We start from the raw sequence: 70,484 nt of genomic DNA on the forward strand, positions 1-70,484 counted from the left end.
AGGAGCAAAAAAGAAAATATGATTGTCGATTCTGTAATAAGCAATCAACTATATTCAACAAGAGGTTGGGGAGCATATTACACCAGGAAATAAATGATAACACTCGTAAGTAAAACATTAAGAATTCTCTGAAAAGCGAATTGAAAGATCGCTTTGGTGAACAATTCCATAACGTGTATGGAAGTTTAAAACATGTTATAGCTGTTGTGCCATATTCTGCGAAATAAATGGGGAATTCAAAACAGAAAAATCATGAAATTATGAAAAAGCTAGAATATTCAGATAAAAAGTTGGTGAAAGAAATAGCTGACATTTAAACCTGTTTTATTGATAAATTCCGTGGACCACATTTGCATGTAGATACTGTACTAAAGGCGTATACATAAGCACTATGTAGTGAAAATTGCAAAGAATATAGTTGTAAATCATAGAACACTGTGACACTGTAAAATGTGGACAGCAAACTAATGGGACAAATAAAGCATTTGAGTGCGAGTGTAGACTGGTATTTTAGAGAACAGGAAAATATTGACTTGTTATTTGGCACTAGCAGTGACCCAATAAATCAAACAAATGAGGATGAGGTATTGATAATAAATTCTGGCAATATTTTCATTTCGATATATGGAAGAGAGTTTCCCCAATGTGTCTTTCATTCCACCTAAGGGGGAAGTCACATCCAATGTTATTCCTAAAGGCATCCCATGGGTCGTTGCCTGTCGCATGGAGTGACCAGAAACGGCTGTGTTTCGTTGTGAATCACTTAGAAAGGAACGCACTATAGTGGAAATTATATGGTGTAGACAGGTTAATGACAAGCAGCCAACCTGACAGAGATTTCAGATCGAAATTACAGCCTCAAAGACCAGGATTGTGTAATTAATCATGGCGCGCATTAAATCAGTTTGTAGAATGGCATCCTGACCGTCTCATATATTTAGATGAACCGACTTGTGTATTGCTTTTGGTGAAGCACTTTGAGTGTGAGAAATCAGAATATGCGGAGAACGAAGAATTACGGACCATAATGAGGATAAGTTGTACCAGCATAGGACAGAGCAAAAAACATGAATTTGACAAAAGTGTACAACTTACAAGAGGCATGCGAAGGCAAACTGCTGTAGTTAATGATGATTGTGTGTCGGAGCCAAATTCGCAAAACTAACCAGTGGTTTCACTACAGTGGAAATAATTTTAGTCAAAATTCCTTTGACTCTACATAGGGGAATGAGGGAGTTTACACACTGACAGGGCTAACATTTAAAGGATATAGCAATAGAAGAAAGAATAACAGAAAACAGTTAATGAATGCAACCACTGCCTAAGGGCAACACAGTCAGTCGAACAGTAAATTTGCAGATAATACAGTTATTCAGATTGGCTTAACCAGTCAAGATCTACTGCAAGAGGCAGCTACAAATGGTCATACAGGGCGATACCTGCCATGGAAGTGATTTTGCAGGTTATTGTAGGCAATTAATGTAAAGCAATCTGTGAAGAAGCAGTTGTTAAATTCTAAGTACGGGAAAGAACATGTATGTTGTTACAGACGAGAATTTGATATTCTCTTGGGGGACGACTTTTTAGTTGCTCATAAAGCCAACAATTCGCTAGATGCACTGAAAATAAGTATTCAGTGGGGGGGGGGGATATTTTTAAGGATACAGAATTTATTGCACATGATAGTTTCCTGAGAAAATTCATGCTGATAACATCTAGAATCAGAACATAAATTCGGTAAAAATAAGTTTCAGAAAATGATTGCACAATCAAAGTACTTGAAAATATTCATGGAGTAAATAAGGCTAAAGGGGAAGACATTAGCTTTCATTTAAAAAGATTAACCACTCACCAGAGAAAGCAGTTGGAGAGTATGTTGTGTAGATTCTGAGGGAATTGGAATACTCTGAGATTACATATGGCACATGAGAATAAAAGACAGCACTAAGTTTTACAACCTGCTTATTCGATGCCCGTAAGTATCAGAACAAACCCAAAATAGATCGAAAATTACAGTGGACCATTATTGAGAATTCATATAGTACATACAGCATTCCCATAGCACCTGTTCAAAAGATAATGGAGAAGGACGTCTAGTTCAAATGGTGGCTCAAATGGCTCTGAGCACTATGGGACTTAACATCTGAGGTCATCAGTCCCCTAGAACTTAGAACTACTTAAACCTAACTAACCTAAGGACATCACACACATCCATGCCCGAGGCAGGATTAGAACCTGCGACCGTAGCGATCGCGCGGTTGCAGACTGAAGTGCCTAGAACCGCTTGGCCACCACGGCCGGCTGGACGTCTAGTGTTAGACCAAAGAACAGTGAATCACTTTATAGAAATGGAGTGCGACCATCCTTTTAATAATGACGAACTTTTATGTAAAATTCTGGAGGTACAGTACTTTACCACTATGCTCTTCCTAATGTCGCTGTTAGCATCGTTATTACGAAAAAATTGTCCTTTGCATGCGTTTATTGGTGAACTGCTACTCCAAAGATATGCACAGTAGTTGTTGCCTAGTTCACGACAGCGCCCTTTGAGTCGACACAATTGTGTTACACCTAGAATCACGGTGTGGGCAGAGATTGGGTATGATTTCGGGTCACGACTGGTTGTGACTGAACGAACGCCGATGGCGCAGCGGTCCCTAACGGACACCCTGCGTCTTTTCGTACTGCCTCTTATGTGACAGTATTGTGATACCATTTATGAACAGGACTAAGCTCGTCCATTCACGGCATATGTCTCTATGAACTGTCAGCGTGCTGTTGATCTACTCTCATGGCCAGCAAGATCTCCAGATATGCCATGAAAAAAAATTTGGAAATTTGTGGTAAGGTCTTATGGGACCACACTGCTGAGGTCATCAGTCCCTAAGCTTACACACTATTTAATCTAACTTAAACTAACTTGCGCTGAGGACGACACACACACCCATGCCCGAGAGAGGACTCGAACCTCCGACGGGGGGAGCCGCGCGGACCGTAACAAGACGCCCTAGACCGCGAGGCTACCCTGCGCGGCATACGTCTTGATGGAACATGTTTGGGATGAGTCTAGATGCCAACTGTGTCCCAGTGCTATTACCCGGGATATCAGGGACTAATTACTAATTACAACAGCTGGGAGCAAGGATGCCTCGGAGACGATGCAACGGCTTTACCAGCAATGTGAACCAGAGCATGTACTGTGGTCTGAGGGTGTGCAACCACATACTAACAAGTGGACTCATACTGCCAAGCTCTTTGTAAATTTGACTAGAATTTGTAATTATTGAAATAACGTCACATACCTTCTCTGCCCATTGTATGGTGTCTGTGAGTTTTAGAATTAAGTAGTGAACACTGAAGTGCTACAGAAAACTCCCCTGACGAAAAATCCCCATTTTTCTTTATAGTATCGACATATTGAAAGAATATCATCGCACAATCTGGCTATGCTTCAGGAATATCTTGACAGCGAAACATTTTATAAGTGAAACGATAAAACTGACGCCCTGAATTACTTTTTCTTTTTTTTAGTGAGCGCCATTCCTATCAGAGAAATTAACGCGTGGTCCTATTAATAACTCGTAATGGAGTATGTAATTCAGAACACTTTCCTACACAGAAGCTAAACCACAGAATTTTCGTAGAACACTGCATGGAGTATGGCACTACAACAGATGATCCGAAGAGTTCGAGGTAAACTTACCTTGTGGAATCTGACAGAAATCTACTACGATACGATAATCAGTCTCAGACTGTTGAAAAATCTCTATAACGAGAAAAATAATTCCCATAGAAGTAATTATTTTGCTGAAGACACGCCATTACAGTCTGCATGATTTATACACGCATAGTCTCTTAGTTCTTCAAAGAAAAAAATTATAAGAGTTGACATTCATACTCACCGAGGTACGACATGTAGCTAATTGCGAAAGATTCTATATCCCTCAACAATTACTGAAACCCAAAAACCACAATTCGTTTGGAAGAAACGCCATGATTAATACCACAAAGCCTCATTTTACCCATAGCACAGTAAGACAGAGACTTCATCTACAAAGTATGCTTGAAACTAATAAAAATCCAAAAACAACAGGCAAATGAAGAAAGTGTTCGCTCAGTTCAATCGGGAATCAAATATACCATACAAAGAAAATGGAAACTAGCGCACATTAATCCTAATTGCTAGTCTCACTTCGCTTTTTATGCTGCCTCAGTACAGACCTATCGTTCCAACATGGTTCGCCAAGCTCACATTCGCAGAAAAATATTTCCTTGATTTCCAGAGCAGGTGCATAGAAAAACGTTGGGCATGATTCACGTCATAACTTGAAATACGCAGAGCCAGGCTACATTCGTACATTACTCTACTTTCTCCTCAGTATAAATCAGATAGTCACATTTCTTACCACATCGTAAGTACGCACAAGAAGAGAACAGGACGAAAGCTGTCGCAGAACAGAACAGAACAGAAAGAAGAAGCTTAGTTCTTCTTCTAACACGCAAGCCATACTGCCAGCAGCGTCACCTTTAATTATCATTGGCTGAGGCAGTAAAGATCCCGTAGACGTTAGTTAAGCAAACCAGCGCAGCAGAAGAAGGAGTGAGTATATAGATAATCGACTAGTAGGCGCAGGTATCGCAGCAAAGATTGCTCACTAATAAGAGACGTGTGAAATATGATACTGGGAGGTTCGCAATTACCAGAGCACATTTCAAGCCTATCGTGTAGACCATCCTAATTATTAGAAATTAGGACGTCATTCACCAAAACATGACAAAATTAAAAATTAGAATTATGTTCTTGAGTAGAGTTTAGGTCCCATCGTCCTGATAAAACAACAAAAAAGCTAAGTATGTCTCTGATGACAGATCGCACCTAATGTTGTGGCACATATTTTCCGTAAGTACTTGTAAAAAGGTAACAACGTCTCACTGTAATTCACGCAATTTATGTGTTAAAGTAGTTAAGCAAGTTTTATACAATGAAAGTGATTAATCAAGTGAGCGATGGCACTGAATTGAAACGAATGTACTTATTCTAGCGTTCACATCAGCCAGTTCACACTACATATACATGACTATATGCAACCGAGTTAAATATTATTCAACAAATGAAAGTTAACGCGGATTAATACATTACCTTGGCGTGGTCTATATAGTGACACATTTGTGAGAAGATTACACAATTTTTGCTCAAGTGGATCAATGTGAAAAAAATACTCAAGTATGGCCTCTTTTTGACAGCACTGAAAATGACGAAAACTACGTAAATATGAAACATTATTGCTTAAAATTATGGCCTCTACGGCGCAGTGGAAAGTGAATAAGGTTGCATAAACACACAAGATATTGCTCAATTACAGCCTCTGTGACCTCATCGAAAGTGAGTATGGTTACAAAAATAAACTATAAGAAAACAGCAGCGTACCACAAGGGGACTGTCCAATAGGACGGAAGTCGACAGACGTGACATATGCATGCAGGAAAACAAATTATTACAACTTTAGAAAAAATAGGTGTTTTATTCAAGAAGAAAAGCTTCACAAATTGACTAACCAAATAATGGGTTGATCCGCCCCTGGTCCCTATGTAAGCAATTATTCGACTTGGCATTCATTAATAGAGTTGTTATACGTCGTCCTAAGGTATATCGTTCCAAATCTGAAGCTGGTTGGAGGGGCCTGCCTAGAATGGTCCTAATGTTCTCAATTGGGGAGATATCCAGCTGCCTTGCTGGCCAAGGTAGGGCTTGGTAAGGGTCGAAGACAAACAGTAGAATCTCTCGCTGTGTGCGGATGGCCATTATCTTGCTGAAACGTCAGCCCAGGATGGCTTGTCATGAAGGACGAAAAAACAGCGTGTAGAATATCTTCGACGTAAGGGACCATGGATAACAACTAAAATGGTCCCGCTATGAAATGAAATTTTACCCCAGAGCATCACTCTTGGTGGATGGGCCAAATGGTGTATGGAAGTCAGGTTGGTCTCGCATTGCTCTCTTGGGCATCTCCAGACAAGTCTTCACTTAGTTCGAAGCGGGACTCATCACTGAAGACAATTCTACCGCAGTTAATGAGATTCCAGGCCATGATGAGCAGCGAATACATGTCTGGAGACGCCCCATACAGTTTGGTGGGATACCAGCCTGACTTTCACCCGCCATGCAGCCTGACAACCTGGAGTCATGGTCTGCAGTGCCGTTTCTTTTCATCTCTCTCAGATTAGGTATTTGGTGAACATTAACGAAAGCGTGGGAGTTTGTCACCAGATGACTCCCAGTCGTGACAGAAAGATGGACGTTGCATGACATGAGGGTAGCATGACTATAGCCCCAAATTGGGCTGGTGCCGCAACACGAAGCAGTTGTAGGAATGGGAAAAGAGTGTGTGTGTGTGTGTGTGTGTGTGTGTGTGTGTGTGTGTGCGTGTGTCAATCAGCGAGCAGTTATGGTGCACTGTAGTGATGTTCCCCGCTACCGCATGGTGCAGAGACAACATTTCGGTGACCTCAGATGGGCAAGACACATGGAGAAATTAGAAGATGGACGCAGGGTGACAATTGTAGCTCAAAAGTTGGTGTTGCACATAGGACGTGCTTGGGAACATTTCAAACCGTAGACACTGCTGCCTGAAGGATAGAAGGTGATCTACCATGGTCAACTACAGTAACAAATGATCACTACATTATATGACAGGCAAGAAGGGACCACGTCAAACAGCAGGTGCAGTTGCAACCACGTTTAATGGGACCGAAAAGCATGTGATCTCACGCAAACTACACGGAGGTAGTCTCTTTGTTAGATAACAGTACACTGTGTTCCGCTGATACCCCACACATAAGTGGTACCATCTGTCAAGGTGCGAAGAGAAAAAGGGTATGGACCAATGAGGTACGGGGCGCGTGCTCTACTCGGCTGATAGCAGATTCAGCCTATATAATGATTTAAACATTTTTGGAAGGTGCCTATCAACAGCCGTCAAATAACGTATAAAATGCATGTTTGACCATCAGCTGTTTTTATTTTAAATCCAAATACCAACCGGTTTCAGTATCGGCCATCTTCACATATAGGGTTAAAATGGTTTAAGCCACCACATTACATTTGTCATTACTTAAATAATGTGTAAGGCATGTCATGACTATCAGTATACGACACAGGACTTCTGTGTACATTCAGTATTCCTATGTTTGTTTCTAAAAATCCTGTGTCGCATACTGATATTCATGACATGCCGCTCACATTATTTAAGTAATGAGAAATGTGATGTGGTGGCTTAAACCCTTACCCGTGAAGATGCTCCAAGACTGAAACCGGTTGGTATTTGGATTTAAAATACAAACAGCTAATGGCCAAACATGCATTTTATACGCATGTAGTGATTCTCGGCATAACATCATATGGCGAGAGGTGGAAACATGTAATGCACCCAGGAACATTGTCGAACACTATCGTTTTCGTGGCCCGAGTGTTATGGTGATAGTGGGCACAATGTTGCATGGGTGTAATGACCTACAAATCTTTGACTCACTCCTCAACGTTATTGTGACTCTGTACTCCTTCGCATGTGCAACTTCTCAGGGATGCATTTGGTGCTGACTTCATTTACTCGTATATAGTTGACAATGTGCACGCAGTGGAAGTGGAGAAGCTCTTCGAACGAGAGGATATTTGGTGTATGAACTGGCCTGCCCCTTCCCCCTGCGAGGGTACTGGTGTGTAGTATCTGTAAGTGGTTGTTCTTTGGAGGGCGACAATGCCCAGTGGCGCAGAGAGTCGCAAGCAGAGGCAGTTGTTGGGAGGCTGTGTAAGGTGTAGGCCGTGTGAGCCAGAGGCGGTTGCGTAGCGAAGGATTTATCTGTTCATGTTTAATAGTAGTGGCACACAGTTTGAATAATAGTGTGGTTATGTTTGTGCAGTGTGATAAAGGAAATAAATTAAATTTTACCACTTCTTAATGCGTCTACATCAGTTAGTGCCAAACCACTGCATTTAACAATGAACGAAGTCTCGGTATACATGGTCAACTAAAACAAGAGGAATGTTAACATAATAATCTAATTAACCTATATAATCTCCAGGGAGACGGGAGCTTATACCCCCAATTTAAATCCCATCAGTCACATGTGGTATGTGGTGAGGAGACGAACTGCAGCACGTCAACATGTATCAACGGCCGTCCTGCAGCTGCCAGCCGTACTCGTGGAGGAACTTAACGCCCCACCACAAGAATTCCTTACCACTGTATTATATACACAAAACTTGCTTTCCAGGTGAAAGGAACTGACTTCTTAGTCCAATTAACGTACTGAAGTTCATTATAGTGGTATAATGGTTATTTTTCCACGTGATTTTCTAACGAGGGGTGGTGGAGTTACACTTGATACATTAGCACAATTTGTTTTTCACAGTGTTCCAACACATAAAGACCTATCAGAGTAGTATATCCGACTGACACGTCAAGAATGATTTTAAATGCATTGTATGGAGGAAACAGCACAAATAAACTTGATATAGTTCGCTATACGTAGACAGATATTGGTTTTGTACTCAACTGCAGCTTGTTTGTCCTCAGCACATTAGATGAACCACCTCCATAACAGTCCAGCATTTGGTCTGGATCAAGTCGGAGTGGTCTGGTGTCCGTTCTTGTGCCTTCCAGGATGGCTTAGTAACGAACATTCTCCCAGAAGCACTTTTTCTTAAGTAGAACATATTAAAACAAGAGTAAGAAGACTGGTTACAACATAGCTAAGTTAAACACTCATCACCTCCCACATAGAGAGTTCCTCATTCGTTTGAACAGTCCTCAACTATCATCATCCTCTTAATTACTTTAGTCCAAGCAATTAATAACATGACCATTAATTCCTTGATACTATGATATATTGAATTAACCTTTCAATTAAGTACATTATCAAACACAAATTGACATAATCTCAACATATCCTTGTGTAAATCATATTTTCCTTATATATGAAGACAGTAACTGTTCCCGAAAGAACAGAATACTGTTGATGACCGTGCAGCTTTTCCCTGGAATAAATGATGACTAACTGAAACCCTTAGCTGCCGACAGGTGTTGTTGATATACCTCGATGTGGACAGATGAAAATGTGCGCCCCGACCGGGACTCGAACCCAGGATCTCCTGCTTACATGGCAGACGCTCTATCCATCTGAGCCACCGAGTACACAGATGAATAGCGCGACTGCAGGGACTTATCCCTTGCACGCTTCCCTGAGACTCACATTCCCAACTGCCCACAATTCTATATATGTAATGTACCTTATAGACATTTGCTCATTCACTCATTACTCGCGCACGCTTTGGCAATTCCTGTAAGAGTTTGGACAACCTGTGCGCATTCGCACAGACGAAGGTCAATGGCTGGGTAGCCTTTAACTATACATATGAAGACAGTAACTGTTCCCGAAAGAACAGAATACTGTTGATGACCATGCAGCTTTTCCCTGGAATAAATGATGACTAACTGAAACCCTTAGCTGCCGCCAGGTGTTGTTGATATACCTCGATGTGGACAGCCGAAAATGTGTGCCCCGACCAGGACTCAAACCCTGGATCTCCTGCTTACATGGCTACCCAGCCATTGACCTTCGTATGTGCGAATGCGCACAGGTTGTCCAAACTCTTACGGGAATCGCCAAAGCGTGCGCGGGTAATGAGTGAATGGGCAAATGTCTATAAGGTACATTACATATATAGAATTGTGGGCAGTTGGGAATGTGAGTCTCACGGGAAGACTGCAAGGGACAAGTCCCTACAGTCGCGCTATTCATCTGTGTCCTCGGTGGATCAGATGGATAGAGCGTCTGCCATATAAGCAGGAGATCCCGGGTTCGAGTCCCGGTCGGGGCATACATATTCAGCTGTCCACATCGAGGTATGTCAACAACACCTGTCGGCAGCTAAGGGTTTCAGTTAGTCATCATTTACACTTTTCTTAATTCATCAAGTGTTCAGCTTATTCATTTATTATCATAGCTTTCTTAAATACATTTTTACAAAATTGGCCAGCTTTTCTACACCCACAATATAGGAAGGATTGGGTTCATGATACTAAATGCATTATTGAATCTGCACCAACTGGCTGCATCTAATTATGTGCCCCTCTTGTTCTTACTTTAACAACAATCTGAAGTACATTCCATTAATCGTCATCATGTATGATTATTTGAGACAAATTCACCTTGTGTCTCTTATATTTAAACTGTCCTTACATTTAAACAAAAATATACACAAGACACTGAGACGTCATTAACAAAAATCATATAGGAGAGCTGTACTCCATCTGCCGAGGAAATGTCCACATTAAAGCACCAACTGGCTGCATCTAATTAAGCACCCCTCTTGTTCTTACTTTAACAACCATGTGAAGTACATTCCATTAATCGTCATCATGTATGATTATTTGGGACAAAATCACTTTGTGCCTCTTATATTTAAACGTTCCTTACATTTAAACAAAAATATACAGAAGAGGCCAGACAAACATGTGGTTCCTGAAGAGGGGCAGCAGCCTTTTCAGTAGTTGCAAGGGCAACAGTCTGGATGATTGACTGATCTGGCCCTGTAACACTAACCAAAACGGCCTTGCTGTGCTGGTACTGCGAACGGCTGAAAGCAAGGGAAAACTACGGCAGTAATTTTTCCCGAGTGCATGCAGCGTTAGTGTATGGTTAAATGTTGATGGCGTCCTCTTGGGTAAAATATTCCGGAGGTAAAATAGTCCCCCATTCGGATCTCTGGGCGGGGACTACTCAAGAGGATGTCGTTATCAGGAGAAAGAAAACTGGCGTTCTACGGATCGGAGCGTGGAATGTCAGATCCCTTAATCGGGCAGGTAGGTTAGAAAATTTAAAAAGGGAAATGGATAGGTTAAAGTTAGATATAGTGGGAATTAGTGAAGTTCGGTGGCAGGAGGAACAAGACTTCTGGTCAGGTGACTACAGGGTTATAAATACAAAATCAAATAGGGGTAATGCAGGAGTAGGTTTAATAATGAATAAAAAAAATAGGAGTGTGGGTAAGCTACCACAAACAGCATAGTGAACACATTATTGTGGCCAAGATAGATACGAAGCCCACGCCTACTACAGTAGTACAAGTTTATATGCCAACTAGCTCTGCAGATGACGAAGAAATTGAAGAAATGTATGATGAAATAAAAGAAATTATTCAGATTGTGAAGGGAGACGAAAATTTAATAGTCATGGGTGACTGGAATTCGGCAGTAGGAAAAGGGAGAGAAGGAAATGTAGTAGGTGAATATGGACTGGGGGGTAAGAAATGAAAGAGTAAGCCGCTTGGTAGAATTTTGCACAGAGCACAACTTAATCATAGCTAACACTTGGTTCAAGAATCATGAAAGAAGGTTGTATACATGGAAGAAGCCTGGAGATACTGACAGGTTTCAGATAGATTATATAATGGTAAGACAGAGATTTAGGAACCAGCTTTTAAATTGTAAGATATTTCCAGGGACAGATGTGGATTCTGACCACAATCTATTGGTTATGACCTGTAGATTAAAATTGAACAAACTGCAAAAAAGGTGGGAATTTAAGGAGATGGGACCTGGATAAACTGACTAAACCTGAGGTTGTACAGAGTTTCAGGGAGAGCATAAGGGAACAACTGACAGGAATGGGGGAAAGAAATACAGTAGAAGAAGAATGGGTAGCTTTGAGGGATGAAGTAGTGAAGGCAGCAGAGGATCAAATAGGTAAAAAGACGAGGGCAAGTACAAATCCTTGGGTGACAGAAGAAATACTGAATTTAATTGATGAAAGGGGAAAATATAAAAATGCAGTAAATGAAGCAGGCAAAAAGGAATACAAACGTCTCAAAAATGAGATCGACAGGAAGTGCAAAATGGCTAGGCAGGGATGGCTAGAGGACAAATGTAAGGTTGCTTATCTCACTATGGGTAAGATAGATACAGCCTACAGGAAAACTAAAGAAATCTTTGGAGAAAAGAGAACCACTTGTATGAATATCAAAAGCTCAGATGGAAACCCAGTTGTAAGCAAAGAAGGGAAAGCAGAAAGGTGGAAGGAGTATATAGAGGGTCTATACAAGGGCGATGTACTTGAGGATAATATTATGGAAATGGAAGAGGATGTAGATGAAGATGAAATGGGAGATATAATACTGCGTGAAGAGTTTGACAGAGCACTGAAAGACCTGAGTCGAAACAAGGCCCCAGGAGTAGACAACATTCCATTAGAACTACTGACAGCCTTGGGAGAGCCAGCCCTGACGAAACTCTACCATCTGGTGGGCAAGATGTATGAAACAGGCGAAATACCCTCAGACTTCAAGAAGAATATAACAATTCCAATCCCAAAGAAAGCAGGTGTTGACAAATGTGAAAATTACCGAACTATCAGGTTAATAAGTCACGGCTGCCAAATACTAACGCGTATTCTTTACAGACGAATGGAAAAACTGGTAGAAGCCGACCTCGGCGAAGATCAGTTTGGATTCCGCAGAAATGTTGGAACACGTGAGGCAATACTGACCCTACGACTTATCTTAGAAGAAAGATTAAGAAAAGGCAAACCTACGTTCCTACCATTTGTAGACTTGGAGAAAGCTTTTGACAATGTTGACTGGAATACGCTCTTTCAAATTCTGAAGGTGGCAGGGCCAAAATACAGGGAGCAAAAGGCTATTTACAATTTGTACAGAAACCAGATGGCAGTTATAAGACTCGAGGGACATGAAAAGGAAGCAGTGGTTGGGAAGGGAGTGAGACAGGGCTGAAGTCTCTCCCCAATGTTATTCAATCTGTATCTTGAGCAAGCAGTAAAGGAAACAAAAGAAAAATTCGTAGTAGGTATTAAAATCCATGGAGAAGAAATAAAAACTTTGAGGTTCACCGATGACATTGTAATTCTGTCAGAGACAGCAAAGGACTTGGAAGAGCAGTTGAATGGAATGGATAGTGTCTTGAAAGGAGGGTATAAGATGAACATCAACAAAAGCAAAACGAGGATAATGGAATGTAGTCGAATTAAGTCAGGTGATGCTGAGGGAATTAGATTAGGAAATGAGACACAAGTAGTAAAGGAGTTTTGCTATTTGGGGAGCAAAATAACTGATGATGGTCGAAGTAGAGAGGATATAAAATGTAGACTGGCAATGCCAGGGAAAGCGTTTCTGAAGAAGTGAAATTTGTTAACATCGAGTATAGATTTAATTGTCAGGAAGTATTTTCTGAAAGTATATGTATGGAGTGTAGCCATGTATGGAAGTGAAACATGCACGATAAATAGTTTGGAATGGTTCAAATGGTTCAAATGGCTCTGAGCACTATGGGACTTAACATCTGAGGTCATCAGTCCCCTAGAACTTAGAATTACTTAAACCTAACTAACCTAAAGACATCACACACATCCATGCCCGAGGCAGGATTCGAACCTGCGACCGTAGCGGTCACGCGGTTCCAAACTGAAGCGCCTAGGACCGCATGGCCACTCTGGCCGGCAATAGTTTGGACAAGAAGAGAATAGAAGCTTTTGAAATGTGGTGCTACAGAAGAATGCTGAAGATTAGATGGGTAGATCACATAACTAATGAGGAAGTATTGAATAGGATTGGGGAGAAGAGAAGTTTGTGGCACAACTTGACTAGAAGAAGGGATCGGTTGGTAGGACATGTTCTGAGGCATCAAGGGATCACCAATTTAGTATTGGAGGGCAGTGTGGAGGGTAAAAATCGTAGATGGAGGCCAAGAGATGAATACACTAAGAAAATTCAGAAGGATGTAGGTTGCAGTAGGTACTGGGAGATGAAGAAGCTTGCACAGGATAGAGTAGCAAGGAGAGCTGCATCAAACCAGTCTCAGGACTGAAGACCACAACAACAACAGCATACACAAGACACTGATTCATCATTAACGAAAATCATATATGAGAGTTGTACTCCATCTGCTGAGGAAATCTCCACATTAATGCAGAAATGCCATAGCAAAATCTACTTCTGTCGTTGACAATCATCTGTTAACTTAAACCCTTCCTTTGGAGAATGCAGGGATTTCGAAGAATCCCTTCTTAATCGATGCCTACAGTATAAGATCAACACACTCTCCAAAGTTTAAGTTTCTATGCTTAGGCGTTTGGACTAGGCGATAGTGAGTCAGTGACACAGGAAATTGCCTTTTTTATATAGATTTCATAACCCGCGCAAAAATACTGTTCTTATAGCAAATATAATTTCCTAATTACTCGACTTTTAGAAAAGATTGTTAACAAAGATCGCTTGAATTTAAAAATTACAAATTAAATTGTTGTCACATTTATGTATTTCACTCTACACGGATACGCTCGTAGAACAGGCATCTTAGTTTAAAAATTTACACCAGCCATGAATCGAACTTAGGCCAATAACTTTTTTTCCCAAAAATCATTTATAGCACTAAAATATAATCAATTACAATGTTACATAAAGGCTGAGCGAACCATCTTTCAAATTGTAATATCTATTAAGGAACTAATTTAAAAAATTAAATTAATAAATAATTAAACTAAGGAGCAGCATCGGTCAGTAACTGTATCCGCAGCCACAAATACTTTCGAAAAATCATTCTGAATAAATTGAAAATTCTTACCGTAGTGAAGTCGCCGGATAACAGTGCAATGCTGGCCGATAGATTTGTCATGTATAAAAAGAACAACTGATTTTTCTTTACAATAATCGGGATGACCATGGATTGGAGGAATTAGTAAATTCTTTAAATTGAGATCAATGATTGTCAAAAGTTAATCTTTATAAAAAAGATTATTATTAACAGGTATTTTTAAAAATTTACATGGGACTTGATATAACAATACTACATACGCGCGAGGCTGCTTATACCTTAGATTATATCGCTCAGGCTCCGCCATCGCTCCACACAACCAGCCCAGCCAACAGATGGCGAGGAACTACTTAATCCTACTGCTACACAGTTCCTACTGCATACAACACTGCTCTCTGGTCTGAGATTCTTTATAGCTTACATATTGCAGGCAGCACGTGAGCAATCCATCAAAGTTACATCTGCTCGAGTGTGCTAGCAACAAAATTCTTATATCATGGACCTCTTGCATAAGGGGGGGGAGGGGGGGGCAAAAATTTAGCAGTGATGGTCAGTCAATTGGACTTGCCATGAGCAACAAATTTTTCTATAATCCATTTAGTTTACTAAGTCTACAGTCACAGAGTAAATACATATATATATATATATATATATATAACACTATTGATAAATACAGAAAATATTAAGAAATGACATAAAGTGCATACACAGTGGGTAGAAAATATATTAAGAAATGATAAAAGTGCACACACACTGTATAAATCTTTACCATTTTACGAGAATTTAAATATACTGAGAAATGAAATAAAGTCTTTACCATTTTACAAGAATTTAAACAAATTGAGAAATGAAATAAAGTGCACACACACTATATAAGTCTTTAGCATATTTAGGAGAACTGATCATATTAATAAATAAAATGAAGTGCACACATACTGTAAAAGTCTTTAGCATTTTACAAGAACTGAATGCATCAAGAAATGAAATAAAGTGCACACGCACTGTAAAAGTCTTTAGCATTTTTACGTGAATTAAACACATCAAGGAGTGAAATAAAGTGCACACACGCTGTAAAACTCTTTAGCATTTTACAAAAACCAGGAAAGGAATGGTAAGGATAGGATCATGGCTGTAGCACAGTGAGTTGCACGTAGCTGTGCTGAAAGTCCGTATCTTTCTACAGAAGCACAACACCAAGTGAGACAATGTGAAGTTCTCTTCCATGAAGTATTTATCAGTGTAGCCAAGACACTGAAATGTTGTATTAATAGTCTATGTTATCATTTTGGTGGTACTTTAGGTACACCAAACAGTAGGACCATAATAACATCTCCATCGTTCAAGGTGGTGGACAGCTTGATATGTCAACACCACGTTCTTGTAGAATCCATACTCTTTACCCATGTAGAATTAGTGCAAAAACCAAGCATAGTGCTCCATGATCATGAGGAGGGACAAGACATACAGATATTGCAGTAATTGTTGGTAATTAGGTCAGAAGGTGAAGGATACATTAGGTCTTATGCTAGTCATCACTCAGAATTACACTAGTGTATCAACCGATCTAAATAATTATTGGCATTCATTGGCTATTTACACAATATTTAAGCAATATGTATGGAGGATTACAGAACATTATTCATAAGTCATCTCATTACAGTAATCACTGGTATAGCATTTATGCATAAGTCATCTCATTACAGTAATCATTGGCATAGCATTTTTGCATAAGTCATCTCATTACAGTAATCAGTGGCATTCATTGGCCAGTTAGTAAACATGTAGCAAGTATTGAATATTACAAAACACTATTCATAACTCATTTCATTGCAGTAATTATTGGCATTTATTTATAGAGTACAACAAAATATTATTAAGAACTCATCTCATTACAGTAATTATTGGCATAGCATTTATACAGTATAGCAGAATATTATTTACAGAAATTATTGGCATAGCAATTATGCATAAACATCTCATTATAATAATCATTGGCATAGCATTTATGCAGTATTATAAAACATCATTCATAACTCATCTCGTTACAGTAATTATTGGCATCATGTCATCTCATTACAGTAATCATTGGCATCATAAGACATCTCATTACAATAATTATTGGCATAGCATTTATAGAGCATAGCAAAATATTATTTACATATATTATTGGCATAGCATTTAAGCCTAAGTCATCTCTTTATAATAATCATTGGCACACCATTTATGCAGTATTACAAAACATTATTCATAACTCATCTCATTACAGTAATTATTGGTATTATATCATCTCAGTGCAGTAATCATTGGCATTCAGTTATGCATAAGTCATCTCATTACAGCGATCATTGGTATAGTATTTGTACAGTATTACAAAACATGATTCAGTATTATTGAGAAGTCATCATTCAAAGCAAGAGTTATTGCATGTAGCATCAAGCTGCTAGTGTTTATATATATCATGTAAGTGACATAAGACATATTTAAAATGTAACACATTGTAACTATTACTCAAGGTCTGTAGTCCAATAATACGTAGATATAATGGATTCAATACATCAGAGAAATCTGCATTATATTCAGGACTAGAAATATATCGCATTATTAATCGTATACTGGTAATAGTTGGGACTGGTAATATTTTTTTTTTTTTTTTTTTTGTGCTCGCAATGCACTGCATTGGGATCGGTAGTCAATTGCTAGTGTATGAAAATATTTGCTTTTGACTTATTGCTGGAAATAAGGATTAATAACATCATTCGTCATGAGTCAGCTGTAGCAAGGTTATGAAACAAGTACAGTATGTGTGATAACATTCATAAATCATAGACACAACTGAGTAAAAAAAGTGCAAGTATTAGAACAGGTTTCATAACTAACTGCTTATAGCATATTAATATCATGAAAAGCCTCTCATGGAAAAAATACAAAGTGGATTATTGACCTGAAAAAAAGTATATTATGCTGAAAAGTAGTAAACTTCAAATTAACTGGTAATGAAATGTGTACAATTTTGGTAAACATTTTTGGAAAGCAGTGATCAATTAATTGTTATATTTTGATTAAAGTTCAGTCTTGATCAAGACTGAACTTTAATCAAAATATAATGAAATGTGTACTTAATATGTATGTTCTCTAGCTGTCTTTCCAAAAACATTCAGTCATTATACTATGCGACATATGACACTGTCAAAAGGAACTGCAACAAATACTTAAATAACTAAATAGCATCTCTTAACTAATAGAAAATATATAAAATTCATCATTATCATCATCTGCAAAGAAAAACTTAATTATTCGTATTATCATATTCTTCATATAACTATTCATCATCATTTATTATCATCTGCAAAAAATAGACACTTCATTATTCATTATTCGTATTACCATTTACTTCATACAACTATTCATAGTATTGTGTTTCTTACTTCTAGCATATTTCATCACTAAAATTAGCATTTGTAGTTCTGTCTGACAGCCTGCAATGATCACCTCGTATTTTGAAAGAAAAATAATTAGTCAAGACTGCTATTATTCAGTGTGTATAGTATATTTATGTTAATGCTTGTTAATTCTGATCCATTTACTCTTCATGATACGGTATTGCATTTTCTTTCGTTCATGCCGATGGTGAAATTTCCATTTCATAGTAAACCACTGTGGTTTGTTTAATTTATTTCTTTTACATGTTATTGCTTTCTGAAAATGATGAATATGGATTAATGTTTTGCATTTAATTCAAATACCCATTAAATAAAAACTTGTTTCTAGTGATATAACTAAGCATACAGCATAGCATGACAGAAAACGTATTATGTCAAAAACATAGACAGTTTTCAAGTGCAAGAAATGTACACGCAGTATCATAATGTAGTAGCAAAAAATGTAAAATAGTCAAGATGTTGAGATATCATAAGGCAAAATGTCAATGTCAACTGGTGTTTGTTACTTCTTAAAGATTTCATAGTGCATACAGAGAAAAATTCTACTTTCGATAGGAAAACAATCATACATACACAAAAAATGGTAAATGTGCATGGTCTGATGTCTAACGACAAGAAAAGCGACCTGCTAACCTTACCTTGCCGGGCACTTGCCAAGAAAAAAATACGATCAATATCAGTAAGTAGTCACATAAATATAATTGCATAAGTGGCGATATAAATATCAGGAAATGGCATTACAGTGTGATAAATCATAAAGTATGTTCATTCAATAAAGGGTTTAATATTGGAGACATGGTGATTGCCTTTGCTTTTTCTGGTTCTCAAAGTTTCGACATGTACTACATTGAGGTGAGGAACGCTGCGAATTCGATATGGACCTGCATATAGAAGCTCAAATTTACTGCATCTACTCTTTCCTCTGTTGGATAAATAGTGTGTGTGTGTACTAATATCTTCCGTCCAATGCGAAAGTCATGGCGTTTACAAACCTGCTTTTTCTGTCTTTTCCGGCGTTCTGCGGCACGTTTGATGTTGTTGAGCACAATGTTAATTATTTCATGGTGGCGTAGTCGACGAGATGTAGGAAAAGATACTAATTCTTTAATTTTGTTAGGTGGTTCAACATTAATCAATATAACAGTCGGAGATAGCATTGTAGATTCATTTGGTATGGATTTAATTACATTCTGGAATGAGAGTATGTGTGTATCCCAATCAATATGTTTTTTATGGCAGTATATTCTACATAGTTTACCAATTTCTTTCATTAGTCGTTCACAAGGGTTCGAAGAAGCGTGATACTTGGATATATAGATCGGAGAAATATTTCTTGTACGTGACATACGTGTCCCTATCGCAGATCGAAATTGTGATCCATTCTCGGAAATTACTTCAATACATGCCCTACATGAAATAAAAAATGTTTTACAAATTGCATTGGAAATATATTTAGCAGTAGCTTTGCGTAACGGAGTGAAGGTAAAAAATTTCGAAGTGAGTTCAACAGCGACAAAGACGTAGCATAAACCTCTATTAGTTCTGGGAATTGGACCAAAAATGTCTACAGCGGCCATGTGTCTCAATTTAACGGGTACAATGTGATGTAACGGAGGAATATGTGAAGTCGTGTCTGATTTAGCTTTCTGGCAGATTTTACATGACGCTAAAACTCGTCGAATGCGTTTCTCCATGTTCGCAAAATAACAGTTCTGTCTCAGTATAAGAAAACATTTTCTGGCTCCGTAATGTGCGTAACTTAAATGAGTATACCAAATTAATTTGTTAACAAGTTCGTCAGGAATGCATAATAACCAATTGTTGCTGTCAGGGTGAGAGCGGCGAAACGGAATGTTATTGCGTACAGTGTAATGGTTTCTGACGGTAACATTATTCCTATCTTGCCAAAGGTGTTTAATTTCTTTCCATACGTTATCTTTTTTCTGCTCTTGTGCTATGTCTTGTAATGACGACGAAATGAAATTTTCGAATGCAACTTGTTGAATATACATGACGCTAGAATTTGCTTTGCAGAAGTTGGTTGCGATGTCTTGCTGACAGAACGGGATAATGCACCTGCTACAACATTTTGTGTACCGCGAATGTGAACAACCGTAAAATTAAATTCCTATAAATAAAGTTTCCATCTGCTTAATCTGTCATGTGTAAATTTAGCGTAAAGTAAAAACTGTATAGCTCTATGACCTGTATAAACGGTAGTATGTCTTCCATAAAGAAAATGCCTAAATCTGGTAAATGCCCATACAACACATAATGTTTCAAGTTCTGTAACAGAATAATTACTTACAGCAGGTGACAGAATGCGACTTGCAAAGGCGATTTTTTTAATTACTGTATTGCCATCTTCTTCAATTTCCTGAAAAATGTGTACGCCTTAAGCGGTGTTAGAACTGTCGGTGGCAATCGAAAACTTTCTGGTAGGATCTGGGTGTGATAAAAGTGGTGCATTTAACGAGGCATGTTTCACATTAACAAACTCAGACTGTGCTTGGCTATCCCAGGACCAAATAGTGTTTTTACCCGTCAACTGGCATAATCTAGTGGTGTCTAAAGCAGAATAATGAATAAATTTACGAAAAAAGTTAATTAATCCCAAAAAGCTGCGTAGTTGTCTCTTCGTCGTTGGAACAGTAATGTCACGTAAAGCTTGAAGTTTTTCCGGGTCAGGTGCAATGCCTTCTGCTGAAATTAAATGTCCAAGAAATATTATAGAAGTTTTGCCAAAGAGCAATTTGCTAAGTTTAACCGTGAGTACTTGTGCACGAAAAGTTTGCAACAGTTGTTCCAGAATCAGATTGTGTTCAGACCTGTTAGCTTCTGCAATAACAATGTCGTCTACATACGTTGTGATTCTGTCTTTCAGTTCTGTCGAAAGTACAGTATTCAAACCGCGAATAAATGCTGCTGAAGAAATTGTTAAACCGAACGGTAATTTGCAAAATTGATAACAATCACCAAAACAGAGAAATTCTGTGTACTTTCTGCAGTTCGGATGGAGCTGAATTTGCCAAAATCCCGATTTTAAATCTAATGTGGAATAAATAGCAGTACCATGAAATTTCTGTAGATGTTCTTCTAGTGCCTGTGGGCGATCTGTTTCATTAATAATAATGTCATTGATGTGACGCGAATCAAGTACGAGGCGAAGTGATCCATCCTTTTTCTTAACAATATGGAGCGGGTTTATGTACGGACTAACTGCCGGTTCAATAATACCTTGGTCAAGCATAGCTTGCAATTCTTTCTTAACTTGTTCTCTGTGAATATGCGGAATGGGATAATGTTTGGCTTTAAACGTGTCGTGGTGTTTAACTTGAAATTCATACATAAAACCGGACATAGTACCAGGGACGTTGTCAAAAACTGGAGCTTGCTGTAAAAGAAGTTTACGTAGCTCTGTACGTTCGTCGTCTGTATTTGCACTATTTCGCTGTAGTTTATCAGAAATCATCTGTATAACGTCATAGTCGGCTCCGTCTGGAGAATTATAGTTGTGTACGTACGTATCTATGAACAACGTGGAATGACAGTTTGTGTAACGCGATGTAGAAATGACCTCTGTTCGATTAATTAATTGTTCTTCTGCAGATAAAGAGTGCTGAAATTCTAAAGCCAGTTGTAAATTTTCATCCTTTAACATTAAATAGGAATTTTGAAAGTCAATAATGGCGTCATGTTGTACCAAAAAATTCGTACCTAAAATAACGTCTGTTGTCAATAAGGGAACAATCCAAAAATTTGAGTGGAACGTATGACCTGCAATACAAAACGATAAGTGCGTCTGTAATTTTACGTGTACTCCTTTACCAGATACTGCTCCTTTTACTTAGTTTTGCCTAATGGTAACGTAGGATAGGTATTCTCTTTGTTACATTCGTTGAAAGTTTCTTCATTTATAACTGACATAGGTGATCCAGAATCGATTACTGCTGAAAATTTGGATGATCCAATCTTTACTTCAATGACAGGGTGGGAACTGGCTTTTTGAATAACTGCTTTTTCATGCAAAAGTGTGTCTCGGATGTCGTCAAAAGTAATAACACTTTCGTGAACAAGATTCTGTATATCTGAAGTGTTGCTTAGGTTGCTGGAAGATGCAACCTGTATTGATCTAGTCAAATTCTATCTGACGTGCTGTTATTTGCAGGAAGATGCTGTGGCATTTCGACTATTTGTACTGTTCTGTTACTTCGTCCTGACCTATTAGGTCCGGGAAGGTACCTACTGTCTGGTTCATTCATGTTAATTTGTTGTTGTGGTTGATTCTGCTGCTGGTAAGACCGACTGTTACGCTGAAAATTGTGCTCATTACTTTACGTCTGTGATGATAGTCTTTGCTATATGGCGCGTTGCGATAGGAATTGAAATGATGTGTTTTCTGTACGTACTGATTTCCTTGTTGCGGTGCGTTACTATTTGGTGGAGCCGACGCTATACGTGTAAGCGGCGAAACATTAAAGCTTGGTTGACCTTTGCACATTATGTTGTTGGGTAGGTATGCTAACCGGCTGATTTTGTTGTTGTTGTGGGGAAAAACCTCCATTGTTGCCAAACTGTCTTTGATGTTGCTGATAATTATGAAGATACTGATAATTAAAATTTTGTCTGTTAATAAAGTTCTGGTGGTTGTCGTTCCTGGACCGTCTATCACCTTTGCTATTAAAAGAGCGTGGCTGATCGTAATTGCCGTATGCTTGTTGGCCTTGGTTATGATATGAAAAATTTTTGTTTATGAAAGAATAGTCTGATTGCTGAACTTCCAAAAGCTGTAGCAGATCTCTAAATGCCGAAAAATTTTTTTTCTGCTGTCCTGTTAAAAGTGATACTCTTAATGATCGTGGTAATTTTGAAATACACAATTGGATAAGTGCTGATTCACTGTATGGCTCACTTAAGTATTGGTTTTGTTGGACCATGCGTTCAAAAAATTGCGTGACAGTGGGAAAATTTGAGTTCTCATAATTCGGTAAGCTAATTAATTGATCCTTGATTCCGCGCTGTGTCGTCTTCGACCAATACGCTGACAGAAAAGCATTCTGAAATTCTTCTACCGAGTAGCATTGTCTCGCTATCGGTCTCATACGAGTTGCAAATAAATTCAAGTTTGTGTGGTACTGGCCAAGTTGGTGGAAACGCAAAGCTAAATTGTTGTATCCAACCCAAGGGGTGAATCCGTGTTCTGTCATTCTTAAATACCTTAAATTTTCTCACGGATAGAAAGTGCTTGTAATCAAAATTATCGTCTTTGTATGTCTGAGCAGGTTCAGGATTGTATGATAATCTGTTTGTCTGTGACTGTTCGGAATCTAAGTCACGTACTCTCTGTAAATTACCTAAACTATAATGGCTGTGTGAGTGTGAGAAATGTTCGGAAAAGTGGCGTATGCTGTGTCGTGTTAGAGGCTGAGACATTTTTCATCTCTGTCACTTCTTGCTGTAAAGATGACAATTTTCTACGTAATATACAGGGTGTTACAAAAAGGTACGGCCAAACTTTCAGGAAACATTCCTCACACACAAATAAAGAAAACATGTTATGTGGACATGTGTCCGGAAACGCTTAATTTCCATGTTAGAGCTCATTTTAGTTTCGTTCTTCCACCTACGCTCAATGGAGCACGTTATCATGATTTCATACGGGATACTGTACCTGTGCTGCTAGAACATGTGCCTTTACAAGTACGACACAACATGTGGTTCATCCGCGATGGAGCTCCTGCACATTTCAGTCGAAGTGTTCGTACGCTTCTCAAGAACAGATTCGGTGACCGATGGATTGGTAGATGCGGACCAATTCCATGGCCCCCACGCTCTCCTGACCTCAACCCTCTTGACTTTCATTTATGGGGGTATTTGAAAGCTCTTGTCTACGCACCCTCGGTACCAAATGTAGAGACTCTTCGTGCTCGTATTGTGGACGGCTGTGATACAATACGCCATTCTCCATTGCTGCATCAGCGCATCAGGGATTCCGTGCGACGGTGGGTGGATGCATGTATCCTCGCTAACGGAGGACATTTTGAACATTTCCTGTAACAAAGTGTTTGAAGTCACGCTGGTACGTTCTGTTGCTGTGTGTTTCCATTCCATGATTTATGTGATTTGAAGAGAAGTAATCAAATGAGCTCTAACATGGAAGGTAAGCGTTTCCGGACACATGTCCACATAACATATTTTCTTTCTTTGTGTGTGAGGAATGTTTCCTGAAAGTTTGGCCGTACCTTTTTGTAACACCCTGTATTATTGTATGAACCTATCTCACTGATTGCTGTATGTTTTGGAATTCAGCTGTTTCATTAAACGAAACTGGTGACGAATCGTCTGATTTGGTGTCATTGTTATTTTCGATAACGTCAATACGACTGGCCAATTCATCAAATTTTTCAGTCAGTGGTTTTACCAGATCGTCGTTTTTAGTGTCACAAGCATTAATTTGTTTCTGCATTTTACGTGTGGTTTTGTTTAATTTCTTAACGTCTGCTTTAATGGCATCGGGATTCTGTATTAATTCTAATTGTTCAAGTATGTTGGTGATTGTCTGAAAGTCTATTGTATACTTATTTTCCCAAGTCTGAATATTAGTATCTGTTTTTGTTTTTAGATCGGATATTTTACCATGCAGTTCAGTGTTCAACTGTTTGATAGCATTGATTTCGTCTGATACTGTAGCAATGTTGTTGTCTACGTATGTTTTAGCTTTCGTAAATAACTTACGCTTATCTTCCTATCTCTGTACAGTAATTGTTTCCATGACTTGTTTCTTAACTTTGTTGTGTTCCTGTATAAATTTACGGTAACGCGTTTCACTGTTTTGTAGGTGGTGATTAAAACGTTCGTCAATTTGCCTGTCCTGTTGGTCAAATTTCGTGTCTACTTTCGCATCCAGTGTGCGTGAAAGTTCGGATGACGTTAATTTAAACTCGTCGCGTAACTGTGTTGCGTTTTCAGAATATTGTTTAGCGACTGCACTAATTTCATCTCTAAGTAATTTAGCTGTGGCAGCATGTGTATTGCGTATCTCTTCACTATTATTCCTGGCGCAGGCCTTAATTTCCTCACGTAATTGTTTTTTAGTTTCATTACATTGCTCCGCAACGGCTGTAATCTGTTCAGTAAGCTGTTCAACGAGGTGTCGAGTTTTTCATTAATTTGTTTGAACGACCTGTCGTGTTTTTCATTCGACTGTTTGAAACTTACATTAAGGTTGTCGTGTTTTTCATTCAACTGTTTGAGATTTTCATTAAGTTGTTTGAAACTGTTTTCTTGTTTTTCATTCAACTGTTTGAGGTTTTCATTAAGTTGTTGTTTGAGATTTTCATTAAGTTGTAGCAATAATGCCATAACTCGATCCATGCCCAAATTAGCTGCTGCATTCTCTGTGCTGTGTGATGGTGTATCTGCATGTGTCACGTTTTGTGTAACCATTTGGTCATTGTCTGATTCACAAAAAGATTTGCCAATCGGATGTGCGCTGTTGGTCACTACATCGGAATCAAATAAATCTGACATACTTTGACTACATAGTTCACCTTCGTTAGAAACATTTATTTGCTCATTACGTAAATTTTGCAAATCAGGTACGTCCAACTGGGCAGCGTTCATTGTAGCGGAAAGTGCCGCGTCATCAACTGTCGATAAATTTAGTGTGGACATAATTGAATTTGTTTGTTCATCATTTGAAATCAAATCATTACTGGTGGTCGGCACGCACTGGTTATCTGTAATTGGGGGATTATCATTATGACACTGACAAGGGGAGGCCGCCAATTGTGAAATTCAGATTCGATTCATATTGCGCATAATAAAAGCTCATGGCCAGAGGTGTAATGTGGCAAAGCACCAAGATGCACTTCTCAGCCGTTGTCGAGAAAATCGACAGTTAAAAGAAACCGTTGCGGCGAAATATCCTCTACGATTAATAATTTTCTACAGCGTCGTGGTGCAGCGGTAAGCGCTCGGGTTCGTAATCCGAAGGTCGCCGGATCGAATCTCGCGCCATGCAACGTTTTTTTTTTAGTATTTGTTTTTTGTAATTCAAATATATATATATATAGTTCCCGGCAATCAGTTGCAACAATTATGCATATAATAAGTTGTTGAAAGTCGTTTGTCGTTCAAAACTGGCGACTTCGAACATCATTATGTTTTCCGCAAACAAAGTTGTATTTCACAAATGTTATTAATTGTCTTCATAATGTTAACCACGTATAGTTAACGGAAGACGTAGAAACGATATTCCGAAACGAATACGTATTGCGTAAGTCAAACGTTCGAATTAGAATAGAGACCCCACGAACACAAATTTGCTGTGGCAGGTATGAAATATAAACTACGTTACTCGCTCGTTACACTTGAAGGACAGATGTTGAATGGGCCGAAACGAGCCGCCGCATAACAGCGTAGTTGCCTGCTAACTTCGAAAGAAGGTAGATGCGGTCCATAGCGCAACTTACAACATCGTCGAAAATCAGTGCGGACGGGAGAGCTTTGGTACACTCTGTTAGACAAACGGAAAAATGGAGGCGGTACAATTGAAGAGCGATCCGCCTTCACCAACATGCATAAGCAATTCATTAATAGTATATATATATATGAATTACAAAAAACTAATAATAAAAAAAATTGCATGGCGCGAGTTTCGATCCGGCAACCTTCGGATTATTAACCCGAGATCTTACCGCTGCCCCACGACGCTGTAAATCGTAGAGAGTATTTCACCGCAACGGTTTCTTTTAACTGTCGATTTTCTCGACAACGGCTGAGAAGTGTATCTTGGTGCTTTGTCACATTACACCTCTGGCCATGAGCTTTTATTATGCGCAGTATGAATCGAATCTGAATTTCACAATTGGCGGCCTCCCCTTGTGAGTGTCGCTAGTATTATCGGTCAAATTGTTCGAGTCGGCTTTTTCACTCATTGTGCATCGCGTTGTACTGTTAGCAGTTTTTCGCGGCATTTTCACAAATCAAAGTTTAGCACAAAATCAAACAAAGACAAAGCGAACATGGAACAAATACAATATCAACAAAGAGCAATAAATTGCCGATGATCTGTGAAAGAAGGTAAAAGTTTGACACGGTTAAACCAGGCGAGCGTGGTGACCATTCGACACTAGCGCGTTTGGAAATTATGCGGTTAGCAAACGCTTCATAGAGAATTTGCAAAGATGTAAACTGCTACGTACACGTTCGATGATTTCGGGATTTCAGACGGTTTTACGAGGGCCGGTTGGCTTTCGATTCGATGCAGTGACCATTGTACGGAAGCTTCTTACCCAGCTGGATGTTGTTCGGTGAGCAGGTCCTGGATCACGACACATCCGTCGCAGCGAAAATAGCACTGCTCCGCGAACTCACGATGTTGCTTCGACCAGTATGACATGATTAGTAACCTACAAATTGGATGAAACTTGACACTCCGCGCTACTAATACACGGCGCAAATGTCGCTGTGTGTTTTCAGCGCACGTTAAACAAATTTGAAATCGTCAAAAGATTGTGAAATACCTTTACATAATCAACCTTTATTGGATGGAACCCATCTCATAGTCTCATTCTACAGCACTCATTCCCGGGCACAACATATCATGGTTCACAACCCGGATCGCCACTAGTGTTACTTAAACATCGACAAACTATCGTCGTCCCCAGCTCGTGGTCGTGCGGTAGTGTTCTCGCTTCCCACGCCCGGGTTCCCGGGTTCGATTCCCGGCGGGGTCAAGGATTTTCTCTGCCTCGTGATGACTGGGTGTTGTGTGATGTCCTTAGGTTAGTTAGGTTTAAGTAGTTCTAAGTTCTAGGGGACTGGTGACCATAGATGTTAAGTCCCATAGTGCTCAGAGCCATTGAACCAAACTATCGTCACTATCGGTAGCCTGGTTTAACTATCGATAGTGCTGTCGTTTATAGTGTAATTCCTTTTGAATTGGAGCTTGAAAAATTGTCCTTTCCTATTACCTCCATGGCGTTTGGAGTGCAGAGGGAAAGTAGATGGTATGGAGGTATTTAATCGACAACAAATATGGTGGAGCCTTAGCCAGTCTGTAAGTTGTCTATAAACTACGTTGTTAATGGACTGGTCGCTGTAGGGAAGGGGTCGTGAAAGAGGGAACTTCCTCGTTTGTCTTCCAGTGATGACAACTCGGATGTGCGCATCTTGTACCGCTGAGATGCTTACGGTAAAAAGTACACACGTAAATAACATGGATTCATGAATGGGCGTTATACTGATTCTCATCTTCATGTGAGTGAGCTTACTTGCTTGTAGCAAGGAATTCAAATGTAAATAAGGATGTTATAATACAACGCAGTTAGTAGATGAAAGAATGACATTTTAAAGATTATACTTTATAACGCGTTTTAAAATCAATACAATTATTAATTAAACACTCCTGCTACTGTTCTCTTCTCTTTCTGAGTCCTCATTGTACTTACAAGCGTTTTCAGTTGCAGATGTGTAAAACGATTCGAAAACACAATACACTGACGCAATTCTAATGCCCTTGCGTCATTTCTGCTTTTGCAGAAACACAAATATCACTCATACACTACTGGCCATTAAAATTGCTAAACCACGAAGATGACGTGATACGGACGCAAAATTTAACCGACAGGAGGAAGATGCTGTGATATGCAAATGATTAGCTTTTCAGAGCATTCACGCAAGGTTGGCGCCGGTGGCGACACCTACACGTGCTGACGCGAGGAAAGTTTCCAACCGATTTCTCATACACAAACAGCAGTTGACCGGCGTTGCCTGGTGAAACTTGGTTGTTATGCCTCGTGTAAGGAGGAGAAATGCGTACCATCGTTTCCGACTTTGATAAAGGTCGGATTGTAGCCTATCGCGATTGCGGTTTATCGTATCGCGACATTGCCGCTCGCGTTGGTCGAGATCCAATGACTGTTAGCAGAATATGGAATCAGTGGGTTCAGGAGGGTAATACGGAACGCGGTGCTGGATCCCAAAGGCCTCGTATCACTAGCAGTCGAGATGACAGGCATCTTATCTGCATGGCTGTAACGGATCGTGCAGCCACGTCTCGATCCCTGAGTCAACAGATGGGGACGTTTGCAAGACAACAACCATCTGCACGAACAGTTCGACGACGTTTGCAGCAGCATTGACTATCAGTCTGAGACCATGGCTGCGGTTACCCTTTACGCTGCATCACAGACAGGAGCGCCTGCGATGGTGTACTCAACGACGAACCTGGTGCACGAATGGTAAAACGTCATTTTTTCGGATGAATCCAGGTTCTGTTTACAGCATCGTGATGGTCGCATCCGTGTTTCGTGACATCGCGGTGAACGCACATTGGAAGCGTGTATTCGGGATTGTTATACTGGCGTATCACCCGTCGTGATGGCTACGCGGCTCGGTCACCTCTTGTTCGCATTGACAGAACTTTGAACAGTGGACGTTACATTTCAGATGTGTTACGACCCATGGCTCTACCCTTCATTCGATCCCTGCGAAACACTACATTTCAGCAGGATAACGCACGACCGCATGTTGCAGGTCCTGTACGGGCCTTTCTGGATACAGAAAATGTTCGTCTGCTGCCCTGGCCAGCACATTCTCCAGATCTCTCACCAGATGAAAACGTCTGGTCAATGGTGGCCGAGCAACGGGTTCGTCACAATACGCTAGTCACTACTCTTGATGAACTGTGGTATCGTGTTGAAGCTGCATGGGTACCTGTACACGCCATCCAAGCTCAGTTTGACTCAATGTCCAGGCGTGTCAAGGCCGTTATTACGGCCACAGGTGGTTGTTCTGGGCACTGATTTCTCAGGGTCTATGCACCCAAATTGCGTGAAAATGTAATCACATGTCAGTGATAGTATAATATATTTCTCCAATGAATACCCGTTTATCATCTGCATTTCTTCTTGGTGTAGCAATTTTAATGGCCAGGAGTGTATGTTGGTTGTCCATTTTGTCGTCGATTAGCGGAGCATGTTCCTTCAAGAACACAGCAGCTCCCGCAAAACTTAGTATAGTAAAAGCACAACCCGTCGAGTGTCAAGTTTTCTTTTATTTGTAACGTGGCTGGACATAATCACTAAAATACACAGCTGTATTTACATGCTATCTGCTTTCAAAGCATTGAATTACATATTCGTAAGTAATTAGGGCGAAACGTGAATGTTTCAGTAGATGTGATGCAAAACTAGTCTCTTCTTGCCAAAAGTTGACTGTGAATGTCCAGGAATGTTTTTGCAAAACTCCAAATCCTGTAGATATATCTTATGCTCTTGCCCGTTAATGCTGAAACCCCTTGTTTGAAACTTGTGCAGAGGGTAAATAAGATCACCTTTACTTTTATTTTATATTTCTTTCTTTCATTTTTTCGAGTTTATATCATTCTGCAACCCGATTAATGATTTTTCGAGCGTCACGAGGAAGAATTCTGCTCCTAAAGCTTCTAGCTCTACGGGGTATCGTAGGAGGTGACCTCAATGTGGCAACAATGGCATCTTCCTCACTCATTTCGTTATTTAAACGCCACACAACAACAGCATAGTTCTTCACCACGCAACTACAGTGCCACAACTGTTTAATCGCTGTAGTTGGCAGCAGTTAGACAAAGGACACAGTAGCGAAGAAGTGTTCCGAATGGTGCTGACGTGAAACGGTCAGTACTTTTCGCAGGCCGCCGATAGTCTCTCTTGGCTGACGAAATTCCGCCATTCCAAGATTATTTTGTTTATGTAAGAGGTGCGTAAATAGAGCTTTTTATTATTGTTTTCAAAATGAACATTAAAAATCAACCGCGTGTGTGGAACCTTTTCAAGAAAGTGGAGGATAATAGTCAGTTTGTAAAGTGGACATGATCAGGGAATCGGACTAATTTAAGAGGCCACTAAAAAGAAAGCATGGTGAAAAAGTAGGAACCACGAATTAGTAATAGAGTTGAAAGGTAAGGGATGAACTTGGTGCTAGATCAAGTGCAAGAGGTGCAGCCGTAAAAATCGAGAAGCTCTATAAAAAATTATTTTAACAGAAGTCAGTTGTACGATGTCAGTTCAAAGAAAGAATTTTGTTCTTTTTATGCGCAAATGATGGCTATCGATATGCTGCCGTACGGAACTTCCGACTATCAAGGTTTGAAAAAAAATGTTTATGGCTCAGACAGCAGACATGAATCCCCAGATAAACCCACACTTAAATGTTTACCGATCTGAAAACTATACGAAGAGATAAAAAATAAATCACAGAAACACCCTAAAAAATGTAAATTTTTTAGTGTCACAGCGGACATGGGGAAAAGCGACGAGATTGAAGGCATACTGCCATTGACTCGCCACTTTATTATAGACGAAAAATTAGGTTCGCCCGCAAAAACTGCGGGTCATGACAACGCAGAATCTATGCACATGTAACTAACATTTTTTTAAAATGCTTCTTTCTTTAACTCGTCAATGCCATGCTGAGTCTCGTTTCAGTCTTGTGATTGGTACATGTCAGTACAAGTCAAGTCATCGTAACTTGTTAGGTATTTCTTGGCAGTTTCACCCCTCCCCTCCCCGCCCCCATTGCCCCTCACCTATTTTGTCAATAGAAATCCGAAGCCGTCGTGTCATTTGTGTTCTGTTTACGGAAACTGCCAACCGTAACAAATCATTGAATAACTGCGTGACAACAGGCTTAATATATTTTCTTATTCATTACTGCAAATTTGAACACAGATGTGCCTATAACGCGCTTTCTCAAAATATCGTTACTTCCGCGCCCAAAATTTTCACTTGATAATTTGTGCGATAGCAGACTAGCAAGTGATAAACGAATGCGAACCCCAACATCGTCTGAACCAAAATTAATGCAACATAGCAAAATCAGCTGACAGTGGCGTTACAATTACTGTATTGCTGTCTTCGGAGTATGTAAACAATTTGCTTTTGTGGCGATTAATGCGGAAGTCCTTCCATTGCGTTATCGTATCGGAACAGAGTGAAAACTTTCTGTGCTTATAAAACAGCCTCAATATTAATGCATAGTTTTGCCAAGAAAGACTAACCGTAGCAAGTTGTAAATATAGGTCTGACTAACCGGATCGGAACTTTCCAGTGGTAATGGAAAACTCTCGGCTGTTGTGTAATGGAAGCTGTTGTAGCGCCAGTACAGGGAAGCCGACGAAACGCTATCTATCAGGTTCTGTCAAGTGCAAACGTTAAGCGGCGCGGGTATATTGTAGGAATACATCGGTGTGATGGGTGAAGGTGCCAACACTGCTATCTCTCGTCCCACCTTTCCTTATCGTTCATTAATACCGTACTGCGCTCTTTATACCACTCCGTGCGCTTCCCCCGACGTTAGGCGAAACACCCAACAGAGCTGCTACGAGCTACACACTTTATGTCGACTGCACTAAGATGACCTAAAGTGTTACCGAGCTCAGCGACGTAGCAGCCGTAGCACTGCAGTAGAGTGATGGCCCTCTTGTTTCGTACTGAGTGTCAACTCAACTGAGAACAATCATTATGGGTGAAGATGCCACCCTTGATCTCTTCAACGCAGTTTCAGTCTTGTTATTCCCATGTGCAAGCTATACCGTATCTGCTGCGGTTCATCAACAAACACGCACACCTAAGATAGCAACACTGCATGGCAGACCAGTAAACACATCTACTCCCGCATCCCTATTCCTTATGGTGACCTTCGTCTTCTTCTTCTTCTTCTTCTTCTTTCTCTTCCTCTTCCTGCTTTCGCCGTGCTTCTGAGAAGATAAAGCTGAACATCACATTCGCAAGAAATATATTGGTCCAATTTTCATGAGAATTATTTTTTTATATATGAAAGTAATTTTTCAGATAACAAGACGCTGAAAAAAAGAAATTTTCTGACAATATTATGCAAAATTTCGGACATACTGAAAGGTAAATTTAACATTACATTTTTTTCAGGTCATCAATCAAATCTTAGCATAATATAATAACCGTGATTAGACAGTAGTAGTGGCTACAGAAAACGCTGCAGTTACGAGGAAGCTGCCTAAATCTTAAGGATTCTGTATTCACTCTGTTTTGCCCGCTGCGCCAACTTAACAGCGCAATCTTGTTTCAAAGCAGAAACATTTCCCAAAATTTCATTGAAAAGAAAGGCTATTGTGACTTTATTTCATAAGTCTACGCTAGCGAGTGACAAACTGCGCAGTGTTCAAAAAAGAGCAAACAAAAAAGCACTAAATAAGACTGGTACAAGAGATGCTGACTCGATGGAACAGCTCATACTACACGCTCAAAAGAATTTTGGAAGTACGAAGTGAGCTTGAGATTGCGACTAATGAAAGTTCAAAAGCACTGCCTACCCTCAGAGCAGAAAATTGCTTAGCTATACAAGAAATAATAGATCAACCTTTTGATGCAGCAACAACAACAATCTCAGAGGAGTCATACATCACTTCTTCCTTAATTATACCTCTTATACCAGGTAATGCTGCATAGTTTTCAGCCTTGTAAAGCACGTTAACAACTACCGAAGGACGAAGTGTTCTGGATTCCTTGATTAGATCAGTCGATGAAAGAGTGAAATCATTTAACACATTGACTGTTAATATATTTGTGACATTATTAGATCCTGGGTTTAAAAAACTTGTCTCAGGACGTTTCAAGAGGCAGAGAACGCTGCACAAGTACTTCAGGAGGAATATGCTGCTATCATCTTATCAACTACAAGAACGATACCTGAAACAGAAGCATCAATGAGCAGTGCTAATACGTCTACTGATACGTCTTAACAGTTTGAAATCAGATGATCTACTTTCTTTGCCCAATTAGCAACAGCTTAACATCGATGTCGTTACACCAGCCAGTGATCCCATGATTGACCTACATCAATATTTTGAAAAACCTGTAGTACACAAGCATGCCCGGGTATTACAATATTATGCAAAATCTAATAGTATATTGCGTGTAACGGTTACTAAATTTTTGTGGTGTCCAGCGAGTTGAGTTCTTGCAGAGAGGTTTTTCTCCAACGCAGGACAAATAATTATTCAAAAACGCAACAGATTAAAGGAGAAGCACTTAAACACCTTACTTGTATCTTTTAATGTTGTATTTTAAATAAAAGACTAAAGGCCAAGAATTTAAATACCTTACTTTTTGTGAAAAAACATTTGCACATCTTGTATTGTTGTATTTTAAGCAATAAAAGTTCTTAGGAAACTATTTCCCGTTTGAAATATCTGCCAAAAACTTTCGTTAGTTAATCGATACATCGACAGTTTTCAAAAATACTATCGATAGTATCAGTTGCGACAACTATCGATGTTTAAGTAACACTAATGGCCACCGATTTACTTTCATTACCCCTTTGCACTCCGTAACGCAGACACAGGGCATTTCCCTGCGCGCTTCTTCACGTTGCGGCCGCCCTGGAGGCAGGAGCGCCACAGAGAAATGCGCGGCTCTCTTTGTGCAGACAATGAGCCCACTGAGCAGCAATTAGAGTATACAGTAAAACAAAAAATGCGCTGTCGCTCACGTAAATTTATATAGGGTGGTCAGAAACAGTCTGAAAAGCTCGTAAGGTTGTTGTAGGTTAGGTTGTCCTTGAGAAATAAGTGTTAAGAAAAAAAAACGATAGGTTGCGCTGATTCCGACTTAATTACTATTAAAGACAGCCAGTCAGACCGTTGCGCCCGCAGGTTCAAGAGGCCCACCGGACTCAATTCGTGTCAGTTGTTCTCATAGCGCAGATGATGGGCACGAGACTGCTCAGCCTTTGGCTCGGGTTCGATCCTTACTACCGCCCCACGTCCAATTTTTGTATCACTCTCTTTTCGCTTTTAGGAAACCAAACGAAGGAAGCTCTACCGATACCGTCTGTGCTAGGCAGCTACAGTTCGCGGCGCAACGGCCTGATTAGCTAACTTCAATGCTAATTAACCCGGAAACGGCTGAACACATCGAACTTTTTCTAAACAATTACTTCTCAGCACAGCCTACCCTGTAATACCCCTAGAAGCTTTCCACAATATAAGTTTTTTATGGTGTCATATTTTTTGAAACTCCTCAGGGTGGACTGTTTCTATCACGGGCATCACCAGCACGAATTTAATAGGGGGGGGGGGGTGACAATTCAATTGATAGGATGTAGATTACAAGAGGCTCTAAACGAGAGGTGCCCTTGAAATATATAAAAAATTTGGAACCTAAAACTACTGTCTGAATCATTCTCGATACCTCAGACCGTATATTTTAATGACACTTAAAACTCTTAAAGCGTGCCAATGTAAGCCTGGATTAAAACGTATTTTGCTGTTACCGAGTACAAAGAAGTTATATAATATTAACATTTAAATTTATCTGCAGTGTGCTTATAATTATTATGTATTACATCCTAACGAAACGGTAATAGTCCCAAGTGCTTCCCACATATAAAATCTTTGTTCATACACTATTTCGGCTCATAGTCAGTCGGTTAAGTGAAACAGTAAGAGACAAATACTACACATTTTTAAGTATTGTTCTACTTCGAGTATTAAAACCAGTTTAAGAAAGTGAAAATAATCCACACAATGTATTTTGTAGTTTAAAATACAGACATACGTTTTTAAAACAAGGAGAACTCTGGAAACCTATTACTTTACAGGAATACCCTCTAAAACTTCGCATTGCTTAGTTTCCTTTTACTGAGCAACACGAGCGATGCGGCGGCAGAAGAATCAAGGAAACATAATATGTATAGAACGTAATACGTTCTGTACTATATTTAGATCTGTTTAAAAAACGGATGATAAATTCCTATAACGTAAGAGTTCTACTTCATTGCGGTAAAATTGAATAAACTGGAATACATTTTGTAATAAATATTCACTTACTATCAATTCTTTGCCTTTCAGAAAAGAAAGACCATGACGATGATTAACCATGAACTCTCTAAATAGCAATTCCTCTTGACAAGTGCACTGCCTATAGCTTTATTATTATACCAACACTGGGATGTAAGTCATCATCACCTGGCGTTCGATTGTTAGACGCTTGCCTCCTCCCACCCTTCCTAAAACTCATAGAAAAACTACATAGATTTGTGCTTCTTTACCCCCAGTCCCTCCTTCATCACTCGTACTCACACCAGCACAACCCATTAAAATATAGAATACTGTCTTTCTAGTGATTAGTGTAAGTGGATTTGATTCATTGACATGTCAATAAATCCTGCAAATTATTAATTTTTACCACAGAAGAGCTTTTATTGTGTGAAACTTGTTAAACTTGGATATATTCATTCGACACTGTCATTTTTTCTCGGCTAATACTCAAAAAATTGATATGATTTCAAAAACTATTGGAGAGTACATGTGTTCCCAGCACCCACCCACTGGCTGTGACGCCCATGGCTTCCATCATCATTTCTCTCGAATTATTTACAAATGAATCACTGTCAATATGAACATCATTGTCATCAAATTCATTGTCACTCTTGTTTTCACTTGGGCGTTTCCCTATAAGCTCTACAATCTCCTCTTCAGGAAGGACTGTGAGCGGAGACTAGCCATTCGCGCCTACTAACTTGAAAGTAATAATTACGGCCTTTCCCTTCTCACAACTGCTACAGTCAGACAAAGCCTACCCTAAATGGCAGTACTATCCGGCATTAAGGACTAATACAGTCAGATTAGAGACTGGAGCGTGTGAGAGCTACGGAAAATCCTGTCGAACGGGGTTCGACATGGGAGTGGGAAACGAACTTCACACTGCCGACTGCCAGTACAAAAAAAAAAGTATACCTGCAAAACGTTAAGACATTCCACCGTTATCTGCCTTTAGCGTGAAGAACCTCACCCTTGTACCTCCTTCGTTTCCATTTATGTTCTACAGCGTTCCGTTGACGTAACACCGCAAGAAGTTCAGACAACCTGCCTGGAAAATCGCTCATGTGTAGCTCGCCAATTCGCTCTCACATGACGTTCGGTATCCTTGTCTCCAGCCTCATCGTAAAAGGGAAAGTCAGTCATTCCTCCAAATCTATCAGTAACATAATGTGCACAATATTTCGTCTGTTTCAAAGTCTAATCGAAAGCGTCCCTATCATGTACAGAAAAGTTAGTGGCTGTACTTTCAAGTTTACCTTCATACCCTGAAATTTCATCAATTCCCTATCCAATTTCACTGTCAACAGCATTCTCACCTAACTTTTCTTCAACTTTACATACACTCTTATTTGATCCTAACCTAATTCCCTTCTTCTCCTGGTAATTTACATCTGACCTACCTTAAAGCTTCACAATGACCTTACCTTTTCACACTCAACAACGGCCACAAGTACAAGACCGTTCCAGCATTAACAACCAATTGTGCAATTAAAGTTCCCAGTTCATCTACTTCCTTACTGTCAGTTTAGTCTCTCCCCTACCTACTGATAGTTCCTTTTCAGAACTAACTTTCAACACCTTAAAGCTCTTCTTTAAACCCTGCAATAATGAGGTACGACTAGAAATCAGTTCTTGAATCAGTTTTACTCGTTCCTGACTAAGAACTACTTCCAATTTTTCTAAAATTCCTCACTTAAATTCTGAAATTCTCCCTGTAGCTAATTATCCTCCTGATTAACAGCTTCCTAAAACTTAATTTTATCTTCTTCAACTGTGGCAAGTATAAAGTCAACATTAGAAATTCTCCCATAAAAGTCTGTGTGAAATTCTTCCTTGAACTGTGCACCAAGAACATTAACTTTTCGTGTAACCTTTCATTAACAGATTCACACAATTCTTCTAAACTATGCATCTATCCCTCCAAGGTAGTAACACAAGCTTCTCTTTTCAGAGATGCATCCGCCGGCCAGAGTGGCCGAGCGGTTCTAGGCGCTTCAGTCTGGAGCCGCGCGACCGCTACGGTCGCAGGTTCGAATCCTGCCTCGGGCATGGATGTGTGTGATGTCCTTAGGTTAGTTAGGTTTAAGTAGTTCTAAGTTCTAGGGGACTGATGACCTCAGAAGTTAAGTCCCATACTGCTCAGAACCATTTGAACCATATTTTGAGATGCACCCTTATTTAACTCCTTAAAACTCTTATTGCATTCTATTTACTATCCCTCCTTTCCTTTACACTAGCCTCTTTTTTCTCTGCAAAGTCTTACTCAGTTTATTACTAGCCTTTACTCTCCACATAGACGCCAACAATCTACTAAAGAAATCTTTATCAACAGTAACAGATGGAATTGAATCAGCATTCTGTGGTTCTGCATGAACAGAACAAACTGCACAATTCTATGTAGGTACCCGATAATTATTAGCAGAGTCATTTGTCTGACTCACATCAGGGATAATTGCACTCCCATCCATGCTCTAAATTTCCGCATAAATAGCATTGGGTGCTGCACAGTCCCCTGACTACTTGGCACACTAACTGAATCACTCACTCTCCTCAGTAGAGAATCACATTCTTCCATGACCCCAGATTCTTCTCATCTTTCCTTAATTTTCCCAAAACGTTCTCTCCTCATCTTTCTTTGACTAGCTTTAGGTTTCTCCATAATGTATGGAATAGCGATACAATCAAGAATCAAACAGCAATCTCAAACTGACCTCCCTAGACACAAAGTTGACAAAAAATAATCACTAGTCTAACTTCTCTTGCAAAAATCGAAAGCAATTCATAATATTTCCGAAAATTGATCTCAGAACACTTATTTGTCCTAACAATGAAGACTAAAGCTGGAAACTACCTTCCATTAACATCAGGGACCGTCCAAAATAGAAACAGAAAAGAAAATATATACATCACGAGGGCTGACAACTGATTACAATATCACTGTAGGATTGAAATTAACAATACTCCGCAAGGTACTCTCTAACTGTCCACAATAATATGTATACTCTCAACAATCCTTCAGTACCCGCAACATGCAAAGGCCCAGATGCTTCCTTCTAAAAAATACCAGATAAATAACTAAATGGCATAAATTGTAACGTGACCAATGTATTTAAAATTCTTCAATCATATGACAATGCCTTCTCAATCAATCTTATAGCACAATGCCAATGAAGTGCACCCAAGGAGGAGGTGAAAGGGGTGACTGAAATGTTGGTTCTCAACTCTGCACTCCGAATCAACCAGCAGGTTATATTGCTGTCCTTATTGACACTAAATCAGTTGCTGAAGTACACCACCAGAATTCGAGACATGCCTTTCCTTACCATCAGATGAATTTACAATTTGGACAAAATAGATACCACGTCGACAATTATATTCTACATAGCAAACACATGTTCAAATGAAGAAATAACCAAAGGCTGAAACTCAAGTTACATACTAAAATACACAGGGAATTAAAATGAAATTAACACTGCATGAACCATTTCTCAAACCACGGACCAGACATTTCAGCACACTGCAAGAAAAATGTTCTTCATAGTAAACCAAACAAAAAATTTCAACAAAAGAGGTATATTACTCCACTAAGCAAATACTCTGACAGTGGTCACCCTCTCTGCTATTACCTGCCAACCATGCATTTGCAAGAAAAATTTTCTCCATATATTTAAACTTACACAAGAAAATGTTTATTACATCCGAAATTCCAATATTTTGTACAAATTTTGCACTTTCTCTTGTTTCAGTTCACAGAAAATCATCAGTGAGACAGTTATCATTAACCAAATGTACTCCTCTTAGGCCATAAATAACAAACGGAACCGGTTCCACAGAATTATATGAGTTCAAAAGAACAATTATTGTGAATCTCATTCCTTCCACACTCTCAGTGATCTGTAGGAACCTCCCTGCGCCTTGCAGACAGTAGCTCCCGCCACATCCATCCTCTGTCGCGAAAATGTAAATTAGAGGTCAGAATGCCATCGTAGGAAAGGCATGACTCAAAAATTCCCTCACACGGCAAACAACCTTGCGCCTTCGATCATATCTGGCAATACATCGGCTACCATAGGGTGCTAACTCAGCCTTCTTTTGCAAGAATTCGGTGAACGTTGCATCTAGACAACATTTGCTGAAAAAATATCAAAGCCGAAGATACAAACTTCCACCTTTGTCCTGATAGGAATATGTTATACCCCCATATAATAAAAATGTGGCTTTATCAAATACTCCAATTTATAATTGAATTTGAAAAAAAATTGTTTCGTCGTCAGTATCACAATGCACAGTGATCTCTATTCTGCATTTTCTTTCACTGATGCATACTACTGCATTCGGTTATATATTCTGCTATTGTATATGATGCTTTCCAAAATTTAGGATATAATTAAATGTGAAAGTTAAAAAAAAACACAACACAGAATGAGGACAGTATTCTAGTATTGCGACTTATCTTACTAATAAAAAGGAAACGATAGATTTTAGCAACTGTGTTGAAAGACCATTGTTGTGAGAGGCTGACACAGCAACATTGTAAAATCAATTTTTGTGATATTTTAATATTTACATCTGTTTAAATAAAATTCGCTGGCAACCACAAGCAGAGAGAGAGCTTCCCGTTTATCGTAGGCAGACACTCATTTCTAGCACGTACTTTGGCTTTCGCGTCGCTCAAAGATGTCACATTAGCTGTGTTCATTAAGACAAATTATTGTCAAATTGAGCACAATATGTGACCGCTGGCCAAGTGGGATGTCTTAGGCTCAGGGAAGGGACTTAGCACAAGGAGGTGAACAGAGGACCTCTTACCCAGTCTCTTAGAGACCCTCGTGGGACACTTGGTTCGTGGACGCTGCCTCTCTGATAGACCTCACCACAACCGCTGTCGGCATGCGCTAGAGAGTAACAACTAATTTTATCACTTCAGTCATTACCAATGTCCACTCAGTTAAATTATTGGAATCAATTCCACAATGAATTAAGAAAATTGATAACCAAATTTGTCAGTGAGATTTCCTCGATGCTCATGCGGCCCTCGTCCTCTCGTCAATTTTGGTATTACCTTGCTCGTCTGTTTCATAAATGCTTTACCTTGCCCCGTTTTATGTGTTTCCTTATATAGCGTCACAGCCTAAACAGAAGCCATTTTCTCTTGTTTTCTACTCAAATCATTAATGTTGTCATGAAAGTGTTATGTACCAACGATATTTGTCGTCTGTGCAAGACCAGTGTAGTATTATCATTGTAAAAAAGGGATCAAAGGCCCTCATCTATGATGCATTATATAATTTATTTATTTACACATCTAGTTCCGTAGAACCGAATTGAGGAGTAAATCTCCAAGGTCATGGAAGTGTCAGCACATGAAATTACAACGTAAAAGTAATTACACATAAAATAAAATATTTATGAATCCAAAAAAGTCATGCCATAAGTTTAAGAAAACGGAATCAACAGTATAATGTTGGAATCAGCTGAATTTTTCAAGGCACTACTCGACGGAATAGAAGGAGTGATCTATAAGAAAACTCTTCACTTTCGATTTGAAAGCGCGTGGATTACTGCTAAGATTTTTTATTTCTTGTGGTAGCTTATTGAAAATGGATGCAGCATGCAGAGACAATGGCGCAATCAGCCATTTCTATATTGCCTCGCTGTTAGATTGTTTCTCCATTAATTTTCCTTTGCTGTAGAGGCTGCTAATTCGTGTGTGTTGTCGCACATTATCGTAAATGTCAGTGTTTGAAATAACTGATGTGTAAAAGTTAACTACATCCCGATTACTTTCTTTAACATTACCTTTCCAGTTTATTAAAGAGAGAAATTTATAACAGGAAAAAGATGAAATATTTAAATACGGAAGCTTTTGTTTGATATAGGAATTATGCATATTATTTTTCAGTCATTAATTACAATAGAACTACCCGTCACTTTCCTTTGATCCGAAATCCGATCATTTTTTCGAGCTTTAAGAGTCACAGAGTTAAAGTCAGAGAATTAAAACTAACGAATTGTTTCCAATAAAACTGAGGGCAGTTGCTATTTTGAAAATAATAGTAAAGAAAAGCCTTCAGATTTTCAGTGATTCTAAATTTTTGTTAAAGGCAAAATTTAATATCTAAGTCAAAGAGAAATTTTGAACCCAGTTACTACGTTTATCGTTGCGGCAACAAAAGTGAATATTACGAAATAATATTTTACTTGTTAGTTGGTAAGTGAATTTGTTAAATGAGGAAAGTAAAACCTCAGTTTCCGTGCGGCGAAGGTAAACGCACATGCAGTGTTTTGTAGAGTAGCGTGCCAAGACGGTTAGAGTTTCTTGCCATCTTCCTCTGAGTTCATGTGCTGTTGTGATCGCATCTAGGCTGTGTGCTTCGTAACTATTCGTGAATTTGTTACGAAGCGAGTTAGTAACTTCCTGGAGATGAAATGGTTGATAGTTTCTAGATTTTCCGTAGCACGTGATGGCCGGTGACATGGAAATTTGTGGCAAGGTCATCGGTCCCTAAGCTTACACACTATTTAATCTAACTTAAACTACCTTACCGCTAAGGACGACACACACATCCATGCCCGAGGGAGGACTCGAACCTCCGGCGGGGAGGGCAGCGCGGACCGTGACAAGGCGTCTCAGGCAGTGGTTAATGAGGCCACGCTCCGTGAGACTTTTACGAGATAAGAATGCTCTCAAACGATGTTGGAAGTTATGGTTATTTGAGTCAGCTTAGCAATGAATTCATTTTATTTTCATTATGGGAAAACGGGATCTTCGAGTCAAGTGTATGTAGACTGTGTCAGTGGCGCTTTACAATATTATCTGTACATTACGAACCGTACTAAAATGTAGACTTTCACGGCCGGAAATATCGTGTCCATTATAATTATCCGGGCTGTTACGCCGTGGTCGGTTGATGAATGGGAATTGACGCAGAATTTATCAACCGACCACGGCATAACAGCCCGGATAATTATAACGGACATTACGAACCGTGTAATTTCTGTTGGTAAGACGATTTTTGTTCAGTACGGAATATATGTGGAAAACATGCTTCGTAAGTTTTTGTACAGTTTCCTCTTGTTCCTAAATATTCTGGAGCGAACAACGTGCGAAATGTGATGAACACGTGTGCTTTTAGTTTAAAGGAATTCTAATATAAGTTTTGGTACGTGCGATTAATTTACACGTATTTTTCTCGTCTTGCGTTTTACTAACGCTTTTTTGAGGATTCGTTGAACATTTGATGAGCGGCAGCAGTTTCGTTTATTTTTTGTTGTTGTTATTAAAGCATACCTTGTGCTTGATCGTTGAACTGTTATATCCAGAAGGTTAGTACAATATGATTTGCACTACGTGATGTGAATGATTTGGTAACTGCATGGTCAGTACAAAGTTAGAGCGTTGTACGGTTACCGTATACAAGGCGTACTACACATTGCTCTGTTGGTTTTATGTTCTGATATGAAACGTGCTCCAATAAAGAGAACAGACAAGTGCCAATTGTCCGCTGATTTCACAGGGCTGCAACGGTGTTAAAACCTTGATAAGCTCGGCTACATGCGGAAGAGGAGCGCGGATGGGGTGCTGTTCTTAAGCAGTCAGAAACATTATCCGTGTGAATATGTTTGTTTAAATAACAGTAAATCAATTCTGTAGTGTTTAGATACTGATTGTAGTGGGATGCATATTCACTGTTGGCCCGTTGCGTTTGTACATTTATTATCAGTTCCTTGCGTTTGTACATTCATTGTCAGTCTGTTGCGCTTCTGTATCGAACTTTAGTCTTATATACATGCATGAAAACCTTCATCAGTTAATGCTGCACTGCAAATTCGTAACCTTTCAATGTTCAGTAACTTTAAAAACAACTATTATAGTAGTTGCGCTGTCGCTGGAAAGGACGCATGAAAATGGCACTGTTTTCTGTCACTAAGGAATATCTAAGCGGCAGATAGTAAACTAGAATTGAGAATGAAGAAACAAACACAATTGCGCTGTCGCTGGAAAGGACGCATGAAAATGGCACTGTTTTCTGTCACTAAGGAATATCTAAGCGGCAGATAGTAAACTAGGATTGAGAATAAAGAAACAAGCACAAGCACGAAGACAATGGAAAAACGAAAACAGGTTGTAGGTCATGTTACCACTTAAGCAGTGGGCGGGGATCTACTGGTGTAGATAGAGTTTCGAATAAATATCGCTGCATAACGCGGCCTGTGACCAGACCCCACCGACCGCTGCGGCAATGAAGTGCTACGTCATCGTTCTCGTTGGTAAGCCATTTCATTCCACATTAGTAGCACGGCAGCTAACGCTCAGCGCGACCTGGCTTATTCCGTACTGGCTGCGTTACCATTTCGTCTGTTTACGATTTGCGAAGTGGGTGTTCGCGTGTTTTGTACATGAGTTCGAATATTTTCAGTAGACAAAATAGTCATAAATTCCATGAAACATTTCAAAATTTCAAAATCTCTGTCAGATTAACCACCAAGAACAACGTAACAAAATTTGAAAGACAAATTCTCGGAGTTTTTACAATGTTTGTAAATGTCCTGTGCGTCCGCCCTTCGTCAAACGGCACACGTCTATTCTATCGTCCAGTTATGTCCATATGCGATTCGGAATACGAGGAGTGACGGTAAAAACAGTTGCTGTGATGAGGTGTCGCAAGTCTTCCAGGTTATGTGATAGAGGTGGAAGATGTAAGCCCACAATGAAACATCGAGAGGCGTCACGTTCGAAGACCATGGTGGCAACTCCAATAGTGCCAGATGAACGGCCGCAGCACAGCCATCTAGCGACGAGACAACAACTCACTCAGGTCATGTCGCACAAAATTGTGGAAATGTAAAGAGGTGCCATATTGGTGAAAAATGAAAGCACTGCTATCAGTTCTGGCATCAGCTACAATTGGAGGCAGTACTGTTGACGGTTCTCTTAGCGAAGAAGAAGGGTTCATAGACTGTCTCGTTCTACAGTTGCCTATGGATTTTCTGCCTCCTTTACATGTGTCAAATCCGCTGACTTCTCCAGAAAATGAAAAGTAGCTTCAACACTGAAGATTTCGCTTTCAAGGTGGTTCAGCATATCAATGCAAAATTGCAGATGGCGCAGTTTGTCGCAATGACTTAAGGTTTGCGACAGGGGCAGATTGTATAACTTGCTCTTAATTGCTTTCGGAGAATTTTCCACCCTGTTAGCTGAAACGTGTTCAGTTCTGCACTAGCTCGACAGCTAGATTTTGTGGGGCTTCGCAACATCCCGTCGCTGGTACGGTCCACTCTTTGATCTGAACAAGCACGGTCGATCCAGATGGTTTGCATCGCACAGCCATCCTCCTCGAATTTCCCTTACCACTTCACTATGCTGTTGTAAACTGGTGGTGGATTGTGAAACTGACACACACACACACACACACACACACACACACACACACACACACACATCATCATCGATTGGCAACTGGCAAGTTATATCACGTAAAATGCTTTCTCTGCTTGGTCTGCCGTCACTTTTAACAACTACGGCCGTTGGAGTCCCTGTTGGCGGTTTAGCAAACCAATTTTTTGGGTGACAGGTAAAGAACAAAATACATGGTGTAGCACAAAGCTACAGACAGACTTTTGAAATTCATTTGTCGCATCTGGAAGGGGAAAATACGTTGTATGAATATGGTAGAAGAAAAAGAAGAAGGAACTCATTTTCTAACAATTGTTCGTAGCACATTACTCAGTCTAAACGAACAGAAACAGCTCGCAACGCCATACCGCATCAAACTTTTTAAACATGTCTCGTGTTCATGTCTTGTGAGTCCTGGCTCTCTCTGTTCGTCCATGAGATCTAGAACTAGCGCCATAGACAACTTTGCCCACGTAAATGTCGGTTTCCAGATCTCACGGAAAACATATGATGCAGATTCGCTATGTCTTTTTTTTTTTTTTTTTTTTTTTTTTTTTTTTTTTTTTTTTTTTTTTTTTTGACATGAGATGTATTTCTTGCTCCGTAGATCCGTAGTCAGGATATCCCCAGGGATGTAGAACATGACGTAAAACAAGAATAAACAATACGTATTTACAACGAGCAAGAGGTATGCTAATGTACGTTGCACACAGACCGAGCGAAAGGTTCCTCATAAATGTGGAATAACACACAAAACATACCTCGACTCAAAATATAATAACGAACTTGACACAAAATACAATGAGTTGTATATGGTAATTCGTAGACTGTTGTTCCCACATATCATCAAAGAGGAAAACCATCGTTTGCACTGATCGCATTACCGCGGTGAAAATGTACAGAAGTCTAATTTTACATAATACTCATTTTGTTTGATACTATTAATAATATGTACACATCAGTTGGTTTACTAAAGAAGATTTTCACTGGAGCGTGAGTTGGTGACCAATAAATAATTTATGCTCCTTGAAAACTGAACGTTTTAGTACTTAAAATTTGTATGTCTGCTTGCAAGTTATTGAAAATTTGTCTTCCTAATAACAGCCACGTTTCTGCCCACAGTAGATAACCTTAAGTCTTTGCGAAGATCGTTCTTATTTCTAGTATTGATTCCGTGTACTGGGCTGTTAGTTTGAAAAAGATATACACTCCTGGAAATTGAAATAAGAACACCGTGAATTCATTGTCCCAGGAAGGGGAAACTTTATTGACACATTCCTGGGGTCAGATACATCACATGATCACACTGACAGAACCACAGCCACATAGACACAGGCAACAGAGCATGCACAATGTCGGCACTAGTACAGTGTATATCCACCTTTCGCAGCAATGCAGGCTGCTATTCTCCCATGGAGACGATCGTAGAGATGCTGGATGTAGTCCTGTGGAACGGCTTGCCATGCCATTTCCACCTGGCGCCTCAGTTGGACCAGCGTTCGTGCTGGACGTGCAGACCGCGTGAGACGACGCTTCATCCAGTCCCAAACATGCTCAATGGGGGACAGATCCGGAGATCTTGCTGGCCAGGGTAGTTGACTTACACCTTCTAGAGCACGTTGGATGGCACAGGATACATGCGGACGTGCATCGTCCTGTTGGAACAGCAAGTTCCCTTGCCGGTCTAGGAATGGTAGAACGATGGGTTCGATGACGGTTTGGATGTACCGTGCACTATTCAGTGTCGCCTCGACGATCACCAGTGGTGTACGGCCAGTGTAGGAGATCGCTCCCCACACCATGATGCCGGGTGTTGGCCCTGTGTGCCTCGGTCGTATGCTGTCCTGATTGTGGCGCTCACCTGCACGGCGCCAAACACGCATACGACCATCATTGGCACCAAGGCAGAAGCGACTCTCATCGCTGAAGACGACACGTATCCTTTCGTCCCTCCATTCACGCCTGTCGCGACACCACTGGAGGCGGGCTGCACGATGTTGGGGCGTGAGCGGAAGACGGCCTAACGGTGTGCGGGACCGTAGTCCAGCTTCATGGAGACGGTTGCGAATGGTCCTCGCCGATACCCCAGGAGCAACAGTGTCCCTAATTTGCTGGGAAGTGGCGGTGCGGTCCCCTACGGCACTGCGTAGGATCCTACGGTCTTGGCGTGCATCCGTGCGTCGCTGCGGTCCGGTCCCAGGTCGACGGGCACGTGCACCTTCCGCCGACCACTGGCGACAACATCGATGTACTGTGGAGACCTCACGCCCCACGTGTTGAGCAATTCGGCGGTACGTCCACCCGGCCTCCCGCATGCCCACTATACGCCCTCGCTCAAAGTCCGTCAGCTGCACATACGGTTCACGTCCACGCTGTCGCGGCATGCTACCAGTGTTAAAGACTGCGATGGAACTCCGTATGCCACGGCAAACTGGCTAACACTGACGGTGACGGTGCACAAATGCTGCGCAGCTAGCGCCATTCGACGGTCAACACCGCGGTTCCTGGTGTGTCCGCTGTGCCGTGCGTGTGATCATTGCTTGTACAGCCCTCTCGCAGTGTCCGGAGCAAGTATGGTGGGTCTGACACACCGGTGTCAATGTGTTCTTTTTTCCATTTCCAGGAGTGTATAATAACGAACTTGACACAAAATACAATGAGTTGTATATGGTAATTCGTAGACTGTTGTTCCCACATATCATCAAAGAGGAAAACCATCGTTTGCACTGATCGCATTACCGCGGTGAAAATGTACAGAAGTCTAATTTTACATAATACTCATTTTGTTTGATACTATTAATAATATGTACACATCAGTTGGTTTACTAAAGAAGCTTTTCACTGGAGCGTGAGTTGCTGACCAATAAATAATTTATGCTCCTTGAAAACTGAACGTTTTAGTACTTAAAATTTGTATGTCTGCTTGCAAGTTATTGAAAATTTGTCTTCCTAATAACAGCCACGTTTCTGCCCAAAGTAGATAACCTTAAGTCTTTGCGAAGATCGTTCTTATTTCTAGTATTGATTCCGTGTACTGGGCTGTTAGTTTGAAAAAGATATATACACTGAGGCAAAAGAATCTCAACAACAAGAAGGAGTTGTACAACATAAATGAAAGCCGTTAGGCATGTTTGCCGGCCGATGTAGCCGAGCGATTGTAGGCGCCTCAGTCCGGAACCGCGCTGCTGCTGCGGTCGCAGGTTCGAATCCTGCCTCAGCCATGGATGTGTGTGTTGTTCTTACGTTAGTTAGGTTTAAATAGTTCTAAGTTCTAGGGGACTGATGACCTCAGATGTTAAGTCCCATAGTGCTCAGAGCCATTTGAACCTTTTTTTTTCGTTAGGCGTGTTTACACATCTGAAAGATAGCGTCTATCCAAATTTCGCGCTAGTCGCATAAGAGTGGTTCTAGTACCGCCACTATGAGGATACAGATCAGGTTTGCTTTAAATGCACGGTGTACCGGTCGTGAGCGCTAGTTTCCTTAAAGATTGCACATGGTGAGATGACTTTAGTTCAAATGTTTGTGAAATCTTATGGGACTTAACTGCTAAGGTCATCAGTCCCTAAGCTTACACACTACTTAACCTAATATCCTAAGGACAAACACACACATCTAAGCCCGAGGGAAGACTCGAACCTCCGCCGGGATCAGCCGCACAGTCCATGACTGCAGCGCCCTAGACCGCTCAGCTAATCCCGCGCGGCTGACTTTAGTCAAATATGTTTTTAAGGCGACAAAGCCGGCCGAAGTGGCCGAGCGGTTCTAGACGCTACAGTCTGGAACCGCGCTACCGCTACGGTCGCAGGTTCGAATCCCGCCTCGGGCATGGCTGTGTGTGATGTCCTTAGGTTAGTTAGGTTTAAGTAGTTCTAAGTTCTTGGGGATTGATGACCTCAGAAGTTAAGTCTCATAGTGCTGAGAGCCATTTTAAGGCGACAAAGCCGCCATTATCAATGCCTCACTGAGTTTGAACGAGGTCGTGTAATTGGACTACGAGAAGCTGATAACAAACAAGTCACATGCGATTTCGGAGGCAGCCGCGCGAGTGGCTGCGCGGTTTAGGGCGCCATGTCACGGATTGCGCGGCCCCTCCCGCCGGAGGTTCGAGTCCTCCCTCGGGCATGGGTATGTGTGTGTTGTTCTTAGCATAAGTTAGTTTAAGTAGTGTATCCTGAAGCAGCAGTTCGAGCAGCAATTGTCACCGCAGTTACAGGACATACTGATATAAATCGGTTGCTTCAAGGACAGCTCCGAGCCAAACGTAGCGTGTGTTCCACTCACCCCAAACCACCGCCGTTTGTGACTTCAGTGGTGTCAAGTGAGAGCTTATTGGAGGTCGGCGAGGAGGTCTGTCGTGTTTTCTGACGAAAACCGCTTCTGCCTCAGTATCAGCAATGGCCGTGTGTTGTACAGAAGAAGGCCAAATGAACGCCTGCAACCAACCTGTCTGGGATCTAGGTACACTGGACCTATACATGCAGTTGTGCTCTGTGATACGATTTAGAAAGACAGCAGGAGCTCTCTCGCGGTTATCCCGCACACCCCGCCTGTAAAACTGAACGTTACTGTGATGAGTCGACCTGTTGCCATTCATGAACAGCATTTCAGGGGATGTTTTCCAACACGATAACGCTCGCCCACATACCGCCGTTGAAACCCAACATGCACTAAGAATGTCGACATGTTGTCTTGACCTACTCGATAACCAGATCTGTCTCCAATCGAGCACATATGGGGCGTCATCGAACGACAAGTCTGCCAGCCACAACCGGCTTTAACCGCTCCCGTCCTGACTGACCAAGTGCAGCGGGCACGGAACTCTAAACCACGAACTGACATCCGGCAACTGTGCGACACAATGAATGCACGTTTGCATTCTCTGCAAGTGTATACAAACAAAACAATGCATGCTGGGGATAAAGCGAGCAGTGTTTCGCTGCTTTTAACACACTAGATTTGTGTTCGGGTGAACGGTGGGGCTAATATCCATTTGGCCAACCTGATCTAAATTTCCTGTAGTTCCCTAAATTACTTTAGGCAAATGCTGTCTGTCCCAACCTTGTAAACTAGAAATTTCATAAGGAGATCGTCCCGTTGAGACCGATCGTTAGCGCTATTGGCTCTCCTACGTACAGGCTTGCCAAACACTTAACTAAATTGTTGGCGCCTATAGTTGGTCACTGCCCACATCATATTAAGAATTCAAAAATGTTTGTTGATATCATAAAGCAGATGAAGATAGGCCCAAGTGATATCATGGTCAGCCTCGACGTGGTTTCTCTGTTCACCAAAGTACCTGTGGATGACACATTACAACTGTTGGCTGCTCATTTTTCCTCAGAAATTTTGAAGTTGTTCCGGCATACCTTGACGACTACTTACTTTTTATACAGTGGAAATTATTATGTAATGACGGATGGAACAGCCATGGGTTCGCCACTGTCACCAGCAATAGCGAATTTTTTCATGGAGGACCTTGAAGAACGAGCGTTGAGCAGTGCTCACCTCCACCCATCATGCTTCTACAGATACCGTCGACGATACTTTTTTAATCTGGCCACACGGCAGCGACACGCTGCAGCAGTTCGTCGAACATTTAAATGGTGAACATCCAAACATAAAATTTACATTGGAGGTAGAGAAGGAAGGGAAGTTACCTTTTTTATATGTGTAGGTGGAGCGAAAGCCGGATGGACGACTGGGCCATTCTGTGTACAGTAAGCCAACCCATACAGACTTATATCTGCATAGCCACAGCTTCCATCATCCGTCTCAGAAGAGACCTATGCTGAATACTTTAGTACACAGAGCCAGGACTATTTCCGACAAGGACCACCTCGGTCCCGAGATTAACCATTTGACTACTGTTTTCAAGAGGAATGGTTATTCTGCCGGTGAAATTAAATCAGTATTGTCCAAGAAAGTAAGACACGATGCCGGCCATGTACAAGAAGAGGACCAACACATAGCGCGGCTTCCTTTTTGCGCTGCTACAACGAGCAGGATAGCCAGAGTCCTGAAGAGGCAAGGAATAAAACCAGTTTTCCGACCACCTAGGAAAATTAAGGAAATGTTGAGATCAGTCAAAGGTAGTCTCGGCTTAAGAGTGCCGGGAATTTATAGTATTCCTTGCGAATGCGGCAAGAATTACGTGGGCCAGTCTGTAAGAACTGTTGCCGACCGCTGCACCGAGCACCAGCGCCACCTGAAATACAGGTATTTGGAAAAATCAGCGGTGGCTTTTTTTTGTTTTTTTTTTTCTTTATTGTATTTAAATTCCCCATCGGGGCGGGCTGGCAGCAGCATAGGCGCTGCTCTTCAGCCGAAAGACATAGAACAAAACAATAGAAGACATTTAAAAAACAGCAAAGGAGAGAATAAGGTGAACATAGATATAAGAAAGGGGGAACATCATGGAAGGCAACAGACAAAAAACCGGGTGACTGTAAAATGGAGATAAAAAACTGTTTAAAAGTAGCACACATAAAAAGCCACACACTGCGACGGTAAAAGAACACAAGGCACAGTATGACAGGAGCATAAAGGTAGCGACGGATGGCATAGCACATAACGTAACACTGACGGCGAACCTCAAGGCAGTACACAATTAAAATCACACGTCTTGACGCACACGAGGAACAGCACTAAACACAACACTGATGTGGCACACTGACGATGATCAAAATGGAGGATCTGCCAGGCGTGAGGAGATGAGGGAGACCGGAAGAAGGGAGGGAGGGGAAGAGGGGGGGGGGGGATATGAGCGGGGGGTGCGCGGAAGAGGGCCAGGTAGGGAGGGATGTGGGAAGGAGAGAGGCAAGTATGGTGTGCAGGGCCTCAGGGGAGGGGGGACGGAGGAAAATCCGCTCTGGGAGAAGGAGGAAAGAGGAAAAAGGGGGCCCTGTGGAGGGGGGGGGGGGGGAACAAGGCCAGGTTATAGCTGGAAGAAAGGGTAGATGTCACGGCGAAGTTCGTCATCTGGGAGGGGGAGCCGTTGTAAATTGCCCTGATGAAGGAGATGGAGGATGTGGAGGTGGAGAGAGGGAGGGATACAGCGATAGAGGCGCGGCAGTGGGCGGGAGGTGGAGAGGAAGGAGGAAACCAGAGGGTGGGGGGGATCAAGCCTGCGAACAATGTAAAGGGTGCGAAGATGTTGGAGGAACAGGAGGAGGTGGGGGAAGCGGTGGCTGAACATAGCCTGCTTAACAAGCATAAGATTTTATTTGAAGAAACCAGAGTAATAGCCCACGCATCGAATTACTGGGACTCTGTGATCCGGGAAGCAGTCGAAATTAGGCTTAGCGATAATAACTTTAACAGAGACAATGGCTATGCACTTAGCAACACTTGGAAGAGTGCACTGGATAAAGAAAAATCGCAGGGAAAAACTTCCCGCACATTACCTCCTGATTCAAGGGATGGCGCTGCAAGCAACGCGGGATAGAAACTACATCTATGGAAGTAGAGGGCACCACTTCACTACGCGCCATATCACTGTTGCTATGACGTATTCCAGCCAATCAGAAGCAGTCCTTTGGATATAAAAGTGGGAACCTCGCTAGTTCACTACAGTTAGTTTTAGCCCTGACGACGACCATGGAGGTAGTGGTCGAAAGCTTGGAGTTTTATCCTGAATTGACGCGGCATGTACACCGAGAGATTTTTCTTCTAGAAATTTAATATTCTAAATGTCTGTGTGTATGAATTAGGTATGTAGTTCTTAAACTGTAATAACGTATGTCCAATACATGTGTAGAAGTACTCCGCAGATGACTAGGATTCACTGCTACCGTTGGCACTACAGTGGAAACTGCCCTATGAATTTCAACAAAGATACTCCCCAAATTGCCACATGTAATCTCCAGTTCCCTAAACTCATGCTATAATCATAAATGTGTGAACTTCTGCGTGCCTTATCTGAAGATGAACTTGACAAGGTGCGAAATCTTGTTCATGAAAATAAATAACAATTTCAACAGTGGCTGGCCCCAGTTATCTGTGATTCTATTTTACACGAATTGTGTTTTTTTAGGCGTGAGGGGTGTGCTGGAAGTTTTGCATGCCTTTTTGTCACAGCCTGTGTAGATAAAAGGTATAAAACATGGTGCAAATGGCTCTGAGCACTATGGGACTTAACATGTGAGACCACCAGTCCCCTAGAACTTAGAACTACTTAAACCTAACTAACCAAAAGACATCACACCCATCCACGCCCGAGGCAGGATTGGACCCTGCCACCGTAGCGGTCGGGCGGTTCCAGACTAAAGCGCCTAGAACCGCTCGGCCACTCTGGCCGGCTAAAAGGTATAAAACTTTTCAAATCAAAGTTGACAGGTCGCCACCGAATAATTTAAATTAAAATGTTCATTAATAAAGTAGTTGTCCCGGTATTCGGTTTTCAGAATTATTCGGCTGTGCTTACTGAACAGCACTCATCGCCGTGCAAATTTGTAATTGAAGACAATTTCCTTATTTCCTACTGCATCAATCATATACAGGGTGGTTCTTATTAACGTTTGAAAATCTTCGAAGCGAGATAGCTGGCGGTGAGACAAGTAATTTAATATAAGATTCACGGGGTTGCAAACGTTGGGAAACAACCTAAAGGTGGGCGACAGATGTTGAAGATGTGACGTCATCAGCTAATGTAGCTCGCCCTACGTGCAGCTGTTCGATCTATCGGTCTGTCGCGGCTGAAAACCGCATTGCAAGTCAAGTGCTCACGTCGTTTTGGCTTTGGGTCCACGCGCGCGACTTCAGTGCGAGGGTGTCAGGGTTTGAGTCTTGCTTGTGGCAGGCGCTTTATTTTCATTGCGTTAGACAATAATGTGTTTACATTTCGGTACTATTTATCATTTTATTTACCGGTCTCGCGGTTTATTGCAAAGTACTGTACCACAAAAACCTACCGTATTGTGTCACAATTAGATGAGTATAAGCTTCCGAATTGCATCGTAAGCAGTAAATGACGTACGTTTTCTTCTCTTAATATTGTCTGTAAACAAAAAGAGAAGGGACAAAAGGAAATAAACACAAAATAAGAACACCTTTTTCTTGGTTACAGCGAGTACAACAGTTTTGTAACTTCTACGTTTACAACAGATCACATTTACAAGAGGTCTTTGAAATTTGCACCTTTCACTCGAATGTAAGTACTGTGTCGCTCTGTCATCCCTCGACGCCCAAGCCCAACCGCAGCACGTTCGGCGAGGTACGTCATCTGGTGACGTCAGATGTTCAACATCTCTTAACCAAATTTCAAATGTTTCCCGACATTTGTGACCCTGAGAGTCTTATATTAAATTACTTGTCTCAGCTCCATCTACGCCGCTTCAGGAGGATTTAAATGTTAATTATAATCATCCAGTGTGGTGTTCCACGCAGTAGAGTAAAACTAATAACTCTAATAAAACTTATTCCAAGGAAAAGGTGGTGAACGACGTTATGCGAGGACAGGAAGAACCAAAATAGCGTACTTTCCTAGCTCTGTCACCAGGCGAACGTAGCTTGACGGGTCTGTTTTCTTCATGCTTTTCTCGCAAATTTTCGCTAAACACTTTACTGTTGAAATTAACGAGCGCCTCCTTATTGTACTCTAATTTTTAGAAAGCTAGAATGTCATTCCCAAGAAAAAGAATACAACAGGAAGAGTAATTTCGACATCTCAGTAGTAAAATTCCGAATGTTCCCTATACTGTGTAAATGTCTGCATCTTTGCGTACTATCTCTTCTCGAAAACTTAATCTCTTGAACGACTTACGAAATACTTCGGGCATCCATATCAAGTGAGACAACAGATGTAAAACTACTACATAAATCACTTTCCTCTCGTCACTACCACGTTGCTGACAATGTAGATTGTTAACAACCTTCGGCCGGCCGCGGTGGCCGTGCAGTTCTAGGCGCGTCAGTCCGGAACCGCGTGACTGCTAGGTCGCAGGTTCGAATCCTGCCTCGGGCATGGATGTGTGTAATGTGCTTAGGTTAGTTAGGTTTAAGTAGTTCTAAGTTCTAGGGGACTGATGACCATAGATGTTAAGTCCCATAGTGCTCAGAGCCATTCGGCCTATAATCTGTCAGTATCTCAGTTCGTCACCACCTCCACAGAGCTGGAATACTGGCGTTTCTCATAAAAGTTGTTGTTATCACGACAGATACTCGTCCAGACATCAAAAAAAGTTTTGCATCACCTCGATTTCGGGAGTTCGGAACTTGTACAGAAAATTGAAATAGAGATCAACATAAACATCATTTCCGCCCTCATGAAAACCACATATTGCATGTTGTACCCCAATACAGTGAGACCTTCAGAGCCGGTGGTCCAGATCGCTGCACACACCGGTACCTCTAATACCCAGTAGTTCGTCCTCTTGCACTGATGGATACCTATATTCGTCGTGGCACACTATCCACAAGTTCATCAAGGCAGTGTTGGTCCAGATTGCCCAACTCCTCAACAGCGATTCGGCGTAGATCCCTCAGAGTGGTTGGTGCGTCACTTCTTCAATAAACAGCCCTTTTAAATTTATCCCAGGTATGTCGATAGGGTTCATGTCTGGAAAACGTGCTCGCCACTCTAGTCGAGCGATGTCGTTATCCTGAAGGAATTCATTCACAAGACGTGCACGATGGAGGCGCGAATTGTCGTCCATGAAGACGAATGCCTCGCCAATATGCTGCCGTTATCGTTGCACTATCGGTCGGGAGATGGCGTTCACGTATCGTACGGTGCCTTCCATAACCACCAGCGGCGTTCGTCTGCCCCACATAATGCTGCCCCAAAACACCAGGGAACGTCCACCTTGCTGCACTCGCTGGACAGTGTGTTAAGGCGTTCAGCCTGACCGGGTTGTCTCCACACACGTCTCCGACGATTGTCTGGCTGTAAGGTGTCAGGCAAATCCAACACCTTCCATGGAAACCCTGACATGATAAGCAAATCCAGTAGTATGTCACATAGCTCCGAATAAATCGTGACATTAAATTAAGCAAAGTAATACGAGTAACGAGTGAGCAAATGGAATACCACAGACTAACACAAGAATGCCTAAATGCATGTCATACCTTCCCACCGTGAGACAGACGCCGTTCCGAGGGGAGAAACGAGAACAGAAGCAGAGAGCAAAACCGTGTTAAGCTGAAAGGCCCTACGATAAGGGACGGACGGACACCGACGTCGCCAGCTAACCGCTAGGACCACACCACCCGCAAGTTTTAGACTTTTTCGCGTCTCTGTTTCGTCAGGACCACCCCCCAGCCCATGTTAAAAGATAGAGCCCTCCAGAAGAACAGTATAGATCTTACGATAACGCTAAAAGGACCACACGAGCTGCACGTTTTAGCGTGAGACTTTTTCGCGTCTCTGTTACGTTGCAAACTTTAAAAACATTGCCCCACCACGAAAAGTATAACGTTTCTCATTGGATAGACAGAATTTTTGTAGGCAGAGCTTAAGGTTAACATTGAGACCCTGATTGGTCAGATGAAAACACAGCCAGATAGTTGTTTTAATCCAACTTCGGTAAATTGTAGTAAGGAGAAGTTAGGATGGAGTTGCTTCCGAGACGGCGAGGTGAGCGGAGCTGTGCTGTCCGCCGCCCCCTGACGAACACCGACAAGGTAATGAACGCACGTCATGCTGCATAACAGCACAAAAAGCTTCACTCGGAACTGCAGAAGTCTCATCTGTTACATCCCCGTTTTGCGTAATACTACTGTCGATCGTCAATTAAAGCTCATGGTGTTCACATTTGCCACTTGTAAAAAATCTGAAACGCGATGATTTTTCTGTTATATAGTTATTGAGAAGCCACATCAGCCACTGTAATTTACGACAAGTTGGATAAGTAATTAAAGATAATTGAGGGTCACTGTAGACCATTTTGATAGTTTTCTCTTTTGTGAAACTTAATTTAAACCTAGATTATAGATGTGATATGGCATAAGTCATCCTTCGATCCATTGTAGAACTTGGAAACCCATTCAGGGAATATTCGTTCACATTTTTGTTGAATGCAGTTGGTTTTTACCATTCTGTATTAAAACATTTCCTTTTATCAATAGTGCAATTTATAAACAATGTTTTGTGAGTAGAATAAAATTTCCAATGGTAAACTTAACTGCTTTTTCGACGTTATTTTTACTAACTAACTAAAAATAGGAAAGCCTTGAACCCCTTCCACTAAATTTAGTTAGTATTAAGATTCTTTTACAGGGAGTGCAGTGGAGCTGAAATCATTAAGTATTTGGTTATATCATCGCTAGTCTCACTGAACTCTTCTGAATTCTACATGTCATGTGTAGTCTGGCGTCTCCTTACCAGCAACAGGTCCCAGGTTCAAACTAGTCAATTCCCTAAAAAAGACGCTCAGAGCGTCGATGCGCGAAAGTGGTAGGGAGACACGACATAGGACAAGCAGACACCACGCAGAATGTTAGATGGTTGAAGGCATACGCGACACTCATCAGTGAAGACAGGCCAGCCTTGAGCGGTCCGTTCGGCATGTTTCTGGGCCCAGCCGTACAGCGCTGCATCCTGTCGTGGTTGCAAAGATGGACCTCGCCATGGACGTCGGGAGTGAAGTTGCGTATCATGCAGCCTATTGCGCACAGTTTGAGTCGAAACACGACGTCCTGCAGCTGCGCGAAAAGCATTATTCAACATGGTGGCGTTGCTGTCAGGGTTCCTCCGAGCCATAATCCATAGGTAACGGTCATCATCTCCAGTAGTAGCCCTTCGGTAGCCTGAGCGAGGCGTGTCATCGACAGTTCCTGTCTCTCTGTATCTCCTCCATGTCCGAACAACATCGCTTTGGTTCACTCCGAGACGCCTGGACACTTCCCTGGTTGAGAGCCCTTCCTGGCACAAAGTAACAATGCGAACGTGATCTAACCGCCATATTGACCGTCTAGGTATGGTTGAACTACAGACGACACGAGCTGTGTACCTCCCTCCTGGAAAGACTGGAACTGATCGGCTGTCGGGCCCCCTCCGTCTAATAGGACCTGCTCATGCATGGTTGTTTACATATTTGGGCAGGTTTAGTGATATCTCTGAACAGTCAAAGGGACTGAGTCTGTAATACCATATCCACAGTCAACGTCTGTCTTCAGGAGTTCTGGGAAACGGGGTGATGGAAAACTTTTTTTGATGTGTGTATATTGTCCGAGACTCTCAGAAACGTGTACACTTGTTTGGCTCTTTCGTGGTCAGAAGCAGGGCACAGTGTTCTGATACTGTCGTGTTGCTCTTCTGCAGTGCTGCTGGGGTGCCTGGCGAGCTGTGACGAGCAGTGCCCATCCTTCTGCACACTGGAGTACAACCCTGTGACTGCACGCTGCAAGGGGGGTACCGTCACCATGTTCAGCAACAGGTGCAGCATGAACGTCCACAACTGCGAGCAGGGAGACGGTACGTAGCTCTCTACTGACCTCTGTAACTACTAGGACTCTTCCACTGCACGTAACGAACCTCCACCTTCGTTTCTAGTTTCCCAAGAAGCTTTGTCTCCATTTCGGGCAACGAAATTAGCACTTCCTGCAAAGTAAACTGGTTTGCTTGTTGAAGGAAGGCCACATGGCAGAGAAGTTAGTAAAATGAGGTGAGGCTGTGGTAAGACCATGAGCCCATACTCTGGAGGAGTTGGTTGTTTAAAATACCTGCCCAGCCGTCCTCATTTAGGATTTCAGTGGTTTTCTCAATAACTTCAGTCACCGCTTGTGAACTGTCTAATGATGTTGGTGTCAACAGGGCACTGTTCATTAACTTTTCTCCCTTAGTGAAAGACTTCCGCGTTTAAACCAATTTTGGATTAATAATCACTGTACGATATATCATTTCATCTGTAATTGATTTACTGCGATTTTTTGGTCGAAGTGGTGGGAACTCCATGACATTGAAAAGAGAAGCACCAGAAACAAATGTGAAGAATGAATAAAATTAGAAGTCACGAATAAGTGAAGATACTGCCAAAACGAATATAACTCTGTCACTATACCAAACACAGGACTTTGTGGAACAATTCAGTGTTAAGTGCTAAGACGCAGTATGTCAACTATTCAATGCTGTATTGAACATGCTTTTAGTGCATCAGTCACAAGTCGAATCAGTCAGCAAGTGTGTACCTGAGCTACGTTTTCGGTCAGTGCTGCCTGTTTGTGGATTCCACAACTTCTTCCAGAAAGCGTATGTCGACTCAAGTACTATGAGTTCGTAACCACGTGCTATTATGATACTATCATTTATTAGCAAACCATTCGTACAAACAAAACATTGGATAATCAACAGTCGAATGGTCTCAGTTTATTAACTTCATTATTACTATTGCTTCTGTGTCAAAGATTTCTTAATAAATAAATCTTTCAGTTACTTGATATCCCTTTGTGACACAGTTTTTCAGTGTGTTGTAATACTCCATAACCTTTCCCTTTGTTGTGCTATTCACCTCTATGTCCTCCAACGACAATTAGGATACAAAGTCACTGTATAACAGTACCAAATATATTGCTGGGATTGGACGCTCCTGTTGATCTTTTCTCTGTGTTTGCGAATTAAATTTGGTTTAAAAGAAAATGGAAAGAACAAGAAAAAACTCCGCCTTAAGCAAAACAGAATGTATTTCTTTTTTATTTGCTCAGACATTTTTCGACTCTTATGCGTCTTCTTCTGTAGCTCTCAATTTCTTTCTGGAATTACACGTCTTGTCAAAATCAATTTTCACTAGCAATGTAATTCCAGAAATGAAAGGAGACCCACAAGCGATGACACAAAGGTATCGAAACATATCTGGATAAACAAAAAAGAAATAGTTTTGCTTTACGTAAGGCATAGTTTAAAAAAGCCGTACGAAACATTCGTAAAACCACCAGCGGTTGGCAATAGGCTTGTAACCGAACGCGTGGCTGCTTCACGTAGAATGAATCCCTTCCAAATAATTCCTACAGTCAGTCCCCGGCACCAGTCATGTTTGTTTTACATGCCCTACGTATTGGAGATGTTTAGTTAAAGATACTGGAACGTAATGCCCGTCATTTAAAGACATTCTTAATATTTGGCAGAAGAAATATCAGTGCTTAAACTCGTAAGACAATTTCGCCATGATGATTTTATTAACAAATCATAATTTGTTTGTCGTTTGTCATTCCAGATTGCAAGGTGATATCATGATATCATCCGGTGAGCAGAGCTGACCGTCAATGCTTTGACCAAGAAGGCTACAGTCAACATGCTGTTAAGTTTTGTGTGACGTAGATAATTTTGTGGTTGAAATAAAACTGTCCAAAGAAGGAAATGTTTTTTTTTTTTTTTCATTACTGTTTTGCTAACTTATTCTCCTCCATGATGTTTTCTGATCCAGTCCACATACCATTTGCAAATTGTTTTTCGTACCTGAAGAGTACCTACCGGTATAGTAACAGCGACATTCCTGTAAAGGTGCTAGTGTACTTTCACTGCAAATTTATATCACATACAGTAACACTGATACAAGGTGACACCTCGACAGCTTTCAAACTTGCTTTTCCTTCCAACAGAGCACGCCGTTCACTCTTAGTCACCTCTGAACTCTTTACGTGACACCACTAACTAGCGCGACCTCTGTAGTAATATCTCTATTATTAAACGCCGAAAATGAACACCCGGACATCCGAACTCAGTTGCAGGTTGCCTAGATAAGGGCTTACAGAGGCAACAAAAATTAGGTTCCGAGTATTTCATAATATTATTGTCCGATTTTAAAATATTAAAAATGCTGTCGTAATCTACTAGTTAACAGATATAATCTTACAATAAAGACGTAATTACAAAAGTAAAGTACTAAAGTGGAAACTGTCAACATACAGGGTGTCTGGGAAACAGGTTCCAACATCTAAAGGGGATGACGTGCAACAAGTGGAAAAAAGTTCCTGTAAACGCTGATCGTAAACCTCTGATCTTCGGAATTATCGTCTAAACTACCACTACCGTTAATGATCACCTTGTCTCTCCGCTATTCTTCACAATATGTGCTCCATGTGCCTGCTATCCATTGCAATGCAGCCTTCCATCCTACGTTTCTTGAAATACCGCATTCTTTGGAACAACGATGATTGTTGCCGGATTGCGTCACAGGCACTGAACACGTTTTCTCGAAATATATCCGCATCATTTATGGGGGATCGCATGCACCAAGGTCTTTTCGTGTCCCTAAAGCCAAAAACTGGAAGAGTTAAGTCCTGAAAGGTTCGTGTTAGGTGTCAACTCATCCGAAGTTGAAAATGGGCCGGTGCCCCAACATGCATTACCACATTTGCAGTTGTTCATGTAATGGCACACTCTCTAGCAACGCAGGTGATTGGTTCCGAAGGAAGTGACGATACCTAGCACAATTTAGTGTGCCATGTAGAACGTAGGGAGCTAGCACTCTGTCCCCGCGGACGCCGGCCCAAATGTTGTGCTGGTGTCCCCACTCTTCAGAAGCGTATGGGTTGCCATCGGCCCATAAGTGTGTATTAAACTAATTGATGATACCACCTGTCGTGAAGCCCACCTCATCAGTAAACAACACTCTTGCCGTGAACTGCAGGTCATGAGCACATGCTTAGAGAAACTATGGCAGGATTCCAGTCTGGTTGATCGATCGTTTGGCAGCAGAGCATGGACTCGCTGCATATGGTAGGGATAGAGCACAGGCAACAGACGTAGCAACACCTTCCGCTGCAGCCTTTCGTTCCAGGGTTGTCCTCCGCATGTTCTAATAGCCGCTACTCCATATCGGGTTTGCGACTCGTTCGAGGCCCATGTTCGTGGTGCAAAGGTTCCCGTTTCCGAAAGTCCCTCGAACAAGCCACTGAACATCTTTACAGATGGTGTGCAGCGTCGTGGATATCTGACAACGTAGAGGTTCCATTCCCGTAGGTTACTTCCATCTGCTTTCACGTAGCAGAACACCGTATCTGCCATCTCCTATTTCGAATAGTAGGCCCCCATTGAGAGCTGTACGTGAAGTGAGGGACACGGAAACAAATTTCAGTAATGTACTGCTGTGTCGTAATAAACAAACAATTCGCCATACGAATGCTACGGGTACACTAGATGAAAATAACACGCCTGATCGATACACTACGTTCTGCAGTACTCTGTGGAATGCTGTACGTGTTCTTGTGTTCTATGGGTACTTGATATTAAAGAGAACACGCTGCGCTGTTTGAACGTCTAGTACGTACGCTGTTTCCTCATTTGTCTCGAGCCAAAGTGCTCTGTTTGCAAGATATACTCCTCGTACACACGCAGGCCATAACTCCGAAGATATGAGGCTTAAGACCAATGTTTACAGTAACTTGTTTCCTTACTTTGATGCTTACTACACCCTCTGTAAATCGCAAATAACGCAGACTATATTCATCCTGAATTTGAGAATGAGAGTACTTGGCGAATTATAACGAACATTACACACAATTTCAAGTACTTTCGAAGCCTTTTGTCGCTGACACACCGCCACAAAACAATGAAAGGAGAATGACTTACAGCCTGTTACATTTTCACTGTCCATGCAGTGAAACTTCAGTATCAGGTATGACGTTTGAACTTATTACTTCTTTACTAGTGACCCTATTCTCTTCACTTTTGACAGACACTATCCATGTATACCACTGAATCTACCTGCAAAGTTACATCACTGTAAGACACATAGATTAGGAGATACCTTATCATAAACAGAGTTGAGTGTTTTAAAAAATTAAAAAACAGGGGGTTACGTCACGAATGTTAGTAGCAAAGGCATTAAATCTCATAAAATGATGCTTGTATTCCGTTAAATTATTACCGCCTCTAATGGCTGCCTACGTGGAAACTGTAACACACTTTTCGTGGACAGGCAGAGGACATGACGAAGCCATCAAGACTCATTTCCCTGTACCAAAAACAAAGAGACAGAATTATACAAAATTAATTCAAAATATCCGATTACAGATTCACATGTGAGATCAAGAGTTGACTAATACTGAACACGGACCTATCAACTGATTAATTAAAAAGTTCTTAATTAAATCACTCAATTTGAGTAACAGAACTATTTTTCTCCCACCAACAAAACACACCGATCTCATGCTTGCAAGGCGGACTGTTGTCAAGTGGGGGAGACTAAAAAGTCTTTGCTGTTCAACGTTTAATTAGTACTAAATCCTTGAAGTCAGCAGATTATCTTAGAATTTCGACCCATTAGGTTCAAATATTACCAGAGGGCATACGGTCACACAGGCACACCTCTTCTCACATGCGTCATACAACTAGCACTGTGGAGAGGTGTCAGTAGTGATAAAAGACCTGGGAGACCGTCGCTCAGCGCGAGTTAAACGCACTTGGTTGAAGATGCCAGACGTGTCGCTTTGTAAGTAGCCGTAATGTGAAAGTTGCACCCATCCTAGTCCAAGGTCGACTTTCCATCACTTCAGGAGCACTCTCGTGTTACATCTTATTGCTGTCGAGTGCCATGAATACTGTGGTATCAATATCAGCGATGCCACAGAATAGTTTCTCAGGTTGGCACTACGAGAGACACAGACGACAGCGGCCTCTAGCCGGTGCTGTCGAGGTCTACGAGCTCCGCAACTGCTTCTCCCCATTTCAGCAGGTGCAGCCAGCCACGGAACTTCGCTTCAATTTCGCACCACCATGCAAGTTTTGTATTCTCTCTTGCACCCATAAACCATTTTTAAACTCACTGCTGTACCGACGTAATGTCCTGCTGCCCCTTCTCCTACTCACGCGCCGCCTTCCAGGCGGGATAAAAAAATTACCCATTGGGAGCTCGCAGCGACTACGGTGGTTGCTCATGCGCCATTATGCGGTATGCCGCGCTCACATCCAATACCACGCGTCGCCAGACGTGACGTTGGAAGTTTCAAGCCGCTGCCCCTGCTTCTGCTTTTGCACCACTACTCTCAAGGTTTCCTTGTACTATGTTCGAGGTAACATTCTCTCAGTCACTTTCACTCTCAGTCTCTCGCTCTCCCTCTCTAGGGATTTGTTCTCGTTTTCATTGTTTTATCGAAATCAGTGTATGGAGGAATCCCCTGCGCCAGCTGCCAGAATGTAAACAGATGATGCTACAAACACTTTTTCTCATAAAATGTGCTTGGGCCCTGGTTATTAACTTTAGTTACTACTTACGAATTACAATAAGAAACACTGAACATCATTTCGTCAATACAGCTGAAATAAGAGGACAGTAAGATGCCCGTTACACTGGGATGAGAAGAGTCATGGGATACGTCCTAATACTGTGTCGGACCTCCTTCCACCCGGCATAGTCCAGCAACTCGACGTGGCGTGGACTCGGCAAATCGCTGCAATCCCCCTCCAGAAATATCCAGCTATGCCACCTCTAAGGCCCTCTATAATTGCGGAAATGTTGCCAGTGCAGGCTTTTGCGCACTAACTGAACTCTCTAGTATGTCCCATATTCCGTTCGATGGGATTCATGTCGAAGATCTGGATGGCCAAATCATTCGTTAAAATTGTCCAGAATGTTCTTCAAACCAGTCCCAAACAGTTGAGGCCCCTCGATATGACATCGCTGTTGGCAACATGAAGTCCATGGATGGCTGCAAATTGTCTCCAGGTAGCCGAAAGTAATCCCAGTCAGTGATCAGTTCAGCTGGACCAGAGGACCCGGACCATTCCATGCAAACACAGTCCACACCATTGTGGAGCCACCAGCACCTCAGCAGCTTACACAGTGGATTGTTCACAACTAGGATCCATGGCCTCGTGGGGTCTGCGCCACAGTCGAACCCTACCAGCAACTCGTACCAGCTGAAACCGGGACGTTTTCTAGACGTCTAGTGTCCAACCGGTATGGTCACAAGCCCAGGAGAGGCGATGCAGGCGACGCCGTGTTGTTACCAAAGGCACTCGCATCGATCGTCTTCTACCATAACCCATTAACGCCGCATTTCGTCCCACTGTGCTAACAGATACGTTCGTCGTATGTCTGACATTGATTTCTGCGGCCATTACACGCCGTGCCGCTAGTCCGCTACCACTGACAACTCCATGCAAACACCGCTGCTGTTGGTCGCTAAGTGAAGGGCGTTGGCCGCTACGTTGTCCGTGGTTAGAGGTAATGCCTGAAGTTTGGTATTTTCGGCTCACTCTTGACACTGTGGGTCTCAGAATATTGAATTCCTACCGATTTCTGAAATTGAATGTCTCATGCATCCAGCTCCAACTACCTTTACATCTTTGCACATGAATAACCCGAGTACAAATAACAGCTCCGCCAGTGCATTGGCCCTTTTATGCCTTGTGTACGCGGTATCTGTATACGTGCAATCGCTACCCCTTGACTTTCCACACCTCAGTGTATATCCTGCTGTAGAGATACACAGCAAATGTCATATTGCCAGAAACGTCACTACGTGTGAGTCGTAGTGCTCGTTACTGGCGCGCCAGTCTCTTGGATGTCCATTATCGATCCTTCCATGTTTCTTATCTTTGCTTGCCTTGTTGTTTTCCGCATTCGCGGGGCGAGGGGCAGTTCTCGTTTGCTCGGGCTAGCTGCTGAGACGCCGCGAGGTACGAGGTGGGAAGCAACCACGTATATGTGGAGTTGGTTGTACGCGGTCTGCCGGTTCAGGATGGAGGATATGTCTTTGCTCCCTGCCTGACTGCTCTCCTGATTTTGCTCGCCGGGCCTTTCGACCGCCTAGCTTGGGATGCTGCCTGGTCTATCCTACACGAGCAATACCGGACTTCCAGCAGAAGTTAAGCAGCCGTGTGTTTCTTTTAAAGAAAAGGAGCAAATGTATAAGACTTTTTGTAACCAATTTTGGTGGCCTCTTAAGTGTGGCCTTAGGGACTTTAGGGAGAGCTAATTCTTTTAAATTTAAATAGTTTCCTGTCCTTTATAATTTTTTGGGGGTTTTATTTGAATTTTTTCTTTGGGGTTCCTTCCTTGTGCTTGGTTAAATGTTTACTTGTATAGCGGGAAGTGACTCCTGGTTGAAACTCGGAGAAGGTGTTTGATGTTACTGCCGCCTCCGGCATTCGTCTTTTCAATGAAGTGTTGTCATCCATTCGAGTGACCTGGTGTCACTCCTCGTTAATTAATGCTGGTTTATGTGTACTTAATTTTGAATTGGCCATTTGAATTAATATTTTGGAGCGCAGTAAAGCACTAAGGCAACCTCATTGTATACCACCTTGTGCCCCGGTCTAGTACCTTAATTTTCAGTGGCACGAGTTAGCTCCACCACCGGTTTTACTGATGTGCTCCCTTCAAAATCTTGTCTTGTATAAGTTTGCCCCATGTGTGTCTGGGAACACAGAGATGAGCTTTAGTGTGACTTCAGTGCTAGTCAGTTAATTGAATCTTCATTTTGGCTTGGCTTCCACTGAAGAGTTGGAATGGAGCGTAGTGTGTTTGATTTGTTATTCATTTAATTACTGTAAGTTTGTTTATTTAATGGGGAGCAAGACATTTAAAGACTGTTGGTATTAACTCCCCTAGTTGCTGGGTGTTGCTAATTCGTTCCAAGTGGCCTACTGCTTATTCAATGGCAAGGCTGTTGATTAGTTGGTTACCGTGAGTACAAATTCACGTTATTTATTTGTTACCGAAATTGTTAGTGTTTGTGTCGTGATTCAATCTTAGCTACGTGTTTGAGCTAATTGATATAAACCCTATATTGCCTCCTTAAAATTTGTTGCCAGCGGAAACCCTTAAGAGAACTAAGTTTCGTCACCGCTTAACCTTTACTGGGAGCAATAGTTCATGTAGTTAAATATTGTCTTAAAATGTGTATTTCTCTGATCTAATAAAAGAGTGATAAAAGAAAATAGCAAAGGGGTCTGGTCCTTCCTATTGTGTCCGGTTTGTAACACGTATCAACATGCTTGGATGTAGAGTACAAATGGTCAGCATTTCACTGCAACAGCAAAGAGTAGGCAGCAGTCGAAAAGCTCCGCAGTGTGTTTCTCATTCAGAACTCGAACTAACGTTCGTTGTTTATGTGAAGATAGTATTATTCCTTGTGTAGGAAGCAGAAACGTCTCAGTAACATTCCTAGTGTAGGAAGCAGAAACGTCTCAGTAACATTCCTAGTGTAGGAAGCAGTTACGTCTAAGTATTATTTTTCGTTTAGGAAACAGAAACGCCTACCATATCGTGTGAGAATTCGATATCGGCAGGATTGTGCCCTATCGAGACAAGAATTTATCGTTCGACGATATTTCTGGTCACATTCGTCAGGATCCCATAAATGTCTCGCGATTTTAGAATCGATGGGTTCAAGTGGACCTTACTCGAGACGTCATGAAGGATTTCAACGACCCCACGTGACTAGTGCCTGAGAGGGCAGACAGATCATTCAGTCGATTGCGCAAGATCCTAGAGGCAAGCCGTGCACCTCGAGACAGGGAAAGCGCTTGTTTGCAGCAACAAAAGCACCAGGGACGGTCAGCATGGCACCCGTTGTTGTGATTTGTCTTCCCTTGAGGCGGCCCCAGGGTTGCGCCAGCAGCGATGCGCCCGACGACAACTTGGGGCGCCAGAGGGACACCAGAGAATACGGCATCACGATGTGTGTACCCATGTGTGATGGATTGTTGCCACGTTGCCTATGATCCCAGTCGCTTCATTGGATTCGCGTGGCCGGCAATTTCGACAGCAACAGTTCCATTTCAGAGGTGTTACGGCCGATGGTTATGTCGTATATCCCAGATCTGCGTGTCATTATCTCCCAACAATTTGACGCCAGGCCGCACATTATCCGTGCTGTCCTGACCTATGTAGAATGCTTTTCCGGTGAGCATATTCTGCAGATACCTCACCAGTTGAAGATATCTGGTCATTGACTGACGTGAGACTAGCATGCCACCGCTGAGCAGCCGCTGTGACCGATGAACTCTGGTATAGAGTTGATGCGCTGTGGAATGACGTACCCGTGTGTGTCATGCAAGCTCGCCTCGACTCTATGTCCAGCCGCGTACGAGCCGCTGTTGCTGCCAGAGGTGGCTTTCCTGTCAAATTTTGCACCCTACGTACCCCGACAACACCTACAAATTTTATCATGTATTCCACCTACTATTCTGTATAAGTACAATAACAGAAGTTCGTTAGTCAGTGTCCTTCCTGGTGACGCAAATCTAATGAGCAGAAGTGTATTAAAAAAGTTCTCTCTGGGTCGTTGCTACCGAGTGTAGTCGTGATCAGATGCGAATGGAACTTGGCAAGTACACATTGACGGAAATATATATTTATGTACGTATTTGTCAAGCGATTTGTGGAGCAAAGTCCAGAGCGATTTCCGAGCTGTAGTGACGCGTTTATCATCAAAAGTAGCTTCCGAGAACTTCCTCCGAAGTCTAGCAGTGGAAGACCTACTCCGAGGTCTCGCATTGAAACGCAATACCATGACGATCTCCTTCCTAGCCTTCTGCAAAAGATTTCTACGGTCGTCTCCATGCATCTCGTCGGCCAACTGATGATCTTCTTCCCACCAAATCGAGTTATTATACAATGAATTTCATAGCTGTTGTATTACGTTCGAGGTATCGCACCCTAGAAAGACCACACACACTCCCAAAAAAAGATTTTTTTTCATAGAGAATCTCTTGTTATGGCAAATTGCGTTTCCTCAAATGGTTCAAAATGGTTCAAATGGCTCTGAGCACTATGAGACTTAACATCTGAGGTCATCAGTCCCCTAGAACTTAGAACTACTTAAACCTAACTAACCTAAGGACATAACACACATCCATGACCGAGGCAGGATTCCAACCTGCGACCGTAGCGGTCGCGCAGCTCGACTGAAGCGCCTAGAACCGCTCGGCTACTCCGGCTGGCTGCGTTTCCTCTGATACCTGTAAATCTCATATGTCTGGCTGTGGACCTACCCTTTATTCAGCTCATTTTTCAAGAGGCTTTTCTTACTGTGAAAATTTCTGCTTACCTGTAGCCGCTCTAAAGATCGATTCACTACGGACGTGAACCAAATGGAACAGAAAAGAAAGGAATGTAAGGTCATATCGAACGGTGACGTATTCACACTCGACAGAGTAACAACATCGCCACTCTGATAAGCCCAGTACTCCAGTACTGAATGGTGAGAGTGGGGTTATGAGATTATATTCGTGAAACAAAGAGTCAGAATACGTCATCAGAATTAAGGAACTAGCTAAGATAAACTTTGTTAACGGCCAAAGCAAAATGCGTGGCGGATGTACTTGACAAAGTTTTTGTGGTAAACTCCTGAAAAGTTAAACAAAAGAAAAACTATTGTTCAAACATTTTGCAACAACTCAGTTTATTTAATGAAGAAAATATTTTCATGGAAACACGTCAAACGATATGTAGAAGTCAATACATAGATCCTTTTTACCTTATCCACTGCATTTTCTTTCTAAGTAATAAATAACTTCAAAAACGACTGTATTTCTCTCCTTTCCTAAAAGCGACTTTTCACTGCTAAGAGTGTTATTTAACAAAAAAAATATCAATTTATGTTCTTATGTATCCACAGTGTAGGTTTTTTCCTTCGTCCTGTTATTGTAAAACATAAATAAATTTTCTTTTTCAAATTTCTGGCATATTTTGTGGAAGATCATCCATAGGAAAAATTGAAATTATTTTGACAGAATTTCACATAGAAATAATCAAAATTTCGAAAGCGCTACGACTGTCATTCACATTGAAGAGTCAGATTGTGTTAACAGGTAGTCATGTTTGAAAATTGGCAGAAAATCAGGCTAACACTTTATTCAAAATTTTAATTTAACGTTTAGCATAATTTTTCAAGACGGTCATAGGCTTTCAATTGGTGATCTACTGCCAGAATTCGTCAAGATTCACCTTTCACAAATCTGGTTATTTAATCCTGTACAGTTAGTTTTCTGTTGGCTTACCCTGCCAGCATTCTATACTATTTAGGCATCTTCTGATCATTCATAGATATATTATCCAACTTCAGCGGAAATTTTGATTACTTATAATTGAAATCCCGTCAGCATTTCAAAATATCCTAGTGATCATGAGACCTTTGCAATGTTTCATGAAAACAAACAGAAGAACAAACATAGCGACATAATCCACTATTATAACATGAATGAGAGTGGCGAGATCACGTTAACTTCCGATACTGATAGACAACAACATGACAAACATCTGTGATGCTCCTCAAAATATTGCAGTTGACAACAATACAATACACAAAACAGA

The 70,484-nt window shown here is 41.4% G+C and overlaps 1 long non-coding RNA gene across 1 annotated transcript; it reads left to right on the forward strand.

Annotated features, from left to right (window-relative positions):
* The first annotated feature begins 44,112 nt into the window (after window positions 1–44,112).
* On the forward strand, window positions 44,113–60,570 carry LOC124622623. Its single transcript, XR_006980663.1, has 3 exons — window positions 44,113–44,159; window positions 58,547–58,699; window positions 60,435–60,570. It is a non-coding gene; the product is annotated as an uncharacterized LOC124622623 (long non-coding RNA).
* Window positions 60,571–70,484: the final 9,914 nt, after the last annotated feature.

This window comes from Schistocerca americana, chromosome 7, assembly GCF_021461395.2.
Source record: "Schistocerca americana isolate TAMUIC-IGC-003095 chromosome 7, iqSchAmer2.1, whole genome shotgun sequence".
NCBI lineage: Eukaryota > Metazoa > Arthropoda > Insecta > Orthoptera > Acrididae > Schistocerca > Schistocerca americana.